This window comes from Saccostrea cucullata, unplaced genomic scaffold (genome assembly GCF_032062105.1).
Source record: "Saccostrea cucullata isolate Sc308-1 unplaced genomic scaffold, CSIRO_AGI_Scuc_v1 ctg739, whole genome shotgun sequence".
Lineage (NCBI taxonomy): Eukaryota > Metazoa > Mollusca > Bivalvia > Ostreida > Ostreidae > Saccostrea > Saccostrea cuccullata.
In genome coordinates, this window is record NW_026918403.1 from 80852 (window position 1) to 144855 (window position 64004).

General features: G+C 32.4%; 2 protein-coding genes across 2 annotated transcripts; one reads left to right on the top strand and one right to left on the bottom strand.

Annotated features, from left to right (window-relative positions):
- Positions 1-34324: 34324 nt before the first annotated feature.
- LOC134264566 (threonine-rich protein-like) lies at positions 34325-37538 on the top strand. Its single transcript, XM_062746861.1, has 3 exons — positions 34325-34336; positions 36638-36674; positions 36838-37538. The coding sequence occupies exons 1-3, from the start codon at positions 34325-34327 to the stop codon at positions 37536-37538; spliced, it is 750 nt and encodes a 249-aa protein (XP_062602845.1).
- A 3747-nt stretch (positions 37539-41285) lies between these two features.
- On the bottom strand, positions 41286-45863 carry LOC134264577 (uncharacterized). The gene is made up of 7 exons (XM_062746868.1): positions 45813-45863; positions 45554-45645; positions 44313-44384; positions 43915-44083; positions 43166-43504; positions 42797-42938; positions 41286-41486 (listed from the first exon to the last, which is right to left on the bottom strand). The coding sequence occupies exons 1-7, from the start codon at positions 45859-45861 to the stop codon at positions 41303-41305; spliced, it is 1047 nt and encodes a 348-aa protein (XP_062602852.1). The 5' UTR covers positions 45862-45863; the 3' UTR covers positions 41286-41302.
- Between the last annotated feature and the right edge of the window lie 18141 nt (positions 45864-64004).

A 64004-nucleotide genomic window follows, 5' to 3' on the forward strand; every position in this document is an offset into this window, starting at 1 on the left:
CGGATTAGGCTTATGCCTCCCAGCTGATTCGTTGTTAAGCTCTGTTTCAAAGAAACCATTAAAGATATTTTTTTTTTCAAACTTCATTTGCTGATCATATTCATGAGAATTATTCAGCTGCATTGACAAAATTTAATCCTGACCTAGACCCCAACTTTTCTTAAATTATGCTCATCTCAGTTTTAAAGAAACCATTCCAAATTTTGTCATCAAACTTTATATGCTGATACAAAACAAAGTTAAATATTTAAGTTTATCAACTTTTTTTCAACCTTCACTTTCTCTATGACCTTGACTTCACCTTCATAAATTTATAAGGGTTAAGCTCATTAAATTAACCATTCAAGATTTTATGAAACTTTATATGTCGATACGTATTAGCGAGAACTATTCAATTGTATCAGAAAAAAATTGCCTTTTCCTTTGCCCTAGTCTTCACCATTCTAAAATTTGCATTTTGCCTTGTTTTAAAGAAAACATAAATAATATGTTTATGTTTATGAAAGCCTAACGTGCTAGTATCCCTTTATTGCCGAGTACCCATTATTGCCGATATGCATTTTTACGTTTAAAAATCTGTCAAACGGTACATGTACATATGTAGTTATTTGTAATTTTTTCACAAGATACCTTAATTACATAATTTTTTCAAACTACCATTCGCCTCGGAGAAAGAAAAAGTTGTTTAGAATTAATAAACTCACCGGTGATATTTCAAGTCTTTGGAAACACACAAAATAGCAGTCGTGCGACGGGATATGCCATAGAATATTTGACTAGATATCCATTTTCCTGACAATATCGGTAATGTTTTGTTGAAAATCGAATTTATAAGGTAAAAGTGTCTTATTTATTTATTTATTTTTATTTAGAAAATTATTTATAAATAGGAACATAAGGGAAAATTTAAAAAAATACACAAGTTCTGGATGACATAAGAGAATAAAGACATATCCTGGAGTCATCCTTGGAAAACAATATAATCACTTAATAAATTGCTCTGATGTTTTGTTTTTCTTCAAAAGATCACACAAAATAATTATAAGAGAGATGTAAGATAAAAGAAAGATAACGTGTACGTGTACCTGTACGAGTAAGTTACACGAACATGTACAAGTACACGTACACGTAAACTTGACTTTTTATGTAATATTTTCTCAAACGTGTACGCAAACGTGTGAGTAACAAAAGTTGTCATGGGTTAAATTTTATCAAATCAAAGTGATCGTTTGCAAAATGGCAGATTTACGCCTGTTAGCTCACCTTGTATAGGGGCACACGTGGGGTTTCGGTTAAGTAACATATGGGGTTTCAACTCCAAAGCGGTGATTTTTTGCATGTGGAAAATATATTTGTAAAAATCCATCGCAAATGAAGTCTTCGGGGTCAAATGACATGCGCACGGGTTGAAAGAATGTATTATCTTCCAATTTAGTGCAACAGGCTGGTTGAAAGCGTTACGGATTCTGCAAACACTTCTGGACAGTTCAGTCGACTGGTATAAGTTGTGGTGTAGCTGACATTCTTTGCTCTATAATTTTCAAAAGCGGACCTTTAAAGCTCATTTAAGGGATGATAGATAAAGATTGATTTAAAAACAATCCATGGAAACTGTGTAGCTGTTACTGATAGAGTGATGGAAGAAAAAATTCTCCTTCTTTCTATTATCGATTCAGACAGAAGAACGTTTGAAAAGAATTTTGATCTTGAAAGGTTATCAAAAGAGGAGTGCAAATTACTTTCAGGTTTGTAAAAGCCGATATACACACTGTATTCCATGCATTACGAATTCCCGATAAGTTATTTGTCCTAGCGGGATTATTTGTTCTGGACTCGAAGGGCTGTGTATTTTGCTGAGAAGATTGCTTATCCCAATAGACCTCCGACATCGGCAAAATATTTGGAAGACCAGATTCAGCTCTGTCCTTTATCATTAACGAGCATGTTAGAAATAATTTTCTCCAATCATTCTCATTTCTTAGCTGACCTTAACCGCTATTGGCTGTCAAAGCAGAGTTTGGATGAATTATTTCATGCTGTTCAAATGACAGGTGTCCCTTTGCCAAAATGTTGGGGATTTATTGATGGAACTGTTCGACCTATTTGCCGACCATCTAGAAATCAGAGGATAGTTTTTAATGGACATAAAAGAGTCCACGCACTGAAATACCAAAGCATAGTTTTGCCAACCGGTATTATAGCGAACATGTTTGGACCCATTGAAGGGAGGCTCTTCATGATGCCGGATTACTAAGAGAAAGTTGCTTATATGACCAGTTAGAGAGGCATATGACAACTCGAGCTGGTGATGCATATGTGCCATATGGGGTCCCAGCGTATCAACTGTCTACTTTCATCATAACATCATACCATGGACGTGTTTTTTTAAACCTATTTTTTATTGATACAGAGTACAGAAAATGAATCTTAATTTTATATTCAGAACAACGCGAGTCGCCTAGTGTAGATCTGTCATACGCTTTATTACCTCCGTATATCAAGCATTTTTTGTAAAATGCCCGGATAAATCTTATTAGGAGTATGCTATAAATTCTAAAGATCACATTTGTACAAGAATTTCATTCAAGAATTGTTCTATAAATGAAAGAATAGTCACAAGTTACTACTTACGTGTAAAAGCTATTTTACAAGTAGATGATGACGCCACCGTGTAGAGATGCGCTGATTCTTATGATGTAATACGCATTATATTCGGGGCATTTCCCGTTACACGTACAAGTTCACATACACGTCAAGGTTTCGAAATCTCTCAATAAAAAAAATAAGGTTCTTTTGAGGGTTGGGGTGCAAGCTTCTTGCCTTCAATGACCCTTTTTTACAACCAAAATCATTTTATAGTCACAAAATTTAAAAACTGAAATCCCGGGGCTGAAGGGTCCAAGGCCTCTACTCATGCGTTAATTTACCTTCAAATAATAAATTCTAGGGTCACTCTTAGTTAATGACACAAACATGGACCTTAGTGGAACATTAAAGTTATCCACACAGAAAAATAATTCAGGAAGGAAAAATACAATTGAAATCTTAATATTTATTGACTTTTTATGTAGCTATATAATTTATGAATATACATTAACAAATGTACATGTTAATAAGTTAAGAAAAAAACTTTGGAAAATTAAAAACTTTGATTTTTTGAAGCTGTTTTATTTTTTTTTATCTTGAAACTTGTGAAAAAGAAACAATATAGGTAACAAGATAACCCCCACCCCAATCGTTTAGAGAGTACATGCACCTTAAAATAAAAGTTAAGCAAGATCAAAATGCTGTTTACAGTTTGTAAAAAAAAAATTAGTAATATGAGGGCTATTCCAAAAAATAATGTCACAACTTTGATAAAATTGCTATAAATCGACGTAAAGCAACAAAATTATACATGATTTATTTTTTTCAAATCGGACCTGAAAAATTCAAAGAAATATGATGTAAACATTCCATAATATCGGATTTTAAAAAATGTGCGTTCATGGTTCTCGCCGCACTTAAATATAACGTTATGTGACGGATACGCACCGTCATACTTTCAAGCGTTTCCCCTTTGTTTTATTAAAAACATTTGTGATTCGCAAACACTTTCACCAAGTCCACTTTCTTTAAGAGTTCTTGGTACTTTTATACACTCACTCACCATCTATTAAGGTGTCTTGTATTTAGATTCTTTATTCTGTATGTCTGATTAATTAACGTTACTGTCGCTTCTGATGATTTCCCTAATTTGAAGCAACAAATGCATTACAATTCGTCGAGACGTTTAATTCCCATTTCGACAATCCTTTTTTTTTTCATTTCAACAGAAAAAAACAACATCGTTTATGATTAGAAATACCAATGCAGTCATTTAATATTCAGTTAAAGACTAGAAAATGACGAGAATTGTCTCTTTAAAAAAATGGGAGATTAGGTGTTTTTTAGAATCTTTTTAATGTATTTGTCTTTTTCATTCTGAAAAAAAAAAACAACAATTCAAAACGTGACGTTCCGTTGTGACTCGGCGACTCCCCCCTATGCTCTATGTTTTAAACATCTACGAGCGTACATAATATATTCAAATTAACATTATCAAATTAAAATTTCAATGTTGATTAGATTTATATTTGTGCATCTTTTGATATATTGTATTTGATAATGTGACGCCAAATATAAAAGATATGGACATTGTGACATTACTTTTGGATCAACCGCCGTACATATATCTGGAAAGCAAATATAAACAATATGCAATTCTTAACCTGCTTCTAAATGGGTGAAAATTAAATTGTTTACAAAAAAAATGCATTGCCATTATATTATATACTTCATAGATTATAAAACATTTAATTTCTGGAACATAATGGACAAACTAACACGATTCTCTGTGAAGGTGATATGTTAATTTAGATTTAAAAAAAAATGAAAAGGCATTGGCAAAAATACAAAATCAAATTTAAAATAGATTTGCAATCTAAATTTTCTCATTGGACTTAAAAATAGTTTTTTTATTAAAGAAAATGGACTAAATGTTCAACTGAAGACTTCCTGTGCAAAGTGCAGAAGAATTAGAAATATTAAAGTGTCTTATGAAAGATATAAAAATTCTACTTACTAAGCTTTATTCAAGTGGACTGTAATAGTTTAAAAGCAGTTCTTTTTCCTTAGGACTAACAAAAAAGACAAGGAAACATGCTAAATTGAAGTGTTTCATTTACGAGCTGCATAAACATACATGTGTGTAACAGAAAATAATCAAATTCAACTCGTATCTTTTTAATACATAAAAATAATTTTTGATGAAGTGACATAGACAGAAAATGCCTATACCCAAATTTTGTATCAAATATTGCAAAATGATACATGCACATGTATATCTATACATCAACAATCATAAGGTACCTAAGGCTAGTATTAACATTCAAATATTTCCATTTTGTACCTCTGTCTTTGTGTCTGGCGTCAATGGGTGGGAACTTTTCAAATTGACAGGGGTGGCCTCGTGTAATTTACATCTATTTGTTTACATTTTAAAAACTAAATTTACAACTTTATTTTACAATGAAATGGAAATATAAAGAACCACTGTCTAGTTAGTTAGATTCACCCGTTATGCAAACTATTCCACATTTCCAATTGTCATTGATGCCCTGGCATACTCTACTAACTTGACAGTTTTATGACTTTATTACTCCTTAAATAATATTCAGATACTGCAGTCGACCATTTATTTGGTCATTGGCAAGGCAAAGTGAGGGCAAGTGCTTGATATGTGCCTAAAAACAAATTTGAGATTCAGAAATAAATCCAAAATAAATAAATAAAAAAATAAAGAAGTAAGTTAATATTATTTGGTTAATGATTAAATTTATAAAAGAAAAAAGTAGAAGAAAATCAAAATCTACTGCTTGATAGATTCATAGAACCTTTCTGAGTTAATATTATACAGTTAAGGACATCAATAAGGTCGATCTGTGGTTATAAGGACTCGTGGCAAGTGATATTTCTGAATACACATAATATCATAATATTATTTTTTTTAAATGGTACCGTTAAAACTTATTTCTCAAATTTCTCAAATCTCACATTTCTCAAAGACGTTCATCTTGACATTTAAAATGTACTCTGTCATCTTGTGGGTATTTTCTGGAAAGCACCAACTAGTCTTACCAGACACTGGTCTTCTATCGAAAACTTCTGAATTCATGTGAAAAGGCTTTCCAACAAAAATAAAGAATCATGATAAATTCTTAAACACATATGAAGTAAATAATTACCTACACTGATTCCACATAAATGTGTCACCTCTCAGTCGTCATGTTATTTTTTTTAAAGATTTTCTGAATTCAAAGTTTCTTAAAGATTTCTTCATTGCATGCATTTTGTTGCATTAAGGTTGGTTGGGGTAGAGGTCTATGTGATTTGTTTCATAAAAAAATAAAATTATAACTACTTCATCAAAATTTCATATTAGTTATTATAATCACGAAACATCCAAGTAACATAAAGTAACATAACCTCGCTGAAGAAGTGACACCACTATACAAACTTCCAAACTTGCAGTTCGGGTGCATTATATTTGGTGAAGGTGCGTGGGGGGGGGGGGGGGGGGGGGGGGGGGGGGGGGGGGGGGGGGGGGGGGGGGGGGGGGGGGGGGGGGGGGGGGGGGGGGGGGGGGGGGGGGGGGGGGGGGGGGGGGGGGGGGGGGGGGGGCTGAGGCTGGGATTTTTTCTATAAATATTTTAATGTAAATGAAAAGCTTAATATCAATATTTCATAATATTAAAAATATTGAACTGACACTGACCAAGACATCCATTTACTGTCATCGATTTGGAAGTATGCCATGGAGCTCAAGCCGGCTTTACCATGGAACCCCGTCCACCATGTTGGAAGGAATATTTGAACGCTGATTCACAAGCAAAATATGTGCACAAACTGATTAAAAAGTTTTTGCCAAAGCTTTGCAACAATGAGACATACTTCTCTTTCTATTATCTGTCATAATACTGCGTTCACTTTGAAAAAAAAAGCGAGGCGGTCATTGTAAGTTCCGATAAAGCTGCAAAGCACATGTTCCTCCATCAGTCCATAAGTTTATTTTTGCGCACGAGGTCGTGGCAACATCGAAGAAAAAAAATTAAAATAAAACATTAAAATTGCGTTTCTAATCAAATAATTTTACATTTAAGATATTTTCTGACTTTTTTTCATGAATTTAGGAATAGTTGGTTTGTTTTGCAAATAGTAGGTGAATAATGAGGAAAATATATCAGCGGCAATAATGGGTACTTTTCATCCCGTTTATCGAAAGTCATGGACGGGGTTTAGTTTTTAGCCCGAAAGTAAGTTGGGAAGGACTTGTTTCAAACGAAAAATATATTTCATGTTAATTGAATGAACATTGCAGAAATACATATAGAAATTATTTTAAATAAACTTATATTTTGGACAAGACGAAGAAAGAAGTGTATTTTTCGACAATAATGGGTACTGTGACGTTATGCATTTTTACACACTTTCGTGAGAATTTATCCCTTATTTATATTGTGTAAATTTTATTTTCAATTTAAAGAAACTATTCAAGAAAGTCTCAAAAAGCTGCATGGATTAAAAGAAATTATTTTTTTTTTACAGTTCACAAAGAGAGACAGGAAATTGTAGGTGAGTTAAACAAAGATAACTCATTGATTAAAGGGACGTTTTAGAATATTACAGTGCACAGATGCAAGGAATCAGGATGCAAGAATGATGCAAGTAGTTATCCTTTAAAAAATGCACAGTCGGCGCCATTTACAAACGTTGATTATAGGATACAAATTGATATCGTTTATTGTTTTTTTTCTTTTTTTATTCAATGATGTTTTTGAGTGTTCTGTATATAGATAAGTGACATTTTGATTTTGTTTCTTTATCAAAATTCAATCCACTTTTATTTTATGCGTAATCTGCACATCTCGAAATGAATATCTTTTTGACAAAGAGACAACGCATATGTATTTGTTTAAAATAAAGTTAAGAAGAATAAGGTTATAAGGTTACTTAGTAAACAAAACCAGTTCTTATTAAAAAAATAAATATTGATAGAGATTTTTAAAGATATGCTTTATATAATATTTAGATCTTTTGGTAGCTAATTTTAAAGCTAATTTGCTATTATATTTTGCTGGTGGAATATATTTCAATGCGTGCGTTTAGCGACAATTAAGCACTTTGGTTTAATTATTTCTTGTCCACAGTTTTGAACATAATATATAAAATATTAAGCTTTTATGATTTTTGTCGGGTGAAAAAATAAAGAACATTGCATTGAAATGCTGAAAGAGTATATCTATTTAACTTCAAAGAGCATATTACACAAACGTTGTGTATTTACCTACCTCAGTTGAAGAAAATGACGATCAAAAATACGTCTTGAGAGAGCTGTCCAAACCACTCGAGGACACATGCTATTAATGTTGTCATAATGACACCATTGCGCAATATTTATGCCCAGTACAATCCCCACGACCCTATATGTCGTTACGTTAGCATTGTGAAAAAGTATTATTATATCTTAGGGATTACGTATTCTCGTGAATGTGCATGTTGCTGTAAGATTATTCATTGCAGCACACGTGACAATTAAAAAGAAATATGCAATCTTACGATCATCAATATTATAAAGATATCAAGAAAGATTCTTTTTAATGTCATGAATTCCGAAAGTATATTTTACATAAAAAACAAGATGTTTTTGTGAAACACTGATGTTCCCGTATGGTAACATAGCGAACATTAAACCTTTCTAAAATGCAAATTTAATATATTGTTATCCAAATTAGGGTATTCTCACTGGAAATACAATTGCAAAATATGAAAGTAGACCAAGGTTATTTTTACATAAGAAATCTCCAAGGTCAAGATATTTGGTATCTAATGAAAAGTCTTGCAACAAAGAATACATATGTGAAATATTGAATCCCTAGACCTACATGTAACAGTTCAAAAGATTTGTCCAAGGTAACCAATTTTAAAAAGTAGGTCTACTCCAAGGTCAAGGTCAAATGATCATAATTCTTGATATCAAATGAAAGGTCTCGTCATAAGGATTAAACAAGAAAGGTGTTAAAACACTAGCCTTAACACTTCAAAAGTTATCATTAAGCTATGTCAAACTCAAAAGTCAAAGGATCAAAGCTATTGAATGGTCTTCTCACAAGGATTACACATGTGAAGTATGAGAGCACTAGCCCTTGGGTTTCAACTGTTATGACAATTTTTATTTTCTTAAAAATAAGTACGGAAATCTCAAAGGTCAAGGTTATTTGTACAAAAGCAATTAAAAGTTATGTCAAACGTAACCAGTTTTGATAAGTAGGTCAAAATCGAAGGTCAAAGGGTTAAAGTTCTCGGTATGCAATGAAATCTTTCTCACAAGGATTGCATATGTGAAATATGAAAGCACTAGTCCTTCCTGTTCAAAAATTATGCCCAAGGTTAAAGTATTTTTTAAAAATAAGTAAATCTCCACTGTTAAGGTCAAAAGTTCAAAGATGTTTGTATCCAATGATACAGTACCGAACCGACCCAACCTGACACCCAAGCAGTACCATAAAGCAGTCCCCGAGACTGCCTTGTGACACCTCTGGGACTGCTCTGGAACAGTTCTAGAAAGCAGACCCAGCAGCCAGAGCTGTCCCTAGGACTGCTTTCTTGGACTTCTTTGTTCACTCATGTGAAAAAGGTTCTGAGTGACATGATAGCTCTACCTTCTTGTGTATTCTGAATTTGCAGGCTCCCTGTTGTTTTAATTACGAGAGGGTATGAAAAAGTACGTGGACTAGCGCCATAAAATTAAAACCGCTTTTTATAGAGGTACATCGATGAATTTTAGAAGACTTAGTTAGCATCACCTTTTCTATCTATTGAATGAACCACAAATCATAGATTTTATTTCTTAAGGTATGTCACTCGTAAAATTTGTATAATCAAGGATTTTTTGAGAAGTATGCTCATATAGTGTGACTCTAAACTGCAGAGAAATTAGGGGGCCAGTGTGCTTCTTACTGATCTACGGTACAATTAAGTTTTTTGCACCTAAATTTTAACTCTTTTGTTATTTACTTTAACATTTATCATATTTTATCAGATGTGACCATGCCAATAAATATAATTTTATTTTACGTAAAATAGTTGAAATAATATTAATTATTGAACAAATCTTGCAAATTAATACACTAAAATTATTGCGTGACCTTTTTGCACTAAAGAGTAACAGATTTGGGGTATTAAGGGGAGACAGGGCACATGTCACATGACTAAAAAAAATATTTCGTCATAATCGGTGATGATATAAATGTTAAAAGTTGTTAAAATCAACAGTTCTTGTGTAATTTTATTCTAAATTCTAAAATTGTTTTTTAAACATTTAATTTATAGATTAATATTAATAAAGTTTTTAAAGATCTTGCCATCATTTAGATATTGTGAAGTTGCCCAATCCACAAATTTGTTTCTCTTTACTCTGCATTATGGACTCCGTTATGGCCCGTAAACATGAAGTATCTAAACTCCATACAAACTTTAAACAGGGTGGTATTTGTGGGGCGATATCTTTTAAATAAGTCAAGAAAGAACCATTTTAAAATGTTAAGTACATATTAGATAAGTAATATAAAAATACGAAAAAAAAATTACTGACGGGAATTTTTTTTTCAGCGATAGGTCCTGTTCCTCCTTAAAAACTTAATTGACAATAAAACATTTTCTTAAATTAAGCTTTTTAAGACTTCAGTGCAGATCAGTCATAAGTATCGATTACTTTAATACAATGAAAAAAAATGATTGGGTCAGTGAAGTTAAATTTGAAATATTTGTCAAAATATGTGATTTTCAAGCAAAAAGTTGTGTAAATTTTATCTTAACTTATTTGACATATCTTCATTTTTTGGCAAAATTTGTAGTAGGACGGTGTAAAACTTGTTCTTAAAATATAAATTAAGACATATATTACATATTCCTAGCAATATCATAACGGAAAATACTCTCCGAGTAAAATTTTGTGAGTTCCAAGATATCAAAGAACTATATGCGGTATATTGCATAATTATATTTGCCCCCACATACGACAAATTTTGACAACTACCTGAAGTGTGCTGAATTCAATAAATTGTATGAGAAATATAAGAAGTAACAGAAAATATTATAGTGTCAAAGCAGTGTATTCACAATTTTTGTTGTTATGCGTCACAAACTAGTCCGATTTTATATCCTTTTTCAGAAAGAGGACAAAATGGACAAAATTTCAATAATTTTAGCTTTAAAATTTATAGAGCGCAAGTTTGTTCAGGATTAATATTGACAAATTTCATTGATATTATCATTCTACACATTACTGTATACAGGGTTATTTTCGCCCCGTCTTATTTTCGCCCTTTCACACTTGCAAAAATTTTTGCCCCGTTTTAAATTCGCCCAATCATATGTCTGTTTAAGAAATTAAACTGTATTCTTTGAATTCGCCCCGTTTTAAATTCGCCCAAAAGAGAGTAGGGCGAAAGGGGCGAAAATAAAACGGGGGCGAAAATTTCCCTGTATACAGTATATCAAAATATTGTTCCTGAACACACATATATGCGCTCGGTGACTTTTACTCAAAATATCGACGAAATATGTACATTTTTCTGTAAAATTAATTAAAATATTGGTTATTACCGAATCAAGTTCTTTAATAAATATGCATATTTGCAGAATTATAGGCTAAACATCTTTCCACCACATGAAATAGTCCCTCAAAAATCTTGCTTCTTTGTTTTATTTTGAGCAGTTTTTTCGTTGAATGTTAAATCATTAACATCGTTGAATTTAAAAATGTTATAAGAATTGAATTTTTATAAATAGTTTTGAAGTAAGAGGTTCTGCGTAAACTTTTCTAAAAAGCTGACGATGACATACCTTAATAAATAAGTAATGTTTTTGTAAGCAATAGTATGTCTAGGCGACGCAACCTCGAAAACGACGTGTTTTTTTTTTCAACCTGGGTAGCTGAGAAAATTTCATTATATATGAACATTTGACATCCAAACATTCCGGGTTTTTTTTCTGCCATGTGTTGGGCACTATTGTTCCATAAACTATGGAATTTTTACCTCATTCTGGAAGTTCTATAAAAATTAATCGTACATTTTACATGAATTGTCCAAACAAATAAGACATTGAAAATGACGTCAAAAGGGGGTAAGGGTTTCCTTTTCCCACATTCCGTAAAGGTTTGCCCCTGAAGAAAATGGCATAGACCTAGGCAATGTTTAAATTGGCTACAGAAAAATGATATGCATCCAAGGTAGTTGTTTTTTTAATGCCGAAAAAGATTCAGAGAGAAAAGAGATGCACAGCACAGTTAAAGTCAAATTGTATGCAAGTGTGAAAAATCAAGCACTTCAAAAAAAAAAAAAAAAAAAATCCGTCATTACTCGGCTACAGGGAATCTCCTCAAAATAAGTATATGAGGTAGTAAATGCGGACATTGAAACACAATGACGTTGAAACTAAAGAAACTAAGCGTCGTTGGCGCCAGATGATCATATAACATGTATGCTGTGTGGCAACGCACTTTGAAAAAATTACGCACTTTTAAAATTTTTTTCAAAGTCCGTAAAAATTGGGACAAAATCAACGCACTTTGAAAATTTTTTTCAAAGTGCGTTAAATTTGGGACCAACTCAACGCACTTTGAAAAATTTTTTCAAAGTGCGTTAAGAGTCTACATCAATATATTTTACCATGGAGACACTTAACGCACTTTGAAAAAAAAATCATATTTCAGTCATGGAAAGATTTTATTTGTTATTTATCTTTAAAAAACTAAGCCTAACCCTAACCTCAGAAATGAATTGATTTTACTCCCGTCGAAAAGAGGAGAAGACGGGTATAAGATCCCTAAGTCCAAATCTTTATCTTTCCAATACATAGGTGTCGGTAACAAACGGGGGAGGGGAGCAATAAACCTAAAAAGGGTACGCTGCATTTTTAATGTTTATTCGATGTATATATCTTTCCAAAATAAGTTGGAGGCTTAGCCCCCCATCCCCTCCCCTGGCCCTTCGCCCAGTCTCGATGTCTATGCTATACTCAAAGCATTCATATAATTATGCATTTACCTAACTGGTATGACGTTGAAAACTTTCAATAATAAATGAGTTAATTAAAACGATGAAAACTAGAAATTTTTAAGTAAAGTAAAACGTATGAGAGAGAAAGAATTTTCATAGTTTTGAACAATCAAATTGGCCCCTTTTTATTATGATAAATGCTCTAAGTTGCTTGCAGTTGTCCTCTGTTAGTACCCCCCTATACACCTTTACATCTACTTATCAAAGACTAGAATTAAAAAAAAAAGAAAAAACGAATTAATGAACTTAAACAATCGTCACTCTTTTTTTCAAGACCCTTTAATTTTCCCTTTTATTTTATCAAAACCTTAAATATTTAAAACGTCAATATCTCAGGTCCTACAGTGACTTTATCATAAAAAAGTTATCAAACCAGGATCTGTTATTTATCATACCGATTATTTGAAGGAATATTGATCAATCTTTACATTTTTTTTCAAAGTGCGTTAATATGGTCGATATTAACGCCTTTGAAAAAAAATTATTTGTTTCAAAGTGCGTTAGCTTGGTCCCAAATTTTAACGCACTTTGAAAATGTTTTTCAAAGTGCGTAATTATTCAAAGTGCGTTGTAACAATGCTGTTTTTATTTTATAATAATTTACCATATAATGAAGTAATCAAGCTAAAATTTTCATTATTTCTTTATTTATTTTATTGATTTATATTTGTTATTAATTTTGAAAGCACATACTACATAGTACTTTCTTTATAGACTCAGTCCATGTACTTTTTGATAACCCCTCGTACTTGCCAGAGAGGAGTTAAAAGAATTTCGTACTGTATTTAAATTAGTAGAGATTATAATATATGTAGTTACATGTATTTATTATTTTCGGGACTACATATTAACACGAATGTAGTTTAGAATAAATTAAAAACAAGAGGCCCACCTGAGGAACCTGAAACAACTTTCCAACAATTGAATTCGGTTCGTGTTTTTAACCAGAGGCCAGGAAATTCACAATTAAGAAATAGGGACCAACCATTGCTTATCATTTGCTTTAACATTCATTTCCTTTAATAACTATTTTTTTCTCTGACACAGTTTTAACCACAATATAACATTCATGTAAGATCGACTTTTTTCCCACTTTCAAAGATAAATCAAATGAATTTTGCTCCATTTAACCTTAAATAACTTCTCATGCAAAATATGAAAAGTAAAATAATGAATAATGGATTTTTATTTTTTTTTCATTTCTTTTATATAGAGAAAACCAAAGAAGTTCTTAACAAGCGTAAGTCCTCTATGGTATATTACTGGACAGGGGCGGTGGCTAATGCGATAGAAACACTAAAGAAAAAACAAATTGCTATTCTTACAGGGAGAGGAGGAACTGGGAAAACCACCACGGCCTACCAAATTTTGTATGAAATGACTACTAAGGAATCACCAGATTATACACCTGTTCTCATAGATAAACCCGAACAATGGGATAAAATTATCGATTCTAGTCAAAATTACATCATCTTTCTCGGCGCTTTCATCGGTAGAACAAATATTGATTACAATGCGCTGAGAAAATGGAGAAAAACGTTTGATAATATATATAAATGTTCTCAAAGAGATAAAAACATTTTTGTGCTTCTTGAGGTCAGACCAATGATACTCAAGGAAGCACGATCGTACTGCAAGCATAAAATTCTGAATGACGAATATGTAATAAATTTACAAAAAAAATTATCAAGAGATGAAAAAAGAGAAATGTTTAAAAAATATGCACAAGATTATTTAGATAATGTAAACAAAGAATCAACAGACACATTGCCTTTTTTTAATTCGAAGCAACGCCAACCAATAATTAGAAGCGATCCGTTTTTCGGATTTCCACTAACATGTTCTCATTTTTGTCGCAGACGAGAATTTTATAAATTGGGAGCAAAATATTTCGAGTGCTCTGATACAATATTACGAGATGCAATAGACGATATGAGAAAATCAAAGGAACGTGTTAAAAAGGTATCATATTGCATTCTATGCTACGTCTTTATCAAGGGTATTACGGTGGATACAAAATGTATATTAGAAGATCAATTTTTGAAGATATTTGTCAAAAAGTGATGATCTCTGATGTTGCTGCAGAAGATATCACAACAGCAATGGAAGATTTAAATGACATTTATTTATTAGAAGAAACATCACAAGCCATATTTGTTTTCGCAGATGAGACTTTTCGTGAGGCTGTTCTTAAGTCGCTTGGACGCATAGCTCCGGATATTATAATAGAAAATTATAATACTGAAATAATGTGTGATTTTATTCGTCCACAAAACTATGAATCGAAACCTAGTGAAGTTGTTCTGAAAATTGACAAAAAGTTTTACATAGATCTGGCTCAACAAATTCATATGGGAAGCACATATGATTTACGAACCAAACTTGTGAATCATCCTGTATTTCATGATCCTGGTTTTGTTTCAAAATTCCTAAATACGGATGGCAGTGGAGTACCAATCATGAATCCTAACAGTATATGGAATGCATTAGAAGGTAAAGAAAATAGTGAAATTCTTCTTAATAAAATGTTAGATCAATACGGTCCTCATCAGGATAGACAGTGGTCCATAAAATTACATTTTCCTCCACCGTCAAAAATGTGCAGTTACAAGTATGCGCTATGCGTAATTCAGTATATCAAAAAACATTCAAAATTGCATTACCTTTTCGAAGAACTTGGGCATGCTGATCTTACTGCAATTCACTACTGCATAAAGAACGGATGGGAAGACTTGGTGGACATGATACCGAGGGTACGCACATCCACAAAAACGAAAAAAGGCTGGACATGTGTTCATACGGCTGCTTATTATGGAAGACCTTCATTGCTGCAAAAATTTATTGATCTGGAAAATAATCAGAAAGAAAAAACAGATAAAGGTTACTCAGTTTTACAAATAGCACTATTAGGAATCGTAGAGAGATTAAAGTACAGGTCATCTGAAGAGGAAGTCTACAGACAATCTATAGAATGCTTGTTACAAAGTGGAGAATATGACGTTTCAAACGAATTGGAAACATTTGTTGATTACATAAATTTTATTTATTATCTGGTCTTTTATGATTTAAAAGACATTTTGGATCTACTAATTCAAAAGGACAGAAATATTTTACGCCATTGTGATTACCCTGAGTTACCCACGGCACTACACGTTGCCGTGTATATGGGGAGACCAGAGATGGTAAGTACTTTGTGGAAGCAAGAAGAACAATCTTGGAAAACCGATGCTCTTTATGAAACACTCAATTGTGGTAAAAAGCTTTGTGGCAAACTAATAAAACACCATGAATGGATCATGGGTGATCGTTTTACTGATGGCGAAAATGAAGTATACAACTTTAAATTGAGAGATTTTGGTAAGGTGGCTTTTCAGTTTGGAACTAGTAGTGACTTTAATAGTGTCCGAGAGTTCCTACAAACTGTGCTACGATAATGGAAAGTTATCAGGCTTTTACTCAGTCACTATGAATTTAGTAATAATTCAGTAATGTTGAGGCTGCAAAATGCCACATATTTCAATATTAAATGATAGATTTGGACATTTTAAAAATGTTTTTAGGAATGAATTTAATTGTAATCCATACGATACGATGTAATCTTGCTTGGGACAATTTATGCTTTATTAACCGATTATGTTTTCATATAATTTAATTTTCTATCATTCGCATTAAAACAAAATTAACCAATTTTCCTTTCCAAAGACTTTCTTTTTCCATGACATTTAATTCATGTTGGGAAAGGGGTACTCATTTAAGGAAATCACGCGTTTCAACCAAAAATAATGTGATAGTGGCAAAGCTAAATATACAAAACTGAGATCATTTTCAGAGCAATAAAATAATCATTATCAGAGATAATTATAGAAAGAAGTTAAAATTTAGTCTGCCTGTCTGTCTGTCAAATTATAAAGTGTATAATATATGTGAAAGAGAACGCTAACCAAGTGTTTGTGAATGTGAGTGTGATAATTAAATCTATAAAATTCTATTCTTTTGTGAATAATTTCTTAAAAATTGCAACTATAAAGTGTTATTCGGAGACTCGCCTGGCTCAACCACGTTACAAAGCGAAAAACTGAGGTCAACCATTAAGACAATAATTCATGGCATTAAACGTAAAAATTGTAACGTTTAGATATATTTGTATCATTAAGAAACGTTATATCATCAGCGGTTGCTACAGAACACAGATTTGTTTATTGATAATAATAATAATAGCCATGTACACATAAAATTATAATCTTTTGCTATAAACTAACCATTACTGTACAGGTACCGGCAGCAGCACAGAAAGGTCTGTCCCTTCCTAAATAATTTTACCGATATATATAGTATTCTATTAGAGATGTACTCCCTGTCCCTTGAATACAAAAGTAGTAAGTTCATATGACCTTTCTAAAGGAATTCAGCTTGGAAGCTACTGCTCACCTGTACTGAAAATATTAATACATGTACATGTAAGTGCAGAACAAAATGGGAATCCATAGAAATGTAATTGAAGGTAAACATTTTGGCAAATACAATTACAAAGTATCATGATAGAGACTAGAAAGATAAAACGTTTAGATACTCCTCTTTTTCAGATGCTACATAAATATTGGTAACTGCTTCTTTTTTAAGCACAAAGATTGTTCAGAAATTTATGTAAATAACAGTTTATGATCAATTTCATCTAAATGGACCGTTTTACATTGCGTAACAACATATCTTAAAAGCTGCGCTCAAGGTAAATAGTACATGCTTCTTGACCACAAGCTTTATGACTGGAAGTTTCTTCTTATCCCGAATTTGTCGTTCATGCAACAAACTATTTCCGTTTCAATGTTGATAAAAATTAGTTGACCAATCACACAACTGGCGTATATTGTATACGCTGGGTGCATCTGTCGAAAAGGATCGTGCGAAAAGGTAAAGGCACAATTAAATGGAATTCATAATATATATTAATTCTTTCACATATTAAAACTAATTTTCAAAGCGCACATTAATGTACGAGGGCTGTTTAATAAATAATGTCCTCGGTGCTTAGAAAGAAGCAAAAGACGCTTTTCAATGATTTTTCTTCATTATTTTACTTATAAATCTCTTTTTCACTCAGGTGACCTATTGCTATCTGTTTGCGTCCGTCGTTGTGCGCTGTGCGTCATGCGTCGTCCGTCGTGCGTTAACATTTGAACATTTTCAGCTTCTTCTCTGCAACCACTGAACCAATTTCAACCAAATTTAGCACAAAGCATCTATAGGTGATGGGGAACAAAACTTGTGAATTTCATTATCCCTGCCCCACTGGGGCCTGAGGGGTGGGGCAAAAACCACTAAAATTAATGCAATCTTTAAAAATCTTCTTCTTTACTCCTATACATTAAGCAGTCAAACTGTTTGCATGATTGTAATCAGCATTGAGTCCTCTACCAAAATTGTGAATTTTATGGCCCAAGGGTCAGGGGTTCTAGTGGTAGGGTGGGGCTAAATAAGTACATAGTGAAAATGCATGAATTCTTTGAAAATCTTCTTCTCTGTTCCTGGGTATTAAATAAACTAACTTAGTGCATACATTTGATGAGCAAGAGTGCCTCTACCAAAATTCTGAATTTTATGGCCCCAGGGTCAGGGGTTCTGGTGTTAGGGCGGGGCTCTATAGATTATATAGTGAAAATACATGAATTCTTTGAAATTCTTCTTCTCTGCTCCTCTGTATTAAATAAACTAACTTAGTGCATAAATATGATGAGCAAGAGTGCCTCTACAAAAATTGTGAATTTTATGGCCCCAGGGTCAGGGGTTCTGGTGTTAGGGCGGGGCTCTATAGATTATATAGTGAAAATACATGAATTCTTTGAAAATCTTCCTCTCTGCTCCTCGGTATTAAATAAACTAATTAAGTGCATAATTATGATGAGCAAGAGTGCCTCTACCAAAATTGTGATTTTATGGCCCCGGGGTCAGGGGTTTTGGTGTTAGGGCGGGGCTCTATAGATTATATAATGAAAATACAGGAATTCTTTGAAAATCTTCTTATCTACTCCTCGGTATTAAATAAACTAACTAAGTGCATAGTTATGATGAGCAATAGTGCCTCTACCAAAATTATGAATTTTATGGCCCCAGGATCAGAGGTTCTGGTGTTAGGGTGGGGCTCTATTGATTATATAATGAAAAAAACACGAATTCTTCGAAAATCTTTTTCTCTGCTCCTGGGTATTAAATAAACTAACTAAGTACATAGTTTTGATAAGCAAGAATGCCTCTACCAAAATTTTGAATTTTATGGCCCCCGGGTCAGGGGTTCTGGTATTAGGGCGGGGCTCTATAGATTTAATTTATAGTGAAACTACATGAATTCTTAGAAAATCTTTTTCTCTGCTCCTCTGTATTAAATAAACTAACTTAGTGCATAAATATGATGAGCAAGAATGCCTCTACAAAAATTGAGAATTTTATGGCCCCAGGGTCAGGGGTTCTGGTGTTAGGTCAGGGCTCTATAATGATTATGCAGTGAAAAATTACATTAAATCTTTGAGAATTTGTTTCTCTGTCTCTAATCTTCCAGAATTGTGAATTTCAAGGCTTTAGGGTCAGGGGTACCATAGAGGGGGGGGGGGGCTGTACTTATGTACTGGAAATGAAGGAATTGTTTGAAATCTGCTTCTTGGTATTTATCAAATATTTTTGAAAAGCAAGGATGCCTTTACCAAAATTATGCAGTGTGTGGATCTAGGCCAAAGGATCAGGGGTTCATGTGTGGTAAGGGCACTATTAATTATTGCTGAATATTACTGATAAGTTGAAATGCATTTTTTGTTCCCCTACCCTGCCTATGGGTATTAAGTACTGTAAATCACATATTATTCGCGCAAACTTTATTTTCGCGTAATTACGCGAGACAGTGTGCTCGCGAAAATTTAATTCTCGCGTATAATAGTATTCCTTAAGATTATATAGAGCAATATTCACAATTCGTGAAAATTTTGTCTCGCTAATCAAGAGTCAATGACTATCTCGCGAAAATAAGCTGTCGCGAAAATTAAGTGATCTACAGTAACCAAGCTAAGCAACTGCTAAGTGTATTGTTATAATTATCAATGATGCGTCTTTCAAAATTGTGAATGCCATAGCATCTGGCCTAAAACATGAATCAATATCAATAACTGGAAAGTTGTTGCATAATGCTCAGGTGACTTAGAAGGCCCATGGGCCTCGTGTAATTGAAATAAATGTCCGTTACATTTTTTATCTAATTTCTGATGTTTAAGAACTCATTTTCGGGTATGACCCTTAGTATACTGGAAAAAAGGTAGATCCAATGATTTCCTGGACTTGTCTCTTCCTTATTAAAGGTGTTTTTTTCAAGTTCGGAAATAGAAAAAAGTCAAACGGTCAAAGATCTGGCGAATATTGTTTATGTGAAAAAACATCAGGTATCTGTTTATCCCGAAAAACTCATTAATTCTTCAGGGCGTGCGGGTTTGGACGCTGTCATAAAGAAATTTAATGAAGTGAGATTCTGGGTCCTTCCTCTAGTAAACCTTTTGATTTTTTTACAAACAATTTCCTTTCTACTCGTCTCAAGAAATTTATTGTCTCCCTGAATACGAATTTAATTACATATACGAGGGGTTATCAAAATGTTCGTAGACTAGCGTCATAAAATTAAAACCGCTTTAGGCAAATCAATGAAATTTTAAATATCTAGTTACAACCATCTTTTCTATCTAAAGAATAAACCATAAATCATAAATTTTATTTTTTAATAAATAAGCAATGTTTTATAAGCAATGGTATGTCCAGGCGGCGAAACCTCAAAAACGATGTTTTTGCGATTTATGTGTAGCTGAGAAAAACTCTTCTGATATGATCATTGGACATCCAAAAATCCTGTTAAATCAGATATGTGTCGGGACACAATTGTTCCATAAAATTTGAAACTTTCACTTCATTCTGGAAATTTTATTAAATTTTTATCGTAAATTTGACACGGAATGTTCAAGCAAATGAGGCCTTGAAAGTGACGTCAAAAGGGGGGAGGGGTTTCCGTTTCCAACATTTTATGAAGTTTTGCCACAGAGAATACTGGTATAGACCAAAAATATGTTGAAACTGGCTACAGAGAAATAATATTCATCCAGAGTACTTGTCTTTTAATGTCAAAATGAATTCAGAGAGAATAGGGATACACAGTTAATGTCGATTTGCAGTCAAGGTGTGAAAAATCAATCACATCAAAATCAAAAAATGACGTTGATCATGTGTTGTAGATATTGAACTCCCAAAAGCAAAATATGCCGGTGTAAAGACGAATAATGACCCCCATCGAATAATGACCGGGGGTCATTTTTCAACGACAAAAAATGACCCCCACCCGTAGAAAAAAAGCATTTTTTGTAGAAAAAGGGTCCTAGGGGGTCATTATTTTATATGTTAGTCCTATAAAATAATGACCCCCATTGAAAAATGACCCCCTTTAAAGTGATACAAAATATACACTCTTTCTTATCTTTTTTACAGCGAAACTAATTTTTACATTTTCTGTAACCAGAAAAATACAAAAAGTCGTATGAAATAATTAAGAGATTCACGTAGTCTTTCAATGCTAAAATTGTATTTGAAAAGAGATTCTTTAATTGTCAAGTGAATAAAATTTCTTTTTAATATTCCTCTTTATAATGTTTGCTTAAAGAATGTTATTCCACTTGTTTTTAGAAATCAAACCATGCAAAAATCAGGTTTAAATACTCTTTAATAGGAAAAATTGAATTTTCCGTCATTTCAACTTTTAGTTTGTTAAAGTTTGGCAAATCCTATTTGACAATGAAAGAGGAAGAAATTTTTATCCCCCTCCCCCCAAAAAAGAACATTACGTTAAATCAAAACAAAAAAATAATAATAAATGAAAAGCAAAAATATAAATAAAACTCTATACCTTTCAATAATTCTGAAAGAGGCTCTAGATAAAATATTGAAATGAAGTTAAGCCTTCACACAAGTACTATCATATCATAATTTACTTCGCCATGATTAAAGCATACTTTAAATGTTGGTGGAAGTGTACTTGAAAGTATTGTGGCAAAGTAACAGTTAAAAATTAGTAGAATAGTAGATTATTTTTAGCTTATTTTTATATTCCTTCTTATAGAAAAATAAAGGTAGGGTGTTTTTTTTTTGCTTTTGTTCAATATCGACTTCCTCCTAAATAAGAAAGGGGGTGGGGTAAGTATAAGACCTAAAAATATGCTCTGTAAAGCTATGGGCTAGTGTAAAATATACAGTCATTCTAATGCAAAAACTATACATGTAGACATTAACTTTTGATTTAGCACACAGTATTCATTACATTTCTTTTAACGTAGAACCTACTTCGTATGACATCATTACTTGTAAATGTGTTAAACATGTGCTAACCCATTAAGACGTCATAATTAATTCAATGCCACTTTTTCCCGTACTTGACAGCTTCAATAAAAATGGTAGAAAATACTGCATTTTGAAATTCACAGAATTCAATCATGCCAACATAATCTTGATTCAATTCATATATTTTTTGGTTTATAATGCTTAATGGCAATATATTTCTGGAATAATAGAAAATATGTAGGCACCTTTTATTTCTAGATCTAGACCTGAAGTTGACAAACCCAAGACTATCTAGTGTAATGAAATTACAATGTACATACAACTTTCGTAATAATTCGAATGGTATGTAACCATCTTGAAGGAATGCATAAATCGTAAAAAATCTTTAGTTGCCAGCTATATAGTGTAATATCTTGATGAAATGTGTCTAAGTCAAAGATGTACGTGTTGTAGATCGTTTGATCGTGTGTACATTTTTGTGATATCTATAATGAAATGATGTGCATTCCTTTTAACAATTATTTGTTACCTATTCATATTCTTGGTGTTTGATTACATCCCAATCACTATATACCATCCCGCTTTTCAAGCGGAGGATATAATAATATATAATACTGCTGATTTTTTCTGTCAGTTCGATGATTTCCACCATCAAAAAACAATGTTTACCTAACCCTTAAGGCTTGATAAATCTTTTACTCCTTTAGATTCTGTATCATTGCATTTACCTTAAAATATAGCTATAATTGTATAATGTTATGAGATCAACATATCATCAGTTTATTCCCAATAAGCTCAGGTGAGCATTTTGGCCAATATGCTTCTTTATCCAATTTTTTTTGCCCCCTAAAAATTTTAGCTTTAATCCACAGGGTGTCATTTTTCTACGGGGGTCATTTTTCTTCACGTGGGTTCTGCAAATTTTTAGGGAAGTGACACTTTTTCTACGGGCAAAAGGGTCATTTTTCTACGTCGAATAATGACCGGGGGTCATTTTTCGCTGTCGAAAAATGACCCCCGGTCATTATTCGAATGGGGTCAATATTCTTCTTTACACCGGGCACAATCAAGCACAATCTCTACCAATTTATTAATTCATTCGGAATAATATATTTCTTTAAGGCCACTGTTAATGACATTGTAAAGCATATAAACAAGGCGGGTTTAAGTCCTTATTCAGCTCCAGGGAATCTCATAAAAAAAGTGTATGAGGTAGAAGAAGCGGTCATTTAAAAAACAATGACGTTTTCGGACGTCATGAAAATAACCGACGACAGCGCCGGGTGATAATATACTGTCGTTTTCATTTTATAATAATTTGGAAAATAATGAACGTATCAGGCTAAAATTTTCAACGTTTCTTACTTTTCTGTTGTTTTATGTTTACTTCCATATAAATTTTGAAAGCACAGACTACATAGTATTAATTTTATAGCCTCAGTCCACGAACTTTTTGATAACCCCTCGTATTTTTAATTTTCAATGTCTTTATGTCAATTTGCAAATGATTGGAAAAAAGCATGTGTTGTACCACTTTTAAAATCAAGAGATGAATATTTAGTTAAAAACTATTGTCCTGTATCAATTTTACCCTATGTCATCAAAATTTTAGAGTGGCACGTTTTTAATTCATTTTATTAGTTTTTGTCGGTAAATTCCTGAATAACAGATTGTCAGTCTGGTTTTAAACCTAAGCACTCATGTTAAAGTACTCTTATTTCTGTAGTAGATAGATGGTTAAAAATATTGATGAAGGAAAACTTACTGATGTACTTTTATCGATTTAAGGAAAGCATTTGATACTGTCAATCACAAGGTTTTATTGCACAAACTTAAATCATTTGGTTTATGGGATGATACTTTCGAATGTTTAAATTTTACCTAGCAAATCGTGTACAGAGAGTTATTTGGAAAGGTGATCTATCTGATGAAAAAAAATGTTACTTTTGGGGTTCCTCAAGGTTCTATTTTAGGCCCACTATTTTTTATCTGGTACATAAATGACTCTCCACAAGCACTGAAACACTCTCATGTAAATATGTATGCAGATGATACTTCACAAGATGCAACTGATAAGTCAGAAGAAAACATAGAGTCAAATTTGTGTGAAGATCTGCAACGGAGTATATGTTGGATTGAGCAAAATAAATTAAGTATCAATTTGTCTAAAACTCTTTTTTTTATAACACTTTTATTTTCCCAGACCTAATCTATAACAACATATAAACTAACATCACTACAAAAAAATAAGGCAGCTGCCAGGGATGGGGCCCTGACTAAGCTCCTACTAAACAATGATATTGTTGTCCCTATGACATCACGCAGGATGTTATAAATTATATAGAAAAAAATTAAAGTACAATTATTTTCAAAAAAAATATATTTATACAGTATACATTATAAAATAAGATAGATATAATTTCAGTGTAGCTGGCGAACGAGGGAGCCACAAATACGTTTCACAGTCCATTTACTCCCCCCTTTTTGACAGCACTACGGGAAGACGGGTCCCTTCCCAATAGTATTTATACAAGAAAATATAATTTTCAGATTAGTTTTGAAAGATTTTCAAAAATCCTTAGCTCAGTGTTAACAAATAGAAAGCGTAATACAGAAGTGTAGAAACAAATTGATTTTTTTACATGATTGTATAAATTAAATTCAGTTTCACTTAAAGACTCTAATCTACATAACATTTTATATTTATAAATTCTATATGCCATATACGTAATAAGTAAATTAAGAGATCTAGTTTTATCATTTTTTTTTTTCATGAAAAAACCCTACATCAATATGTTTCCTCTGAACTTTAAATGATAAGAAATTGCTTATAGTATTCCATATATTAGACACATTATCACATTCAAAAATCAGATGTTTTGAATTCTCTATTTTGTTACAATGTATACACATAGGAGATATATTTTTTTTCCACTTACTCACATAAGCATTGTTACATAATATATTATTCAATAGTTTGTAGCTAAATTCTGCTATGTGTTTATCTCTTATATCTAAAATCTTACATTCATAAATATTTTTCCAACTTGACTCCTCAAATATTCCAAAATCTTTAGATAATATGGCTTGAAAACTGGGTTTACAAAACTTTTTTTCAATAAGATTTATTTGTCTAAAACTCAATGTATGCTTGTTAGGACCTCATAAATTTAGTTGTAAATAACCATATCATAGAATGTGTTCAAGAGTCTAAATTACTTATTGTTATTATTAATGACACTTTGTCCTGGAAAAGTAACATTGAAGAACTTGTATGCAATATCTCTAAAAGAATCGATATTTTAAGAAGAATAAGATATTTCATGTCAAATGATGCATTGTTGAAGATTTTTAATACAATTGTGGCAATGCACTTTGAAAAAATTACGCACTTTGAAAACATTTTTTCACAGTGCGTTAAAATTGGGAAAATATCAACACATTTTGAAAAAAAATTTTCAAAGTGCGTTAAATTTGGCACCAAGTCAATGCATTTTGAAAAAATTTTCCAAAGTGCGTTAAGGGTCCTCCACACACCCACAGATTATGCTCTCATATTATTGAGCATTACTTTTAACAAGCATATCAGCCTTTAAAAACTGTCCAGGGATCAAAATGTAATTTATACTGATTTTTTAAAATAATTATTTCACAAGTTATAAGAAATTTTTCCCAGAGCATTTTCATACCTAGCACAACAAACTTTGTCTTATCCTTTCGTATATTTTAAAGCTCACAGAATAACCATTAAAATTCATTTTTATCTATCAACATATTTTTTACAGAAATTTATTTTATTTATATAAAGTGCATAAAACTCATTTTCTCTGAAATACATTTCGAGAAAAATCAATAAGGACTCCTTTTGTGGAGAAGAAACATTAATGAATTAGATTACATCAAAAAATTGAATTAAAATTAAATGCACTGATGTAGAAAAAACATTATCCAAATCTTTGGTATCAAAGTTCCTTTTTGGAGTTATCTTTCCTGTTGCCCGGGACTCAAAAACTTTGGCAAGTCTCCGCATACGTCACCATACTATATTTAGTGATTACTGGCCACTGAACTGGACAAATATAACAGAGGAAAACTAGAAACACACATTATTTTATTAATATTTATAAACAACAATGAGATAATGTATTATTGAAACGCACAAATTAGTGTGCCGAAATTTCAACTATCAAAACAGACTCGGTTCGACGGTTGATTGGCCTGAAAGTATAAATTTCTAAACGTTTTTCGTCATACCCACCGGTACTTCTTGTTTACGAATTATTATGTAACATAATCCAATACGGCTGTTGTTCTTTTATTTAACAAAAAACCGCACATCCTTTTCCATCGGTCACTCCGTGATCATGCCATGTGTTCATTGTTTACAAACGGTGTAAGGTTAAATCGTTCTTACAGAAACTCGATCGAACCGAAGTAAAAGTATTTTTTCTCTATATACGTCACAAGTCACATGGTGTGGAGGACCCTTAAGATTCTACATCAATATTTTTTACCATGGAGACACTTAAAGCACTTTGAAAAATATCATATATAGTCATGAAAAGATTTTATTTGTTATTTTACTTATTTATCTTTCAAAAAATCTAAGCCTTACCCTAACCTCAAAAATGAATTGATTTACTCCCGTCGAAAAGAGGAGAAGACGCGTATAAGATACCTCTGTCCAAATCTTGATCTTTCCAATACATAGGTGTCGGTAACAAACGGGGGAGGGGAGCAATAAACCTAAAAAGGGTACGCTGCATTTTCAATGCAAATACGATGTATATATCTTTCCAAAAAAAGTAGGGGCAAACCGCCCATCCCCTCCCCTGGCCCTCCGCCCAGTCTCGATGTCTATGCTTTACTCAAAGCATTCATAAATTATGCATTTACCTATCTGGTATGACGTTGAAAACTTTCAATAATAAATGAGTTAATTAAAACAGATGAAAAAAAGAAATTTTAAGTAAAGTAAAATGTATGAGAGAAAAAGAATTTTCATAGTTTGAACAATCGAATTGACCCCTTTTTATCATGATAAATGCTAAGTTGCTTGAAGCTGTCCTCTGTTAGGGCCCCTTATACACTTTTACATCTACATATCAAAGACTAGAATTTAAAAAAAGAAGAAACGAATTAATGAACTTAAACAATCGTTACTCTTTTTTTCAAGACCCTTGAAAAATCCCTTTTATTTTAACAAAACCTTAGATATTTAAAACGTCAATATCTCAGGTCCCACTATGACTTTATCATAAAAAAGTTATCAAACCAGAATCTGTTTTTTATCATTACGATTATTTGAAGGAATATTGATCAATCTTAACATTTTTTTCAAAATACGGTCGATATTTACGCACTTTGAAAAAAATTTTTTTTTTCAAAGTGCGTTAGCTTGGTCCCAAATTTAAACGCACTTTGAAAAAATTTTTTTAAAGTGCTTTGTAACATACCATGATTTCCCTCATTTTACATACTGTTGTACTATATGGAGCAAATCGGAAAATGCTGAAAATGTGAAAAAAATCTATTAATATTAGAACAACGTGCTGCTTGGGTCATTTTGAACATCAGAAACTTTCAAACGCCATCTACTGTTATGTTTAAAAAACTGTGTTGGATGCCTCTATCAGATTATTTTATTTTTAGAAAAGTCATTTTTGTTTTTAAAGTATTACATGGATAGATGCCTGGTTATTTGAACGTGTTTAATTATGTATCAGATGTTAACCAAAGACAAAATAGAAACTCCAATTCAAACTTATTGTATGTACCAAGGGCAAAAACTGAATACTATAAGAGATCCTTCGTTTTTTTAGGCAGCACTTTATGGAACACATTGAGTGAAAATATAAGAAATGCGTCAAGTGTTTTATGTTTTAAAAGGAACTATCTTAGAGAATATCACCTTGCGTCTTAATTGTTTAATATTCTTTCATCGTATATTTCATTTATATCTCAAATCTCATATGTTCTCTATATCTTTTAAACTGCGTTTTACTAATACCTGTGTGTATGTATATTTTAATGCAGGACCATATTGAAAACAAGCATTGTTGCTTTAGTATGTCATCCCGGATAAATAAAAGCTTTATTATTATTATTATTATTATTATTATTATTAACAATACCACTAATATTTAAGAAGATTGCATATAAATCTGTCTGTGTGCTCTTTCAATTCTTCGCTCACACCAAACCTTCGATGTTTTTGTCAGGTACATCTTATGGTAAATTTTGCTGATAAGATTTTGAGCAATAGATTCAAGTTTCATTATCTCTTTGAATATAAAAAAAAACGTAAATAACTCCAATTACTGATATTTTAAAAAAAATGTTAAGACATTTGTACACGCTGTTGTTTTAAATCATTTTTGAAAATATAGGGGACCTTTGAGTGCTAACCTTTTTTACCGTCAAACATTTCGTCAAAAAAGTGTAAACCACTCCCGATGTGATGTTTATAAAATTTGCTATGTGTCTTAAAGTCGATCCCACATCACAAAGTATTTTTTGTTGAAATTTGGCAAACAGTACACAAGTTGTTTTAATATTTTGTTGCCAAGGACGGTACCCATTTTGATGCCCATTATATAATTTTTTATCATTGAAATCCACATGCTCATTTGTCTATAAAACAGGCATTGGTTGCTGTAAATGTCACATATTTCAGTGAATTTTTCTTTGGGATTTTTAACAATTTTTACAGCAGCTTTGATGACGCTTTTATTTTCACTGTCGTTTAGCGATTCTTTACCATTCATTTTAAATGCAGTGACTCGAATAGCCCTTGTTTCACAGCTTCTCACAATGAAACTATGTGACGAAAAGTGGTCACATAAACTGTTATAAATTTCGTAAAGATTCAATTATGAGAGAAAGTCAACTTTAATGTCATATGTTATCTGTATCGTATGTCATACAGTTCAGGACATTATTTATTGAACAACCTTCGTTATACTGTATTACAAAATGCTGTGGTACCATGTCAGAAGGAAATGTGTAAACTTTTCCTCAAGTCTTAGTTCACAGTATATCAAATATTTACATCCGTATTTGACACGATTTCCGGCTACAATATTTTAATTTAGAGAAAATTTATTTTGCTTAATCTTGCTACGAAAAGAGAATAATCATGAACAAAAAAGTAGATAAAAGTTCTAAATCGGAACTTTCGCTTATTATTTTATATTTTAGTATTGACCATAACATTTAAGTCACTAAAATTTGACACATTTTTTTAACAAAATTTAAATTATATCCAAATCCCAATCATTTATAGTCGTCTCTAGAGAACAATTAAGTAGCCTGTTCTAAAGACTTTGCCATGCCATGCGAGTGAAAGGCCGTTCTCCAGTGTTTTACGTGGAAAAATTCTCTCCAATCGTTCTCAAGTCATGAACTTTTTAATGTTTTACTCAAAAGTTTAGAGAAAAAGCAATTATTAAATTCATGTAAAGCTATAATATCTTGAACGTCATTTTTCTAAAGTAATCATCACTTTAAAAGTACTACATATGCTGGAGCAGCCCAAGGAAGTTGGTGATTCCTTTGCTTTGAGTTTAGGTCAATGATAATACTATATGAGTGTAACTTACCATATTATCAATTACCAAATTTATATCAATATCTGCAAAGTGTACCGTTTGCATCACGTCACTATCGTATTCTTCTTTTTTTTTTTTTTACATTTGAATGACTATCATCTGTTGTCTTTTGAATACGTTTTGTAGCTGTTGGCAGTAAAAGCATCACTGAATTGGTGGCCCGGGTGACACAGTGTTTAGAGCGTCTGCTTTAAAGTGCGGAATAAAGAATTAATCCTTACGTCGAAAGTTCGTATCCACCGTGGGACTTGGAAACCGGTCCATCGGATGAGATGTAAATTCGAGGATCCGTTTTGCAGTACATGTATTTGTTGGTACGAAAAAGTTCCCTCCCTGAACAAGGGGCCTGTATACTGAGTGTAGGTCAAGATTTGTAGCTCTTCACCGGCAAGCGATGTAACCTATAGATGAGAGAAAAATCTCGCAATGGGCGTAAACCAACAAACAAATAAATCAGTTAATGGGGACAAGCTTTCCTGTAAACTTCCATGGACAACCGTGGTCTTGATATAGAACCTTCGATTAGTAGGTCTCTGAAGTCTGTCAGTAAAAACAGCATCATCTTGTCTGATCCCTGGCAGTTATTTTGTGCTTTTCACAAGAGTAATTATGTTGGTAAGGGAAAGATCAAGTGTTGGTCTATTCCTTGAATGGAATTCTGCTATCTTGTAAAGCTTAGCATCTGCAAAAAGATTTATAAAAGTTGGGTTTACCCCTTGGGAGTTTTGATTTTCTATCATGGAAATTGTATTCCATATTTCTGAAAGTGGAAATCTTCAGGTAAGCCAGAATGGTAAACCTGAATGAAAGTGAAGGACATTCCACCTAGCGGAATCCCCTTTTCATTTTAGGATGTCATTTTATGACACCCCTGTGGCAACGCACTTTGAAAAAAATTACGCACTTTGAAATTTTTTTTCAAAGTGCGTTAAATTTGGGACCAATTCAACGCACTTTGAAAAAATATTTCAAGGTGCGTTAAGTGTCTACATCAATATATTTTACCATGGAGACACTTAACGACTTTGAAAAAATAATTAAATCATATTTTAGTAATGGAAAGATTTTATTTGTTATCTATCTTTCAAAAAACTTATGAATTGATTAACTCCCGTCCAAAAAAGGAGAAGACAGGTATAAGATCCCTCAGTCCAAATCTTTATCTTTTGAATACATAGGTGTCGGTAACAAACGGGGGAGGGGAGCAATAAACCCAAAAAGGGTAAGCTGCATTTTCAATGCTTATACGATGTATATATATATTTCCAGAATAAGTGGGGGGGGGGGGGGGCTAAGCCCCTCCTCCCTGGCCCATTGCCCGGGCTCGATGTCTATGCTATACTCAAAACATTTATATAATTATGTATTTACCTAACTGGTATGACGTTGAAAACTTTTAATATTTAATAAGTTAATAAAACCGGTGAAAACTAGAAATAATGAAGTACAGTTAAACGTATGAGATAGAAAGAAATTTCATTGTTTTGAACAATCAAATTGCCCCCTTTCTATTATGATAAATGCTAAGTTGCTTTAAACTGTCCACTGTTGTTGCCCCCTTTACATCTTTACATATACGAGGGTTGTCCCGTAAAATCGTGGACAAGTTGTCTAGTGTGAAAAATAAACATCACGGCGTTCTAAAATGTCCACTATTATTTAGTACATATTTTTGTAATAAACACAGCAAATTTTAGATAAATATTATGCATAAATAAACAAATTATGAGATTTTATGCCATGTATTATACCACCTTACGGCGCATGGATTATAACGTCAAAGTGTCTAAAACAGCGTCACGTTTTATCTTTGCTGAAAATGAAGTTAGATGAGTACGACTTGAATAAGGAATTACATTGATACACATTCTTTAGTCTCCATAAACAGCCGAAAAACCAATTGGCACCCTCATGCGATCTTCTGAAGATTTATTAGTAAGTTACGGACAATATTCTCATCATCATTCAACTAATAAAAAATCTCATATCGGCCGTCTACTGTGACAGCGTTTTTTGCTATTACATGAGGAGTTTGTCCGTATGTTTTGTACTCCCCAGGAACTCGATCAGAAAAAACTTCGCTAAGAAAACTCCTATTTCATTTGTATACTGAAGATATGGTGATAATTTCATGATATTTTTTTTTCTATGGTCATTTCAAGTCTTTAAAGGTGTCATTACAACATGCAGGATATAATACTGAACTGTTCTCCGGTGCACAGTAACGTCATTAAGCGCCAAAAATTAAGCAAATGCCTTAACAGTTTTACAAAGACCACAAAATTGATTTTGGAATTGAATTAGGATAATTCTAATCCAAATCTTATGTATTTAAAACTTTTATTTAGAATTCAAACTTGTGTATTCTTTAATAAACCCTTGGTTTTTTGACCGTGCGCCGTAGGACAATACCTCGTGCACATTCAAGCATAATAAAATCTTTATTTTTGCCTATATTTTATCAAAAAAAATTATCATGCACTTAAATATGATAAATAAACATTTACTGAAATTTTCAGCTTAGTTTGCCCATTACTTTTGGAGAAAAACGCTTTGTCCACGATTTTACGGGACAACCCTCGTACTTATCAAAGACTAGAATTTAAAGAAAAAAAATTAATGATCTTAAACAATCGTCACTCTTTTTTTCAAGACCCTTTTCCCTTTTATTTTATCAAAACCTCAAATATTTAAAACGTCAACTTCTCAGGACCTGAAGTGACTTCATTATAAAAAAGTCATCGATATCCATCCAGGATCTGTAAGAATATTGACCAATCTGCATTTTTTTCAAAGTGTGCAATATGGTCGATATCAACGCACTTTGAAAAAAAATTAATTTTTTCAAAGTGCGTTATAGCTTGGTCCCACATTTAACGCACTTTGAAATTTTTTCAAAGTGCACAATTTTCCAAAGTGCGTTGTAACAACCCCCCCCCCCCCCCCGCTAAAAATTTATACTTAAATAACCAAATTTGATTAGTGGTTTGTCACCATTAAGCTATCCAGCAAGTTTCAAATAAATAATTTTAATCATGACAACTTATCTAGTGTGGAACATTGATTTAATGCAACACGAATCCGATCGTAAACACGACTATAAAAAATTCTGTCAAAAATCATCTGAGCCAAACAAAATGCAAACGTTTATTCTAACGTATTGAATCACCTTTCCTGACAATTTTATTAAATTAACGACAAGTCGGAATTTTTAATTACCTGTCTGTATCTTGCTTTACCAATCCGTTGTTTTGGTATAAATCTTGAGATACCGAATAATATTTTTTTTAATAAAAACTCAAGCTCTATTGCCTTTAGGTAAAATTACAAAATTATTTTACTGTGCAACATTTTTAAAGACTTTGCATAGATTGACATTGTGAAAGATTTCGTTATTAAGTTTAAAATTGACGTAAAAAGTAGTTAAAGAACGCCTGCGTGGTGCAGTGGATAGAGCGTCAGTTCTTTAGAAGTCGTCGAGTAAGGAGTTGATTCTAATGTGGCAGGTTTATATCCATTGCGGGACACAGAGTCTAGTTCATCCGATTAGACCGTATAAACCAAAGAACAGTGTTGCTGTAAGTGCTTGCACGAAAATATCCCCCAATGCTCAATGACCATGAGTGCCGAGCATATAGTTATAGATTTGCAGATCACTTTTAATGGCGTCTCCATATGAGTGAAATTAATATTCTTGAGAGGGGAATTAATCAACAAACAAAAAACAACTACAGCTTAGAATGTACAGTTAATGCTTTAGATCCACCGATATGTTTGAAGTCTATTGACATATACTTAACCTCAATGAAAGAGTGACCGACTTTTCATTATCTTCATTTAACCCTATATGACCACGAAGAGTCACGAAGCCCCCACTTGAGCAGAACTAAGGTAATTTTATTTCTTTGCTGTAGACTTAAACAAATATAACAGTAAATGCTCTTCTCAGCATTTAAAAATATTTCTGTTTCTCCCTACTAGTATTTTGTTTTCTATCAGCACTCGAAACTACTCAAGCTTTATTGTGTCAAAAATCTTTGTAACAATTAAAGGTATTTCCACACTTGATCCCTTAAAAATATATCTACATACTAAAGTATATTTTTTAACAATGAAGCTTGGTAGTGCCTTTGGTAGCAACAGCTTTTGATACAACATCATTTAAAAAAAGAAATATAAGTTTTACCAATTGTTATTTAAGAAATAAGGTATCATTTTTAAACATCTATCGGGATATAAATGCGGGTTGGTCACGAGATTAAATTCCATAAAGCCCAAAGGGCTTTATGATGAGTTTAATCTCGTACCAATCCGTATTTATAGCCCGATAGATGTTTTAAAATGATACCTTATTACTTTTTTTTACATTTGTGACTTACTCATACTATATTTGTCTGATTGTGAATTATAACGTGTGAAATGCATTGTTTTTCAAATCCAACGGCAAGTATTATAATCCACTGATCGCGCGTCGACCCTTTATGACGTCACTGAAAAATTACGTCAAATGATTATCCATACGCAAATCTATGACCTCTTGACCCCTACCTGTATTTATACCGTTATAGATACGCATTGCTTTCAGTAGTGTTACATGTATATAAAAGAAAACATTTGCAAATGTAATTTTTTAAGCATTGAATTCATATTTTGGGATGTCTTCAGTCCTATAACACACCTGGCCGTGCCGAATTGAATACGCGCGGTATTCAATTTGTCGGCATGCAAGACCAGGTGTGTTATAGGACCGAAGACATCCCAAAATATGAATTCAATACTTATATTTACATTCTTTAACTTATCCTCTTCATAATTGTTTATTTTGGTAATCTTTGATGTGAATTTAGCGCCCTTCAATACTGGTGTGCTTTATAGACGTAAGAGCCGCTTGTGACGTTTGTGACGTAGTAAAGTTAAATAACGCAACCGAACATTGCGAGGAAAAAAAAGGCATATTAATTTTAAATGCATATTTGTTATATTTTTACGTTAATTCGACAGGGTAATTTTTTAAAAATTAAATTGGGTCAAACAATGTACAGTTTGGTGTTTATAAAGTATTGAAAATGCATACAGTTGACTGTTCCTACCGTGTATTCTAACGCACGTTGACTAGGTTTCGCGAGTGTTATAGAGATTTGAACGTCATGGATTTCTAATGGATTTCAGAAAGAAAATTACACTGAATGTAAATATATAAATATACATGTATTTTATTTATGCAGTAAAACCATTTATAATTAATGCGAAACTTCATAAATTTACAGCTTATTCTATGTATGATCCGAATATGCAATATAGTTCTTTGACATTCTCCATAATCTAGAAAATGTAATGAATTTTAAAACACTTTGTTTATGGGTATATGATTGTAGTTATTAATAAACTTTATTACATTTTCAACAGTGAAATAATGTTATTTATTCATCGAATATAAGTGATATTCTTGGACAGTGAGAAAGGATATCGAAATAATATCAAAATGTGACAAATATCAGAAGTGCGGTAAAACTCTCGATTTACCTTCCCTTAACGAAGAGTGTTGTGAAATTATTTCTTTGAATGTTATAATATATATACAGTGGAGCCTAATTTATCCGGACGCTTTGTTTCCCAGTCAATTTGTCCAGATATGTGAAGCGTCCGGATACGTGAATCACAACTTATACAAGACATAATAACATTTTGAAATTCTGGTCCAATGAAAAAGCGTCCGGATACTGAAGCATCCGGATATCTGGCGTCCGGATATCTGAAGGTCCACTGTAGATAGTAAATATATCATTCTGACAGAGAATGAGACTGCCAAAGTTCCCCAAATATTTTGCTAAAATCCATGTTTACAATGTTTTCAAATTCGTATCACGCCATGACGTCTCAAACGCTCATATATGACATCATGTAACCTATGACTGTATATACAAAAAAGACAAATATGCAAAGGAAAATCAAAGAAAATGTAACAAACAGAAATTTCAATGTTTTGTCGCTGATTATAGAATTTATTTCACTCGTGAGTCAGGATTGTTTGATATTTTACTCGTGCTTCACACTCGTGAATATATATAAAAAAACTGTCCCACTCATGAAAAAAATTCCATATTCAATGACAAACATTAAATATCCTATTTCTTAATTCAACAACAAAATTATTAGATATTCAATATAAACTGGAAACCATTTCTATATATGATATTTTATCATTATATAATTTAAGGATTTTTGTATTTCTTCATATAATATTAAATCTTTCTTTTTCAAGAATCTCAGTGTAAAGACCAAATTTATTTCTTAATTATTGATAAAAAATAATCTGTACGAACCTTGTTTGAGAAAATAATACTAGTAATATCTTTGCATGTGTAATATCCTAATTTCTTTTTATTTTTTGAATTGAACGATACTTGATTCCTTAAAGATATGTTGCAATGCTATTTTTGACGGTTTGTCTTTTATATTTGCAATCAAGTTACTATTATTTGCAATTGAATTTCGTATTTTCTTTAAATACAGCTATATAATTTTTAACTATTATGCTCCTCTATATTCTAAAAATAAGCAACCAGCAAATACTACTGCTAGTATTATTTTTAACAGAAAGTAAAATATTTTTATTGTCTGATCTATGATGCTTAACGAATTAACGAATGATCAAATTCAATCATTCATAATATTAAATGAACAATTTTGTATTTAAAATTAATATTTCGGTTACACGTAAACATAATAAAACTTCAGAGCAAACACACAGGCCCCAGTTTTATAAAATATGTATTGAATCTTTTTTTATAAATTAAAAAAATATTCCCTTTCCCTAAGATTTTTTTTTTTACAATCATTTTTACTTTTGTAAAAAAAAAAAGTTTGAGATGTTTTATTTCATTCAGCTTCGCTTTTACAACTAAGGTATGACACCTAATTCGCATATCACATAAACACTAACCTTCTAATTTTTATGTTCCACAAAAAAACTCTACGTCAATGTTTAGATTAAGTCTCAATATGTTATATAAACCTTTATATTTTTTTTCTCAGATGTTGGTAATTGTTGTGTCTTTTCTTTTTCTTAAAGGTAAGAAACTAGATTTTTTGTCAAATATTCTTAAAGACGTTTGCAAACTCAATATTATTTTTAATAATATTAAATGTTGGATTAAAATCTGATTTTAGCGCTGTATCTAACATTTATTGGTTCTGAATATGTTCATGTATAGAATATACACTTATTATTACAGTTATTACGTCACAGTCGGTATGCCAAGATGGTTGTTGCGAGTCTGATCCTAGATGTACAAATTTCGATTTCATAATGACTGCTTGCCTTGACTCAGAACAATCAAAAGTTTGCCCAGTGACCTGTAAAACCTGTTCAATATATCAAACATCCACATCAAGTCCTACGTCACTCCCTCCGATGACGTCACCATCTCCTTGTCACGATACAGATCCAAGATGTTTTGAGTTTGATTTTATAATATCAGCATGCCTAGACCCAACACAAGCGACTCTCTGTCCACAGATGTGTGGATTATGTTCTGTAGCAACAACGCCTTTGGCAACTCCTTCCTTACCCATCACAACAATCCCAACAACAACAACAACAACAACAACAACAACAACCACAGCAAATGTTTGTGAGGACACTGACCCACGCTGTGTGGAATTCGAATTTATTATGACTGCATGCCTCGATAGTGAAAAGTCCAAAACTTGTCCGAAAATATGTGGCCTCTGTTCGGCGGAAACAACAACACAGGCTCCAACGACGACAGCAATTCTGACAACTACAGAGGCGACAACAACAACATTGGCACCTACAACTACCCCGGCGTGTGTAGACAAAGACCCACGCTGTGTTGAGTTTGATTTTATTATCAATGCTTGTCTCGATCCGGTGCAGTCAAAACTTTGTCCTCGCATGTGCCAACTCTGTTGAATACGTCATATTTAATATATAAGACAATTTCTGTAGAAGAATGTGTGACAGAATAAAATTGCATAAATATGGGATTTTTGTTTGCATACCAGAAAGGAAAGAATAAATCACGGATCAATTTTAAATACCTTTTATCGAAGAGCCTACTAAGGATATAACATATGGAGAAAAACACTTATGGAATATTTATATGATTATACTATCCACAAGTCAGTTTTTGTATTTAATATTTACCTCATGTATTATATTTACTGTCTTAAAGCATATGGAGAGTAGAAAAAGAAAATATAAAATTTTGGTTTTCTAGTCATGAGTTGTTACTAAAAATAGAGTGCTGCAAAGTAGTGCTTGCTTTATGCAGTCTTCTGTCATGGTAATATTTGCATCTGTAATGGATTATTTGGTATAACTTTGTTCTGTTAATTCTCCAGCGTCTGTTTTTATTTAGCAAAATCTCACGCACATTTGTCCTGGAAACAGCGGAATGAAAAAAACACGACTATTACTTCCTCCTATATTTTAAGTGTAAGTTTTGCATTCAAACACATTTTTCGATTGATGTAAATTAAGAGAGGTAAAGAGAAATAAAAGTAATGAAATATATTTAACAAATTTTGATAATTTTTTTCATAATCTTTTTCATATCTTTATTCTTGAAATAATCATTGAGAGAGAAAAAAAAAACAGTAAGATTTGGGGTTTGAAAAAGCATTGTTTTGGTAAGAGTCACAAATTGTTACGTAATGACGTTACTTGACTTGTGGATGCTACTATATATATGCCAAATCTAACTCTTTATAGCTGTGTACAAATATACCTTCGAAAAAAACTTGTCGTCGGCGTCGTGCAGAGGTTAGAGCATTCGCTCTAGAGTCGCGGAGTAAGGATTTAATTCTTACGTCGCAAGTTCGAATACCATTGTTGGACGTGCATAGAGACCGGTTCTTCGAACCGTATAAAGCGAGGTCCCGTTTCGTAATAGGGGCTGGCACGGATAAAAGCATTTCTGTTCAATGGCGGTAAGCCGAGCATAGGACAAAATTTCTATCTATCCACTGGCAAGTGGTTGCGTCTCCATTTTATGAAAAATTCTCGAGAGAGACGTTAGATTTAAACAACAAGCAATCAGAGTATCAATCAAATTTGCAAACGTTAATGTATATAATTTAATGTCCACTTCGAGATTTTTTCACTCATATAGATAGAGACGACACCGTGTGCCGGTGAAGGGCTTCAAATGTAGGCCTAAACTCAGGGCCATTTTGAACAGCCACTAGGCTACCGTGACCGGTCACAAACATTAAAATAACCATGCAGATATTCATAGTAATCTAGAAACATGTTTATATATTGAATTTTCGCCTTTTTAAAGATGTGTCACTGAACACGAATGCCGAAAAGAATGGTGGGAGAAAACACCCGACAGACAGGAGTGCATCGAATACAATCCCAGCAGCTACACTGCAATGCAATTTACGATTTTATATGATGTGACCATTTCCCTGCAAGCACTTTACAGCGCAGTACAATTTTCTCTAAAATTTAGAAAATAAGTTTAAATTTCTTATTTAAAGTGATTTTAGCAAGTATAAATTAGAAAGAAATTGGAATTAAATAGAAGATTAAATGTACTTTTTAAAGTGTATGATAAATGCTAGATTGCAAGGAAATGGTACATGCGTGATTTTTGGTAAAAAATAGGAAAGAGTATCTGGCGTGCGTTCAAATGCGTGAATGCAGAGAAGGGGTTAAAGTATCATAACCTTTGACTTAAAATGTTTTTTTAATTAAAAGGTCCTTAATATACTATAGCTAGTAATTCATCTATATTCCAGCAATTTTGTGTGATGTGAATGGCAACAACGTAAACGTACATACTAGGCAATTTAGTCACGTATGATCCACATATGCATTGCCTTTCATGTGAGGATCATGAGGCTTTGTTTTAGGTCATGTAATCTGCTTCAGCCAGTAGCAGAACCTCAACGGCCGACTTGCAAATTTAGAATGTACATAAAAAAAATGTATAAAAAGATATATATACATTTTATTATACGAGGGTGTTAGAAAAGTTCGTGGACAAGTTCTATTGTGAGCGAGATATTTCCACAAAACCGATCCAACTTTCCAGATAGTTTTTCCAATAAATGTACAAGAATTTGGTTCTCTCCGGTGATTATTTAAAAATATACAGCTTCTTTATTTTGATAAAACTTGCTGAATACGGAGCATGCTACATTTTGGCACGTTCGCATCACAAAGACTCTTTTTTATAATCAAAAATTGCACAATTGTAGCAAAAAGAGATTTATGATATTTTATCTGCCGCTGAAGTATTCTTGGAACGTGACTGGGAGAAATTTTGAACTAAATTGGAGGGTATATGACTGTTTTGTAGCCGTTTATAAATGATCAACGCGTAAAAACACGGCCAAAAATCGGAACATCATTGAGCGTCATAGAGCACTGCACTACGTAGAAATTATGTGTGCAGACTGGAAAATGTCTAAAAAGAGATTAAAATGTTCAAGATGCTGCCGGTTATTTCCTACTCCTACAAAGGACAAGTTTTCAAATGATTGTAATTTCGTAATAAAAGTGGAAGGTCTAACATTTTGATTGATTAACTCCATCGATACTTCAATACCCCCGTATCGCATGGACGTTGCGTTGCGCCTATATGGTTTTGCATAGTTTCCATACCTGATCGATTAACTGATTAACTGCATAGATTTTTTCAGATCTCAATAATATTTGAATCAGTACAAAGACATTACAGAATAAAAGTAACATGTCTTTATATAGATATTCAATTTTAAAGTAAAAAAAAGATAAGAAAAATCTGAAGAAATGAAAAATTTATAGAACTACGACAAAGCTTAATGGGTTGAAATCTGGTTGTCACGTGGCCTTACGTCAAGTGATTGCTCCATTAATCCCATGACCTCATAGTAAAAACCGTTGTAAATTTTCAAGATTTTATTATATGAACCAGACTTTGTACATACCAATAAACAAAATGTAGGAATTTATTCAGACATAGGTCATACTTCACAGTACACAATAGATTTTCTGTCATTCAATGTGTCAGCGAACTTTTCTAACGACCCTCGTACATGTATATATATATATATATATATATATATATATATATATATATATATATATATATATATATATATATATATATATATATATATATATATATATATATATATTATTTTCCCTTTTTTTTTTCTTTTTGGAAAATGCATGATCCTGAACTATTCCAATGTACACAAGTATCATTGACTGAAAAGTCTTTGAAGTACTAGTATTATTTTTTTCTTTTATTTAATTTGATTTCTTTCTCATATTTGATTAATTATATTTTTATTCATTTATTTTTATGTATTTTATTTAAATACCCTCTCTTCTTAAAGTTGTTTCACAATAGTAGCAAAAATTCAGGCATAGAATCTATAGTCTTATATTTCGTCACTGTCAAAGGAGCAAGGTTACTATGGCAGTTTTCTAAAAGATTGTACTTCAAATTGAATATCGTACGAACAAAAACATCTATGCACCATTTTTTATTGTTCTTTAACTCCAAATTAAACTCAAAGCAAAGTTTCGTGGTCCTTTCAAGTGGTACCTCGTAAGCTTTTCGGACAGATAAGAATAATCTTAATAATCGTTATCTTGTAACATTAAAACCCTTCGAAATAGGGGGCTCGATAGTTACACAAACAACACTGAGATAATTCTTATTTTAAACAATTATGTTATATTTTAGATGGAGCGTACAAGTTATCTGGAATAATGTTTTTGTTACACTGAGAACCGGAACAACAAAATGAGCACGTGAATTCCATTGCAGTGTAGCTGCTCGGATTGTATCCGCTGCATTCCTGTCTGTCGGATGTTTTCTCCCACCATTCTTTTCGGCATTCTTGTTCAGTGACACATCTGTAAAAATAAAAGAAGCGAGAATTCAATATATCAAAACTTTTCTAGATTACCACGAATCATGTGCATGGTTATTTCAACGTTTGTGACCTATTAGGGTTGCCTAGTGCTAGAGTGTTCGCTTCGTGATCTCGCGACTTTCACTTCGCTTGGCGCTTGGCGAAGGAACAGTCACTAGCTATATGCTTACGTCTTATGTTTGACGCAGCGCCTCAAACGAGAATCAAACCCGGTCCTTGAGCGGATTTTATTTATAAAATTCTGCATCATTTTTACCTTCTAACATTGAATTTTACAATGCTAAGTGAAATGTATTCACTGAAAAATCTGCAATTAAATTCCATTCAAGTAGAATTAAGCTAGGAACTATATTTTGTGGCGGAAGTTTTTTTCAGAAGAAAAATGATCAGTTTTTGCCTATTGAACAATAAAAGTACTTTTAATTTTAGATTCCTATTTGTCCATGCTGGTTGCACACAAGGCTCTTTTTATGCATTGAAATGACGTTATGTTGATTCTGAAATATCTATTTAATTATTTCTTATGAATTCTTTTAACGAAGTGTGACAATTAAAGTAAAATATATTTTGAAAATCCAGGGAAAAAAAGCAAATTTTGACATAAATTGACTTTTTTTTTTAGTAATATCTAAAACTTTACACCATATACCCCCACTTTTGATGCTCTTTTCTGAATATTTAAGATAACTTCGACCTATCTGCTTAAATTCAGAAAAAAGTTCAAGACTTTAAAATAATTATCTTGCTGATCAAATTTTCAATGCCAGAAGCACTTTTTTAGTGCAGAAAGGTCAAATAATTGATTATGCGAAGCATTTTCAAATTGTTTCTTAGTCACGATTTTAAAGTGTATTTTTCAAATAGACTTAGAAATCATTTTGTTTCATGTTTTAACTGTATCATGTAATTTTTAATTAAGACACAAATTTCAGTGCAAAAAGGTCATATTAAATGTACTGTAGCGCCAAAAGAAGCATATTGACCCTCTTGTTTTAATTTGAATTTTGATTAAGCTTTGTATGTAGTACTAAAAATATACTTGGCAAAAAACGTTTAAGACTTTTAATATCATGATTCAACGTCCTGAAGGTCCAGACCAAAATTTGATCAAAAGCCCAGGATCAATTTTATTAAACAACTAACTTAGATGCCGAGAACAGGTCAAAATTTCTTGCCCTTCAGCAGCAGTTGTGGCATTTCAATATGAGTGTAAATTTTATAAGTGACGTTAAGGAACTAACTTTCCAAAGAAAAATTACCATTTTCACATTTCATAAGCAAATAATAAACCTTCTATCCAGTGTTCTGGAGCCATCTCTTCTGTTAACCAATATATTTAAACAAAACTGTTGGTCCGGAGTGGCACATTGTAACGGTGTAGAAAACTGTTCACATATATATATCGGCATTCCATTACACAGATAACAGGAAGCTATAAGAATCAAAACAACCAATCAATATTGTATTAAACACAAGCAACCATAATATAACACAGACAATACATGAATATGTACATGTGATGCGACAATACTGATCTAACTTTTCCACATACAAAAATAAATCTTTCATTGTATTTAAGTTGAAATTTATTTGCAGTAGACGCTCAATCGTAAAATCAAAGATAAACTAAATTTGTTGCTGAGTATAATACTTATTTACTTGGTGTGGATGAAGTGGATGTTGTAATTGGTATCGTTGTGGTCGAAGTGGGCGTTGTCGTGGTCGAAGTGGGTGTGGTTGTGGTCGAGGTTGGCGTTGTCGTTGTCGAAGTGGGAGTTGTGGTGGTCGAAGTGGGCGTTGTCGTGGTCGAAGTGGGCGTTGTCGTTGTCGAAGTGGGCGTGGTTGTGGTCGAGGTGGACATGGTTATCGTCGAGGTGGGCGTGGTTGCGGTCGAGTTGGGCGTGGTTGTGGGTGAAGTGGCCGTTGTTTTGGGTGAATTAGTATGGGCTTTAGATGGTAGGGTTCTAGTTGAAGCGACAATGGTCGTTAAAGAAATGGCTACAGTAATTGAAGTATATCCTGTTGTAGACTATGTAATCACTAAATAAGTAGGATTCTCTTGTAAATTTTTGAACTATTCAAAACAAAGTTTCTCGGAACGTAGGTGAAATCAGAAGAAACACCGTGTGGCTTATAACTTTCATGAAGCTAATGCACTCAAGATAGTAAGAAATAATAAAGATGTATGAAATACATTTTGATACTATGTGCATGGAAGATCAATTGTCTCCCACCATAACTACAGAGCTGCACGTTACTGGATAAAATATAAAGATGACCACCATAGAGCTAGATTATTTGCTTTTATCAAAAGTATATATAAATTCAAGTTGATACATGTCATTATAAGTCAATATGCTTAAGATACATGTACCATGTATGTTTATGTGAACGTTTGATATATTAACCTTGCATGCTGCACTGATTCATGTTACATGGGCGATACATATCTCCGTCATTGGCACAACAACGAAAGCATGTGTTTAAATTTCGTTTGCCTAAGATATTACCAATCATCACTGGTGCATGTGTGGTGTGCTTAACTGTCCCATCAAGACCATTGATAGTATCACATATCTAATTGATCAAACGATAAAAGAGAGGATAAATTATAAATAAGTAATGTCCTAATATTAAAATTTGAATTGATATGCATAAAAACAGGTTTGTAAATATACAGTAAATGAAAAATATGGAGAAAACGAACAGAAATCAACTTCAAAGGTCCATTGAAACAGCAACAGATTTAGAGCAGATGTGCGATCAGTTGCCATAGAGGAGTAAGCATACCTTAACTTAACATTACCTGCTTAGACACACAGCCTGAGTTGTAAACCAGAAAACCATTGTTATTGAAGGTTTCTGACGTAAAGCAAACCTAGATAAAAAGAGTGTTCTTATAGTGAAATATATAGAAAACCAATATGTTGTATTCAAAATGTATATCCACTGGACTTGATATAGATAGCAACTATACAGATTAAAGAGGTAGGGATATTTTATATTGCAATTCCTTAATGTAAGCATTAGAGGAAAAGAAAAAGGAACATCCAGGAAGTAAACATTTTAATATCTTGTTTTTTTTCATACATTGCTTGTACATATAAAGGATTAGGTTCAATTGGGCATTCTGTTTTTTCGCAACTGTGATTATTTAAAAATCAAGTTCAAATTATTGGGACTGTGCCGCATATTCTTACCTGAAATACAGAAGTGATCGATTGAGATGATGTTTTGTGTGTGTCTGACAAATTGTTCTCATACGTAACCGTTTGTACGAAATATTAAGAGATAATCACATCAGTTTTACTAGGACTGTCTAGGATATTGAATTATTCTTTATTGATAAAACAATAAATTAATCCTTTAACCAGGGGCTCAATTCAGATGCATGGCATCGACGCTATGTGATGCCGTATGACTGGAACATAAAAGTATTTAAACTGGTTACTGACCAAGAAGAGTCCTGCTGATGTTTCCACAAACAAGGGTGAAAACATTCTCAAGCAAACAATCTTCCACCCAAAAATAAAGAACTTAGATAGAATAAATATTTACAGGCAATTCCAAATCCCCGAATCGCACAGATTTGAATTCTTCCCTTTTAATTGTTAAATTGCTAGAAAAGTACGTAGCTCTTTTTGCTTCTATTGTATTATTTGGACGTGTAGCAAGTTTACATTTTTTTTTTTCATTTTTTGTAATTTTTAAAACTTGGATTAATGAAGAAATTACTTAAATAAGATGAGAATGGATCACAAAATTTTTCAAAACAATTTGAATAAAAAATACATTTTCTCGGTTTGTGGTTTCTTAATAATACATGCATTAGATCTCGAAATAAGAACCATTATTTCAATTGAGTTCAGATGGAAATATGTCTTTAGAGATAAATTGAAACTTATTATAATAATTAATACAATTCACTGAAGCACCATTTAATTTTTTTTTTAAATGTAACAATTATTGTAAAGGACTGTTTTCCATTAAAAGTAGTTCTTTGTGATATTAAAGTTAGTATCATTATATACTGAATGTTATAATTACCTCTCCCAGTGAACAGATTCGTACATTTTGTTGGCAGGATGCAAAATCCTTTACATGACTGCACACAAAACATATTTGAAGACAATTTGTGACTGAAAAATTCCAAGCCAGAAAAAATATCAATCGAATGCAACAATTAACATGGCTTTGAATTATCACCACATTTTCCAAGCCAGTTTCTTTACATATGAAGCATAAATAATGCAATTTATATTTATGCACTCATTAAATGTAATTGTACTTATATGAATATACTTACCTTCATAATGATATATTGACAAAAGTAAACACGTACAAATAACCTTCATTCCTACAAAAATATAATCTTTTAAGGTTTTAACTTTTAAAAAATCTACAGGATACAAACTGGAAAAAAATGATATATTTGAAGTACGTTAAGAAAATTTAATTTTTGAAAAAAAGAAATAAAAGGACATGGACTACGACGCTTCAGGCCTGCATATTTCAGAAAACGCGTAAGATAATCGTAGATATACAGGCCTGAAGCGTTTTAGTTCATGTATCTAATGAGTTCTCATGGATCCCATATGTCTCATAAATTCTCATGAAGAATATGAAAAACTAAATTTATATCTTTTATTTACATTATTTTTCTGATATTTGCCACATATATTTCTCATTAAACGACCATTTTTTAAGCAGATTATTTGCACTATATGCCTTGTTAAAACTCATCACATTTGAAATCTTTTTACTGATCTTATGGCAATTCCTGACAATAAGAACTTTTTCTCATCTCTCTATAGTAAAGTTTATGTCGTAAAATATGTGATATCATGTACATGTTCATGGCTGTGTTCATGCCGTAAATGAACGAAAGGAACGTGATTTTGTTTTGAATCTGTATAATGACTCGAAATACCTATTCAAGCAATTTTATTCCTACCTCTGAATATGTTATTTCACTGGACAAAAAACGTATTTCGTATACCAAAATTTATAAAACGAAAAAAAAATATAAAAGCAAGTTGACTTTGTTATTGAGAGCTGCTATTTCAACAAAAATGGAACAGTACTTTTTGAAGTATCCACACCTGATTTACATCATTTAATATTGTTGTATATCTAAAGTTTCTCATTCATCACTGCTAATATTCCAGAGGGGAGTCAAAAAAAGATTTGGTAGAATATTTACTGGTACAGGAAACACAGTCGATAGGACCAATAATACTGTAGATCATTTTATTTTCGCGGCAACTTAATTTCGCGAAATAGTCATTGACTCTTCATAGGCGAGACATAATTTTCACGAATTATTAATATATCTCTATATAATCAGGAATACTATTATACGCGAGAATGAAATTTTCGCGTGCTCACTGTCTAGCGTATTTTCGCGAAAAAAATAAAGTTCTCGCTAATAAAAATTGATTTGCAGTAATTATTCACATGCCGCGAAACGTTGCATATCAGTAACATTGGAGAATTGGGAATTTAATGTATCCAACTTATTTACCTTTTCTTGAAGTAACATATTTATGTATTTCCATTTTTTCAGTGCAAATAGCACAAAAAACGGGAAAGATAGGTTTTTGTCCCTGTCACATATAGCAGACGATTATCAGGATATGCCTGTGTAAATGGAATGCAATACAAAGGGTTTCTCAAGGTATTATCTCATTTGTACAGAATTCAGTACAATTGATAAGAATACATTGAATTATTATCTTAAGTCTCTATAAATGTCAAACAAGATTATAAAATTCCCATTATATTCTGGCTAGGTGGTCAAATAAGTCATCTTGAACAATGTTTTTGTTACAATTAGGGGTGGTGCAGCAAAAGGAGCATTCTAAATGAGTCGTTGTGATAGAGTTTGGATCGTATGCTATACATTGCTGTCTGTCTGATGTCCTATCCCACTAGTCGTGTCGGCATTCCAGTTCAGTAGCACATCTGAAAAAAAAAATGATGCAGTGAATTTTTTTTCTATAGAATACCACATCTACGGATATCTGTATTTTACTATTTCAATGGTTGCTTGTTTTCTTAACTTATCATGCTTCAACTGTAATTAAAAAAAGCTTGCTAGTAAATTTCAATATTTATTCTTTCCAGTATTTGGGAAAGAAATATATGCATTAACTTGTAAAAAGCATAAACATAATATACGATAAAATAATGTTAGAATAAGTTTGCTACACTTAGTTATAAAATGCACATATTTCAATTCACAAAAAATAGAGGTACTCTGAGCAATGAGCTCACTAAATAATACCCCCCCCCCCCGCCTCCCATATGAATATAATAGCAGTATCCATGTTTTCCTCTGGAAAATCCAAAATATATGTCAGATCAAAAAGTAAAATAGAAGGTTCACAATGGCAATATGTAGTGATGATTCTGTGAAAGTTTCATCAAATTTCCTTCAGTGGTTTGAGAGGATTTGCGGATAAGAGATGGGTACCCCAAAGCGTAACAAACGGACGGACGGACGGAAATACCGACTATATACCTTCCCACTTTTCAAGCGGGGTATAAAATTACCAGACTAAGCAATTTGTTGACCATCTCTTATATTAATTATAAAGAATGTTAAAATTAAAATGTTTAATAAATACTTGTAGTATTTTGGTGAACGTTTTATGTTTAATTTTTTTTTACATCTCATGATCAAAAATGATTTAATCTCATTGCTTGCAACGATGACTGCCCTCATCTTGGGAATTTTAGCAGAATAAAACTCTGTCACCTTCTGAGGGAGTCGATACGAACAAATGAAAACAAGGACTCCTTGTACGTCTCTCCTAACCAAATCATATTACAATGAATATAAAGTTACTGCTTTCAATATGACCAATAGAGGGAATTGTATAACAAATATACAATCAATTCTCTCTGGTGAGTATTTTCTTTTTCACTGCAGAAGTCATTATAAAAAGACTTTATGACCCTAAGGTAATATATATCAAATAAAAACCTTCTGTCCAATGTTCTGGAACCATCTCGATTGTTAACCAATTTATTTGATCAACAGAGTTGCATTTCATCGGTATTGAATAATGTTCACATAAAAATGTCGGTATTCCATAGCAATGATAACAAGAAGCTATCCAAGGTGAATACAAAAGAAAAAAAAACTAGTGCTAATTGTAACGGGGACCGTTACAGATGTTCCCCAAACGCTCCCCAACTCCCTTTTGGTGCCTTATTCCCTGTAATTTCTATTAAATAAGAAATACTTAATGGAATTTAGACTTAATCAAGGTCTTCCCAGAAAAAAATCAAAATATATTTAAAATTAGGCATTGCACGCGTGTTCTTGTGCGTAACGACCATATAATCTTGACAACACTATCTTAAATTTTAATATACTTAATATCAAAGCATTTAATCCAAAAGTATTAAAAAAATACACTCATTCGAGTGTACTTTTAATTTTACTGATTTCACGTGCACGCACGTGCATATTGACTTCTTGTAGGAGTCCCTTATATTTATCTATGTTCTAAATCCCATCCTGTTTGGTTGAAAAACAAGGGAGTTATAGCCATTTGAAGTTTCAGCCAATCAGATTGCAGCACACACGCATGCGCGTGATTTCATATATTTTTATCTTTACCGTATTGAAGGATATCTAAATGAATGACTATATTTTAAAATTCCAAACATTTCGTCGAAAAACAAAGGAGATATAGCCATATAAAGTTTCAGCCAATCAGACTGCAGCACACGTGCATGCGTGTGATTTCATGAATTTTTTTCTATATCGTATTTTAGGATATCCTAATGCATGACAATGTTTTAAACTTCAAAGCGTTTCGTCAAAAAACAAAGGAGATATAGTAGCCATTTAACATGCATTCTCTGTAAGCACCAAAAAATTTACTATAGGGCTTGGAAACGACATATCTCCGATTTTGATGAAATTTGCACCACAGGTGCACCTTGGTACAAAACCAGCAAATATGGTGTTAGAAGTTTCCCACGTGCACCCGGTTGCCATGGAGACGGATCCATTGAATTTGGCCATTTTCGGCCATTTTTGACCAAACAAAAACATGAAAATTGAGGAAATATGAATGCATTTTTATCTTTATGTAGTGAACTCAAATATAAATCTTTGTATCATAAGAAAACATCAACTGTTAAAGAATACAGGGCATATAACCAGTTATTCCAGAATTGACCCCACTCTTAGAAAACGGTTCTGCAAAATAGCATAGTTTCTCAAAATGTGAAAAATGGAAAATTTGGCATTTTTTGAGAAATTTAAGGTTAAATTAAAAAAATTGTCTACGGAAATTTTTCAAATCATATATGTGCCGTCAAACGTCAGTATTAGTAATGTCCCCTCATGAAAAAATTGGAGTGGGATCTCAATGCTATTTTTAGTAACATGTATCTAAAAATAGACATATTTCAAAAAAATCCAAAAAATGAAATTTGGGCAGAGTTTAAGATGCCATTGCTAGGTAATTATGAAATATATTGTAAAAGTCAATATGCTAATGTCAGAGACTGGACACCAATAACTACCATGCATTTTATTTTCAGGGATTTCCGTTTTCTATTTATAGCTTCAAATGCCTAAATATAGACATGTTTCATAAAATGACGAAAAATGTCAATTTTCCATCATATTAGAGCTCCACTGAATCATAAATAATAAAAAATATGGATCTCTCCAATATTTCATCACTAAAAACAAGGAATAGTATAATATCTCACAAATTATTGAGGACAGGCTCTCATCTCTATAAATAGTACAAATGTCTAAAAATAGACACCTATGAAATTAACTGTTTAATGTTGATTTTCCACCAATTCTCAAATTAGAGATTGGAAATTTACCGACTTACTGTCATTAAATGTAACTGATATTATGTGACTGACAAGAACAAAAGAACATTCAATGGAATGCAGCATGATAAGCAGAGGTTTCCATTTCTATTTATAGTAACACATGTTTAAAAATAGACGTAATGCGAAATATCGGGAAAATGTCGTTTTTTTGTACTTTTTTCTAAAATTTTGGATGAATAATTGCTGACTATCTGTTTTTAACTGCTATTGGCATATGGTGACCAACAAGTTAAAGAAAGTCTTATATCAAATACAAAATGAGAAGCAGTGGTTTCCATTTCTATTAATAGTAACACATGTTTAAAAATAGACGAACTGCAAAATATCGGAAAAATGTCGTTTTTTTGTACTTTTTTCTAAAATTTTGGATGAATAATTGCTGACTATATGTTTTTAACTGCTATTGGCATATGGTGACCAACAAGTAAAAGAAAGCATTATATCGAAAACAGAATGAGAAGCAGAGTTTTCCATTTCTATTTATAGTAACATGAGTTTAAAAATAGACATACTGTAAATTATCGGGAAAATGTAGTTTTTTTTCTACTTTTTCTCACATTTTGGATGAACAATTGCAGACAATATGTTTTTTACAGCTATTGGCATTCAGTGACCAACAAGTCAAAGAAAGCATATATGAAATACAGAATGAGAAGCATAAGTTTCCATTTCTATTTATAGTAACACGTTTGAAAATAGACATACTGCAAATTCTTGAGAAAATACAGACTTTTGCATTTTTCTTAACATCAGGAATGGATAATGTGCAGACAAACGGCTGATATTTGTTATTGACAGAAGGTGATTAACGAGCATGCAAAAGCTTTAGCAAAAATGTATAAGAATAATGTGTAAAGGTATTTTTCCATTTCTACCTATACTAACGTATAGTTAGAAATAGACATTCAGCAATTAATCAAGAAAATATAGAATCATTCTATTTTCTCAAATTAGGGATAGGAAATTGCAGTCAAACTTTCATTAGCTGTGACTGACATAATGTAACCGACACGTACAAGAGAGCAGTAACTGAAATACGTAATAAAGTGGGTTTCCATTTCTATTTATAGTAACACATGTTTTAAAATAAAGGCTCAAGTGAGCTTTTATGATCATTTGGGCCTTGTCAATCGTTGTCGTTCTCATTGTAAACTTTTTATATTTTCATTTTCTTATCAAGAACCACTTGGTTAATTTCAATTTAACTTGCCACAAAGTATCCTTGAATGAAGAAATAATACCTTTTCTCTGTTCGATTTTTCACTAAGCTAATAATTTATATTTCTGACCAATATTAGTTTGTTTAAACGCCTATTAATAGCAAAGCCATTTCTGTAACTAAAGTTACTCCCCACCTCTCATGAAGACAAGTTGATTTTTAGTAGTAGTAGTTTTTTAAAAAGTAACAAGGAATCTTTTTCAAACACTGATACCAATGTATGACAGCTTATTGCCATGAAAATCAAGTCTTTAGAAAGGAGATAAAACTCTAGGGTCATAACAAAATTCGTGTCGGAAGCAAATTAAAAGTGAAGAGGGGGGTCCAAACATGAAATCCTATTGCATGGGAGGGGGATCGAACTTCTTTCAGTACCATTTTTTTCTTTCAAACACTACCACTTACCCTTATTCGACTACACTGCAACATGCCTGCTTTAAAAAGGGGGGGGGCTAAATCTACTCCCAAATGTTTATTACCTATATGATGTCTATCTTTGACTCCCCCCCCCCCCCCCGGTGTATGTTTATACGTAAAATAATTTTATAGAAACCAAAACAACAAATATGTTTAAATGCTTTAGTTAAAGTCTAGAGAAATATGCATGTATATATAGAGAGAGAAATCGGAAGTAAGCCAACTCAAAACATTTGGGCAAATTTCGGATTACTTTTGAACAAATTCTGGTAAGGCATGCATGGATCAAAGGGGATCTGGATCCCTGGAATGTTCAATTTTATTATTACCCCCCCCCCCCCCCCCAAAACAAAGTTTGGGGGTATATAGGAATCAACTTGTCCGTCTGTCCATCTGTCCATCTGTCTGTGCAAAAGTGTCCGGTCCATATCTTCATTAATGAGAAACATTAGAATCTACTACTCCACACAAAGATTGCCCATGACCTTAGGGTGTGTCATGACCTTGACCCAAGGTCATTTGGGGAAGTTCAAATTCACTGAAAAAAAAATTAATTCGTGTCCGGTCCACATCTTTCTTACGGATAAACTCGGCATGTTCTTATTTCACACAAAGATTTCTCATGACCTAAGATTGTGTCATAACCTTGACCAAAGGTCATTTAGGGAAGTTCAAGGTCACTGAAAAAAGTTACATAAGTCATGTCCAGTCCATATCTTTCTTATGGATTAACTTGGTATGTTCTTATTTCACACAAATATTGCCCCTGACCTAAGATTGTGTCATGAGCTTGAGCCAAGGTCCTTTAGGGAAGTTCAAGGTCACTAAAAAAATTTCATAATTCGTGTCCAGTCCAGATCTTTCTTATGGATAAACTTGGTATGTTCTCAGTTCACACAAAGACTGCCCATGACTTAAGGGTGTGTCATGACCTTGAACCAAGGTCATTTAGGGAAGTTCAAGGCCCCTAAAAAAAATTCATAATTCGTGTCCAGTCCAGATATTTCTTATGGATAAACTTGGTATGTTCTCAGTTCACACAAAGACTGCCCATGACTTAAGGGTGTGTCATGACCTTGAACCAAGGTCATTTTGGGAAGTTCAAGGTCATTGAAGAAAAATTTCATAATTCGTGTCCGCTCCATATCTTTCTTATGGATGAACTTGGTAGGTTCTTTTTCACACAAAGATTCTTCATGACCTAAGAGTGTGTCATGACCTTGACGCAAAATCATTTGGGGAAGTTCAAAGGCACTTGAAGAAAAATTTTTATTATTTGTGTCTGGTCCATATCTTTTTTATGGCTAAACAATCTACTACTTCACACAAACCTTGCTTATTATGTGATTTTCTGACATGACTTTGATCCAAGGTCATTAATGCAAGGCCAAAGTCACTGACAGAAAAAGTTCATAATTCGTGTCTGGTCCGTATATTTAGTCTTGTTTTTTTTTATAAGGACGAGCCTTCGTTTCATTTATGAAAATATTATGAGAAATTACATTTGCATTAAAAATGTTTTAGCATTTCACTTTTCTCTTAGATCCATTAAATATTCGTGATTTAACACCTCTGAAAAACCCAGCGGGGGTATTTAGTCCCGTTTGGACAGTTTTAGTTTAAACTGACATAGTGATTTGAGCCACCGCCTCCTAGGGAAATTTTCTGGATGCACCTAACAAAAAAATTCAATCGGGCTCGGGCTGTCGACCTGAATATAAACGATAATGCTTAATTCATTAAAAAAAATCGCTGTCATTTGAGTGTTTTAATGCAGGGAGAACATACTTTTGTGATACATGTATTGGAATGAGGTGGACGCGTTGGCGCGCCGAATACAATTAGCCATGTCAGTTACAGCTAATGAAAGTTTGACCGCAAATTTCATATCCCTAATTTGAGAAAAACGAACGATTCTTTATTTTCCTGATTATTCATAAATATGTGTTATTATAGGCAGAAATGTAAAAATACCATTAAAAATTATTCTTATACACTTTAGCTAAAGCTTTTTCATACTCGTTAGTCATATTCTGTCAATAACAAATAAAAGCCGTTTGTCTGCACTTTGACCATCCCTGATGTTAGGAAAAAAGTGCGAAAGTCTACATTTTCTCATATTTGCAGCATGTCTATGTTCAAATGTGTTACTATAAATAGAAACATGAACCTCTGCTTCTCATTCTGTATTTCATATATGCTTTCTTTTACTTGTTGGTCACTGAATGCCAATAGCAGTAAAAAAAATATTGTCTGCAATTGCTCATCCAAAATGTGAGAAAACAAGTAGAAAAAAAACTACATTTTTCCGATAATTTACAGTATGTCTATTTTAAAACTCATGTTACTATAAATAGAAATGGAAACCTCTGCTTCTCATTCTGTATCTGATATATGGCTTTCTTTTACTTGGTGGTCACCATATGCCAATAGCAGTTAAAAACAGATAGTCAGCAATTATGCATCCAAAATTTTAGAAAAAAGTACAAAAATGACATTTTTCCGATAGTTTACAGTACATCTATTTTTAAACACATGTTACTATAAATAGAAATGGAAACCACTGCTTCTCATTCTGTTTTTGATATAATGCTTTCTTTTACTTGTTGGTCACTATATGTCAATAGCAGTTAAAAACAGATAGTCAGCAATTATTCATCCAAAATGTAAGAAAAGAGTACAAAACCAGAAGTCTCTGTCGAGACTGTAGCTCTACTGGTTTGTACTTATAACAAAGGATGAGAAAAGAAGCCATTGCCATCAGACCAAAACTGTAGGATGACTAGCGTTTTAAAGGAATTCAATTTTGAGTAACCATGGCAACATCGTTTATCGAAATTAAAATCCAATGCACTATTTTATGTATCTTAGTGTAGTCTACTTGTGTGCCATGTAATATTGAAATCAAATCAAAACTGTAGGAGGAGTAGCGTTTTAAAGACATTTCAAAGAAAATTCTATTTTTAGTAACCATGGCAACACCGTTCATCAAAATAAAAAAAAACAAATGCACTATTTTATGTATCTTAGTGTAGTCTACTTGTGTGTTATGTAATATTGAAATCAGACCAAAACTGTAGAAGGAGTATTATTTTAAAGGAATTTCACAGAAAATTCTATTTTTAGTAGCCATGGCAGCATCGTTCATCGAAATTAAAATCCAATGCACTATTTTATGTATCTTAGTGTAGTCTACTTGTGTGCCAAGTAATATTGAAATCAAATCAAAACTGTAGGAGGAGTAGCGTTTTAAAGAAATTTCAAAGAAAATTCTATTTTTAGTAACCATGGCAACACGGTTCATCGAAATCAAAATCCGATGCACTATTTTATGTATCTTAGTGTAGTCTACTTGTGTGCCAAGTAATATTGAAATCAAATCAAAACTGTAGGAGGAGTAGCGTTTTAAAGGAATTTCAAAGAAAATTCAATTTTGAGTAACCATGGCAACACCGTTCATCGAAATCAAAAACCGATGCACTGTTTTATGTATCTTAGTGTAGTCTACTTGTGTGCCAAGTAATATTGAAATCAAATCAAAACTGTAGGAGGAGTAGCATTTTAAAGGAATTTCACAGAAAATTCTATTTTTAGTAACCATGGCAACACCGTTCATCGAAATCAAAAACCAATGCACTATTTTATGTATCTTAGTGTAGTCTACTTGTGTGCCAAGTAATATTGAAATCAGACCAAAACTGTAGGAGGAGTAGCGTTTTAAAGGAATTTCAAAGACAATTCTATTTTTAGTAACCATGGCAACCATGTTCATCGAAATCAAAAACCGATGCACTATCTTATGTATCTTAGTGTAGTCTACTTGTGTGCCAAGTTATATTGAAATCAGACCAAAACTGTAGGAGGAGTAGCGTTTTGAAAAATTGTTTACAGACAGACAGACAGACAGACAGACGGACGGACGACGGACACCTTACTATCGCATAAGCTCTTCTGGTCTCTGACCAGTAGAGCTAAAAATGACATTTTTCCGATATTTTGCAGTTCGTCTATTTTTAAACACGTGTTACTGTAAATAGAAATGGAAACCACTGCTTCTCATTTTGTATTTGATATAAGACTTTCTTTTACTTGTTGGTCACCATATGCCAATAGCAGTTAAAAACAGATAGTCAGCAATTATTCATCCAAAATTTTAGAAAAAAGTACAAAAAATGACATTTTCCCGATATTTCGCATTACGTCTATTTTTAAACATGTGTTACTATAAATAGAAATGGAAACCTCTGCTTATCATGCTGCATTCCATTGAATGTTCTTTTGTTCTTGTCAGTCACATAATATCAGTTACATTTAATGACAGTAAGTCGGTAAATTTCCCATCTCTAATTTGAGAATTGGTGGAAAATCAACATTAAACAGTTAATTTCATAGGTGTCTATTTTTAGACATTTGTACTATTTATAGAGATGAGAGCCTGTCCTCAATAATTTGTGAGATATTATACTATTCCTTGTTCTTAGTGATGAAATATTGGAGAGATCCATATTTTTTATTATTTATGATTCAGAGGAGCTCTAAAATGATGGAAAATTGACATTTTTCATCATTTTTTAAGACATGTCTATATTTAGGCATTTGAAGCTATAAATAGAAAACGGAAATCCCTGAAAATAAAATGCATGGTAGTTATTTGTGTCCAGTCTCTGACATTAGCATATTGACTTTTACAGTATATTTCATAATTACCTAGCAATGGCATCTTAAACTCTGCCCAAAATTTCATTTTTTGGATTTTTCTGAAATATGTCTATTTTTAGATACATTACTAAAAATAGCATTGAGATCCCACTCCAATTTTTTCATGAGGGGACACTACTAATACTGACGTTTGACGGCACGCATATGATTTGAAAAATTTCCGTAGACAATTTTTTTATTTAACCTTAAATTTCTCAAAAAATGCCAAATTTTCCATTTTTCACATTTTGAGAAACTATGCTATTTTGCAGAACCGTTTTCTAAGAGTGGGGTCAATTCTGGAATAACTGGTTATATGCCCTGTATTCTTTAACAGTTGATGTTTTCTTATGATACAAAGATTTATATTTGAGTTCACAACATAAAGATAAAAATGCATTCATATTTCCTCAATTTTCATGTTTTTGTTTGGTCAAAAATGGCCGAAAATGGCCAAATTCAATGGATCCGTCTCCATGGCAACCGGGTGCACGTGGGAAACTTCTAACACCATATTTGCTGGTTTTGTACCAAGGTGCACCTGTGGTGCAAATTTCATCAAAATCGGAGATATGTCGTTTCCAAGATTTTTTGGTGCTTACAGAGAATGCATGTTAAAGTTTCAGCCAACCAGATTGCAGCATGCGCATGCTTTCATGAACATTTTTATATATCATGCTGTAGATCTTCATAATGTAGGTCTATGTTCAAAATTTCAAAAGATTATGACACGAAACAAGAAAGATATTGAGACTTTAGTTTCAGCCAATCAGAGCGAAGCACACGTGCATGCGCGTGAGATCTTGCTATTTTGACCATGCCATCTTGTCTATACTACTAATGTATCCTTACATTATGAGTTTAAAAAAAATTCATCAAAAAAAAAGAAAAGTTACAGCAATATCCATTATATTGGTCATTTAATGTATTGCATGTGCGCGCTCTTGCAAGCACGTGCGCGCAAAATGACCTTGACTAGGCAAATCTACATAACATGTCTACTAACCCTAAAAAGGTTTTACCTACATCGGATGAACAGTTTACAAGATCATTCCCGGACAAAAAAGTACCCAGGAAGAAGAAGAAGAAAAATAATAATAACTAGAGCAAAGCTCGTTGCAAAGCAACGAGTAGGTCTTCCGTCCGGCTTGGACCGGAAGTGCCGGAAGTGACGTCAACAAAAGAAAGCAATGAGCTAAGTCGTCTCCAGTGACTTTATAATTTCAATTTTGCATCAAAACCTTCAAAATAAGCTATTTTTGGCTACTTCCGGTTTGACGGGAAGTGACGTCGACGGACGAAAAATTAAATTTTTTGCTTCCAGTGACATATGCTATCCAAAAACCTGTCAAGAACGGCAAAAATATGCAATTTCTTACTACTTCCGGTTTGACCGGAAGTGACGTTGACGGACACATTTTGGCGACACCAGTAAATTTAGCTTGAAATTTTGAACAACTTTGCTTCTTTGACGTATTACAAATTTTCAATACTTTTTGAGATATAAAGGAAAAACTTTCGGCCCCTCTCAGCCCTTAATTATAGGGGTCAGCCCTTTTTCCGAGATATTGTTTGAAAGAGCTAGTAATTCTACACTTTTTTTGTTCTATATGTCTTTAGGAAATATTTGTATGTGAAAAGATATCGAAGAAAAAGTGTTAGAAATTTTAAAATTCTCGACATGCCCTTTTTCGGACCATAGCGAGCGTCGGCGAGCAGTACTTCCGGTGAAAATGAAATACGTATGTCACATCTACATATATTGCTCTATCATTGCTGAAAAACTCAAGTTTCTACCCTAAGCCATTTTTGAGAAAACTCGCGGACAAAATGACCCTCTAAAAATCACTAAATCGCGAAAATCTCAAAACCGGAAGTGACGTCATCAAATCAAAAAATTTCATATCAGCTTTGTTTGATGTTCTATCAGTCCTGAAAGTTTCATAAAAATCGAGCGAGCCGTTTCCGAGAACTCGCGTGCACAAAATCGGTAAGAAAAAAAACAATAATAATAAAAATAGTGGAAAAGAAACCTAAGAATAACAAGAAGGTCTTCCGCTGAAGACGGAAGACCTTAATAAGAAACAGAGTAAAAACAATATGTTCCCAAACTCCGTTTGGGGAACATAATTATAGTGACTATGATTACTGGAAGAGAAAAATTAACAGTATACGAAAAAAAAGTTTTTAACAGTATAATTTCAATTGTTAATTGGAGCTTAGACAGATCTAATAAGAATGAACAGAATAAATATAAACAATTTATTACTAGGAGTACTCGCAGTTGAGGAAGGCGATGTTGTAGATGAGATAGGCGCTCTTGTAGTCGAGGTAGGCGCTCTCGTAGTCGAGGACGGCGTTGTCGTTGTCGATGTAGGTGCTCTCGTAGTCGAGAAAGGCGTTGTCGTTGTCGATGTAAGTGCTCTCTTTGTCGTGGAAGGCGTTGACGTAGTAGATGTTGGCCCGCTTATTGTCGAGGAGGGCGTTGTCGTAGTGGAAGTAAGCGCTCTCGAAGATGTGATTTATCCGTTATCGTAGTCAAGGTAGACGTCCTAGAACATAAGGTTTGCGTTGACTTGGGCAAAGTAGTAGTGATCCTAGGAAAGGCTGTAGGTATTGTGTATGAGGTAGTTGAGGTTTTTGCAACAGACACTGATGAATATTTTGCTGTTACTAAATTCATAAAAGACATTAGGTGCAGAGTCACCTGAATTTGAAGAGAATCTTTTTTGTTTTAGAGGGAAACGCAACTCTATCTTGTTTGTATGTTTTACCAATTTTTTCCCTCCATGTATAATATAAATATGCTTGAAAATAGTTTTTTAAATCGAAGGATTAAAACAGTTTCTAAGAAAAAAGATTTAAGTACATTGTTAACTATGGGTGATCATTGGAACAAATTAAAAAAACTATTACAAGGTTCATAAGGCAAACAAGTTAGGTGTCATTGAATAAAAAATATTACAAATGACCTATAAATCAATGCAATCGTCACTGCCAGAACTCCGGTGTGGATGTCGATGGTTGCAGAGAATAAGCTGGTTATTATTATTTCTAAAATTAAACATTGTATACCTACTAACCACCAATAAGTTTAGTAAAACACTTTAAAAGGTTTTGAATTTCTGTAGCAATATCAAAACTGTATCGATGCATATAGTTAAAAGTCTAAAGAAGAGTGTAAATCTTCTCGTATTCTCTACATATATTCTTAAAAGGATTCGACAAAAATAATGTCACCTTGAGAGCTGCACCGATTCCCATTACACGGACGATACATGTCTCCTTCGTTTTCACAACACCGGAAGCAGTTGTTCATCGATCGTTTCTTTTGCCTAAGATGTTTCCAATGACTACTGGCGCATGCGTACTATGTTTATTATTCCCATCAAGATTACTCAGAGTGTCACATATCTAGTGAAATAAATTCAGGAATTTAAAACTAACAACACATTGGGGATATTTTCATACTTGCAGTATTTTTTGGTGAAAGCTCTACTGAAAATTTTGATTAATTACCTGCTTAGATATACAGGCTAAACTGTATTGCAACTGTATTGGTGAAAGCTTTCTGATGTAAAGCATATCTACAAAATATCGTTTGTTAGTAACAAATGAAAATGTCGAGAAAAGCAAGTAATTGTAAGAAGACATTTTTATCGAATTGAATTTTGTTTACATCAATAACTGTTTAAATTTTGAAAATGCGAATATTATTTTTTACAAAATGAAAATGCATATAAAGATGTGTTTTCTCATTTTACTCATTTTGGGGATATTTTGGAGATAAAACTTAAGGAAAGCACAGCAAAAAATAAAAACATCAGTTGATTGATTACGCAATAGGATTGAACAACTTAAATAATATTACATTAAACACATTTTAAAACAGAATTGAAATAAAAAGATAAGGTTTTCGCTGTGTTCAAGAGTCTTCTCGGAGCAATGTTATCCCATACGTGGAGATCTGAAGAGACTGTTTGAGGTAATAATGATGCCTGTCTTATAAGACGCTGGTACAAAAAGTATTTCTTTTTAATCAATGGCAACAATTGCTGAGAAAATGCCTTAATTTGCGGTCATTAACGTATACCTCAACGTATAATAATTTCTGGGGTTTGTTGCTAATTTGAAATTGATCACCCTTTCATTCTTTTTTTTTTACCGGTAAACCCAAAAGTATCTATGATTTCTTATACAGAAATTAAAGTGAAAAAAGTATCCTGGAATGAAAAAGAATCGTCTAAAGAAGTACGAACGATAGTATTGTTCTCCCGCCTACCTCTAAGTCAATTCTCAAAAGTTAACATATTCGAAAGATTTTCAAAATTTTTATAAATATTTAAATGAATTTTCATAAAACGTTACTCATTTGGGATACCAAAGAGAGATTACTCTATAATTTTGGTTAAACTTGTTTTTTTTTCACTATAGAAATCAACGGAAAACGGAAAATATTTTCAAAACATCTCCCCCCCCCGTGAAACAAATATTCCTTTTTACCGGTAATATGGACTGTCATTTTACAAATTTATGCCAAAATTTTTTTGTGTTTCACGGGGGGGGGGGGGGGGGGGGGAACACATGTTTATAGACAAAAAATGAAAAAAATGCTGATTTTTCACCAATTTTAAAGCTATTTACAACTAAATAATTGTATTTTATTAATCTATATATGTTTTATTTATTTGCCTAAAACATAAGAAAAGATATAAGAAACATATATCATCTTTAAGACTATTTCAAAATATGGTGATTCTTAAAAGTTCGATTTCACTAGAAAATATCGTCTACCCCCCTTTTATCAAGAGCTGGAATTAATGATAATTTACTATATAGCGCTGGAATTAAAATGTTTAATCAATAAGCATAGAACTGTTCTTTGTATTAAACAAAGATTTCATGCCCAAATTGCCAGTAACATTGAATTTAATGGGTGCAAAATGTAGACGGGAATCTAGAGTTAGAGTTCGTAGTTCTTTAAAAGTCAGTTGAATATTTTTTGTGTTTTTTCAACGGATCTTATATAATAAGATTTTTGTATTACAATACTCATATTCCTACGGAAAAAAAACTAGCTTCATTAAGAGTGTCCAGTGAATATGAAAATAGAAAAATATGCGTTATCACTAAAGATCCTACGGTATAACGAAGATTTTACTTTCATTGTTCATTCTAATTCTTTGAACATAAAAAGAACCATATCGGATTTTGGTGTTGCTAAATCCATTTGAAAAATAACCAAGCTTGTAGAAAATTAATTCATTTTTTAAAATAATGCACTATGCTTTGCTGGACCTTTTTGAAAATGTCTTTACTTTAAAAAAAATAATAACATCATTAATATCACCTCTCCATGTGGACAGATTTGTATGTCCTGTTGACATGATGTAAAGCTCGTCATGTGACTGCACGCGTGACAAACTTGAAGACAACTCGAGACTGTAGATATTTTTAAAAAACATTTGAAGTAAAACAGTGTAGAAGCATATTTAATACAATCAATGATTCTTTTTTCAGGTCATTGTTAATTTTTAGTACATAGAGGGCAACCCCAATAAAACAACGTTAAAAAAATAAGTGCTAAGATTGTTTGTGATTAGAAATAATTTTTCGACGGATTTTTTCCCCAATGCTTCATATTTCTTATGTATACTTACCTTGAAAATGATAAAATATCAAAAGACTGAACAAACAAAGGTGGCTTATCCCTAGAAATAAACAACATTTCTAAATATTTAGAATACAAATAAAAGAAATTAATTTTAGAGTTGGACTTTGTTCTGCAGCTTAAATAAAAAAGGTGTATGCATTTGAATTTACTAAATGTAATGAATTTCATTGTTCTTAACAAAAATGTATTGATAATTCATTGATAAAAGCCTAAAATTTAAAAGTTTCCTAGTGTTTTAAAAATTTTACTTTACAAACAAACACGTTGAAAAAAAATGAATGTTCATAACAGGTTTGTAAAACCTTTCAATTTAAATTTTTAATATTTATTACCTTTTGTTAAAGAAATTTTACTATAATATTGATGTACATTGCAACGATAATATTGAAATTAATTTTGTGTGAGTGTCGCCAGCTTAAGAGGAAGGTAGTTTAAGAACTTCTAATTCATTGCTGCAATTAAGTGCAATTTGAAATGAGAGCACAAAATTCATGAATTATTTGAAATAAGAAGAGATTTATCCTTTTGTAGTACTTCATTTAGTCTTACAGATGTAGACAGAGTGATGACCTTTTACCAAATTACAGTGAAAACTGTCAAATCCGACACCTGAATATTCCGACACACTGTGAATTCTGATGTATATTTCTTTCCCATTTTACTATTTCCATGTATTTAACACTGTGCAATCCGACACCCTGTCTATTCCGACACAAATTTTGTCTTCGAGTGCATGTCGGATTAGACAGGTTTCACTGTATAATTTTTACATCAAAGTTAGACTTGTTAACTAGTAAATTTAATGTGGAATAAATATTATGAATAAATTCAGAGACAAACCAAATTTTAATAATCCAAGAATAATAAAAGTCCAATGTCCTCAATTCCATTTTGATATCAAATTTGCCATGGAATCTTTACAGCAAAATAACCGAATATTCAGTGAGCAACAGATTATTAAACCTAAATGATTATTCATTTAGGGATTAATGAGTATAATTTCAATCAACATTACATCATTAGATCACCAAATACAAAAAAATCTAATTTTGTCAACAATTAATATGAAAAATATTTTAGAATGATCTGCTCTGCATTTATAATCATATGTATTGAATTATGTTACAGTAAATATTTTATATTTCATAATGTCGCGATGTATTATTTATTTGAAATAGGATATTTGTTTTGTATACTAATAAAAATTCAACTCTACATTAGTCAAAATAGTTCATTAAAGGACATATCAACCGCGAAGCTTCAAAAGCTATTTTATACTTACATACATGTATAGATAAAAGACAGATTTTCGATTAAAAAAATTCAACACTGACCTAACAATAATTCTAGTTAACTGTCCGGTTATCAAATTCACAGTGGTAGTAATAAACGGTCAGCCAGTATGACATAATATTTCCTACTTGTATGGCACACAAGATAACCTACATATTAAAATTTCTTAAAAAGTTTTCAAAGCAAATTGTATATACAAAAGGAATAGAAATCTGATTGAAATAGTAAAACATCATTCATTGCACTATATTCAAAAATATATATAAATAACAATTCTTCATATTTTTAAAACTATGTTTATTAGAAACAATCTCATCGAAAGT

Bases quoted from the DNA above. Each gene is read 5' to 3' on its own strand.
- LOC134264566 (XM_062746861.1), top strand. The intron at 36,675-36,837 runs GTAAGAAACTAG...TTATTATTACAG, and splicing joins GTCTTTTCTTTTTCTTAAAG to TTATTACGTCACAGTCGGTA.
- LOC134264577 (XM_062746868.1), bottom strand. From the start codon at position 45,861: ATGAAGGTTATTTGTACGTGTTTACTTTTGTCAATATATCATTATGAA. The intron at 44,385-45,553 runs GTAATTATAACA...CTTTTTATCTAG, and splicing joins GAATCTGTTCACTGGGAGAG to GTTTGCTTTACGTCAGAAAC. The intron at 41,487-42,796 runs GTTTATTATTTG...TTATTTTTACAG, and splicing joins TCCAGAACACTGGATAGAAG to ATGTGTCACTGAACAAGAAT.